General features: G+C 40.0%; 1 pseudogene; it reads right to left on the bottom strand.

Annotated features, from left to right (window-relative positions):
- Positions 1-52,880: 52,880 nt before the first annotated feature.
- LOC146805156 (protein SYS1 homolog pseudogene) lies at positions 52,881-53,567 on the bottom strand (annotated as a pseudogene).
- Between the last annotated feature and the right edge of the window lie 18,522 nt (positions 53,568-72,089).

The following is a 72,089-nucleotide window of genomic DNA, read 5'->3' as shown; positions in this document are numbered from 1 at the left end:
ATGGGTGGGAGCTATGCGCCGTCCCTGGCAAATCTCTAGATGGACAAATTTGAGTGGGACCATTTGTATGATGAAAACAACCCGTACAGAGGCAGCATCGATATGTGGAAAAGATATATCGATGACGTCTTTATGATCTGGACCGGTACAACTACTACTTTGACGTCATTTTTTGAATGGCTAAACGAAAGATCTAATGATATAAAATTCACTATGAGTGAGAACAATGAGGTCATAAGTTTTTTGGACCTTAATGTGAAAACTATGGATGGGGTACTGTATACGGGGCTCTATAGAAAACCCACTGAGAGAAATGCTCTTCTCAGATATAATTCCAATCACCCTCGCAGTCTCCGTGACAATCTGCCCTATGGGCAGTTCCTCAGACTGCGGCGTAATTGCACTCAGAGAATAGACTATTTTGCTGAAGCAACAGTTCTAACACAAAGATTAAGGAGTAGAGGCTATCCCAGTACTCTTCTGAAACGAGCCAAAAAGAGAGCGTGGTATTGTCCACGAGAGATTCTACTAGAGACCAAAACAAGTGAAAAAGTGAATGACAGAATGGTATGTGTTACCACCTTTAACCCAGACAGCCAAGCAATCAAGAAAACAATAGTTAAATATTGGAACTTGGTGGCTACAGAAATTGGGACTGCTGAATTACCACTGTTTGCTTTTAAACGTGGTAAGAGTATTAAGGATGCTGTAGTTAATGCCTACCTTCAGATTCCCTCTGTACCAGACTTACGCTCACAATTATCACTACCACCGATCTTGGGTCATAAAAAATGTGGCAACTGTAAAGCTTGCGTGTCTACGATAGAAGGCCCTGTGTTTGTTTTTGGTACAAAGAGTTATACACGACCTGTATTCACGAACTGCAATAGTAACAATGTAATTTATGCAATATATTGCCCATGCGACAAAATCTATATAGGGCAAACTACACAAAAAATAAAGTGCAGAATTTTACAACACATGAGCAGGATCAAATGTAAAACACAAGGGGCACCTTTGGTGGATCATTTTCTCAGTTCCAACCATTCACCTGATAGTTTGAGATGGACAGTTGTTGAGAAGGTGCGGCTGCATCCGAGAGGTGGCAACATACATTCCATTCTCAACTATAAGGAGTGTAGATGGATCCACTCTTTGGACTCTGTAAAGACAGGGTTAAACGAAAATGAGGAGACCAATAAACAACTAGGCATATTATGCTTTGGGTAAACAGACATACATTGAAATCTCTGCCTGGTTGAGAGAAGTTTGTTCAACTTTTTTGACAATCTCCTATACTTATATATGCCTACTTGCCCTGTTCACTAATAATTGACTATTTAAAAATGATGATCTGTTTGTTCACTGATAACTTTATATGAACTGGCTTTTTGAAAAATATTTGGTATATACACTTTGTGTCCAGTGAAGTCATTTGATGGTATTCACTATGTGCAAGAAATATTAAAAAATTTTCTCCAACAAGAACTGCTCAAAGGATTGACCAAAAACTTCATACGAACTGTTTTATGTAAATTATCTGGGCAATACACTGTGTCTCAAGGGTTATGCATTATTTATTAGAACTGTTAATATCTTCTGAGTTATGACCTTGTCATTGTACTTCTTTCTTTTTATTGTGACCATGTCATTGTACTTCCCTGTTGTTTGTCCAACAAGGCTAAAAAAGTGGTTTAAAATGAGGAAAATGCTTATCAGAGATTAGGAGCTGAACATATAATTTGAAACGATCCATTCCACAAGGTTCGCTAGTTAATTTTAACAACATGCAGCTTCTGTCTAAAACGTTGTATATCCGCATGAATGAAATATTCTGCGTTGAAATGTAGAGCATCTGCACCATGGCACTGTTTTGTTATCTCACACGCACTAAGAATTAGCATGTTCCGTGAGAGCCGCCTCTAGGTCAGCTGACGCTGCCACCAATAGTCCCGTTTCTATGTTTTCTGACAACAGCAATATAGCTGCTGCACGCGCGTCTCCCGGGCTGGCTGCTTCAAGCGAACGGACCCCCTTGAGTGAGAGAAATAATTGAAGAGCATCAGGTATGAGGCGCCCCAACCGTTCGCATTTTACTTATAAGCTTTATGCTTAGTTGGTTTAATATCTTGCGTAGGCCGCGAGCTTAATTGTCGACAAATAGACTGCCAATGGAGTATTTCGTATGCACTAGATAGACATGGGTTGTCCGTGGAATTGTAGTTATACATTGTATATTGTGCGTTATGAATTGGATTGTCGCCACGGGTGCGATTAAATGCATTCAAAACCGGGTTACAGCATTTGGGTAGGATATATTCACCCTGAAAGTGTGTATGATATCGCATACATTGGAACTATTGGATGATTTGGTGCATTGAATAGAATTTACCATGATTTCTTACAAGTTGTGATTATTTAACATCATTTTTATGCAAATCACAATTCGTGGAACCATATATGGTCTGTTAGCTTAGTGAATTGAGCTAAACTTTGTCGTTTGTATTCTATGACCTAGTGCTGAAGTCAGCTAATATCTAACAGATTAGACCTCGGTTGAACATAACAATCCGCGAAACTAAATATGCTTTGCTTATGCATTTTTAGTTGAACTCGTGTCCTGATGGCTGTGTCTACTTTTGCAGTGGTACACGCAAAGTCTCAATCTTGAAGCCAGGTGAGCCACCTCGTGGGTTATTACTAACCTATAATGGTGTTATTTGTCTGTCACATGAATAGTGTTTTGATTATTTCCATTTGGGTTTACATTTGTAGTAATCCAAAACAAGTCCCGCTAATCGAAGCGGAAAAAGACAGAGAAAATAAAGAAGGAACTGATCTGTTAGACTAAGACGAATCTCTTTTTGCAGTCAAGACTCTCTACGATCCTGGTAAAACTCAAAAATAATGTATCTATGGGCTTAATGACTTAAATTATTTTGTGTCTCTGATATATTCTTCTTATTACTTCACATGTATGTTACCAGGCAGTCCCCTTTTGATTTATAACGAGTGGCAACTGCGACATTTGTGTGGACACCTGTCCCATCACCTACAACCTAGGTGAGTGTATGGGGATATTCTCGCTCTCCCTGTTTCAAAGCCTTAAACACAGCATAGAGATTTATTATTTATATACATTTACTTTGTTTAGGCTGTTATACACCTCCTGGGTCCTGAAGAAGACCCGATTTGACTGTTTACAACGACTGGTTGATGTAGGGTCGAAACGTTGACGGTTCCAGAGTCCTTTACCAATTGGAATTCCTTGTTTATAACAAAAAAAGATAGGACATGTGCCTCACAAGGTTTATTATATACCCATAAGGAAGTTGAGGACTTTTCATAACAAAAAGATTTTGTATATTTTGGTTTTATTTAAGAAATACGTGCATATACTGTAAATACCTATACTTTCACTTTTTGCACTGAGTCACTTTATTCACTTTGTCACTGCGTCATTTCTCAAAAATACTGTATATACAGCCTTTTCATTCTTTGTATAGGATTTTTGCTTATATTTGAATGAGTTGATACCTAATTGAAAAGATAAAGAATACATTGTTTTCTCCTAAATTGTAATTCATTGTTTAATATTGATTATTTGATTGATTTACTAATGCTGTGTTTTTTGTGATTTTTTTGTGATTTTTGTTGTTTGATTTATTGCAATTGAAATTAACTGTTTCCCTATGGAACCATTGTTTATATTATGTTGACGAGGCCCAGGTTCCTTGGGTTATAGGGTTACCCCTGTTTGTTTAACTCCTCTTCCCGGGCCGCATAAGCAAACGCGGTGCCGGCGATCCTCTCCTCACAGATCGTGCACAGCAAGCCCCGGCAGCTTCGCTCGCATCCGCCTCCCCGTACGGCCGCGCCTCACCAGGCCACAGCTCCCAGGCAAGGCAGCACGGATCCCACCGCAATCCAATGCCGGGTCCCTCCAGAGGTAAACTGTCAGTGCCACAGTTGTTCCGCCGTCCACCGCAGCCGGGTAACATCCCTCGTTCCATCAGGATATAGAGCAAAGTGTCGGGGCTCGATGCGGAGCTCCGTCAAGCAGCGTCCGCCATGCTCGGCAGTTGGCCACGCCCCCCTTGTTAAATGAGGTCTTTAACGCAATAGCTCATTCTGGTCCCCTGCCCTCCTGGAAACAATCTGTTATCCCAATTTTCAAGAAAGGGGACACTTCTTCCCCTGCCAACTATCGCCCTATCTCATTGCTTGACAGCATGGCCAAGTCAATGGGTAGGCTACTTTTAAATAAATTGGAAGCATGGACGGAGGATAACAATATCCTCGCAGATGTACAGTATGGGTTCAGGAAGGGCAGGGGAACCATTGACCAGTGTCTTAATTTGTCTTTGAGGGTTGGAAAGTACACTCTTTCTAAGGTCTTTTATTGTGTTGAGCATAGCAAACTCTGGCTCATTCTGAAGGAAATGGGAGTAAACGAGGCAATCTTAGAGTTTATTTGGGACCTATATAGGGATGCTACCACCATGGTTCGCTATGGGAGGCATGGCGAATGCACAAATTCCTTCAAAGTTGAAAGGGGCAGGGTGCGTTTGGCACCGTTTTTGTTTGCCCTCTACAGTAATAACTTAAATACTGCCTTGAGTAACACTGCGAAAGATACTCCACAAGTACTGACGACTCCCTTCCCAATTCTGCTTTACGCAGATGATGGTGTGCTGCTGGCAAAGACCCCACTGACTTTGCAAAACTTGATTGTACTATACTCTGCTTTTATGACTAAACTGGTCCTACATGTCAATAAAGCAAAAACATACATTATGGCATCGGGTGGTGCAAATAAGAAGCAGCCAAGTTATCACTTAGCCGGGGACTAAAGAGCGCAAGTTCATTGTTTCAATTTAGGGATTGTTTTTGATTGAAAGCAGAACTGGAAGACGATGTTGCAGACACGAGCTAATATCATGGCCCAAAGTATTGCTGCCATTTTCAGATTTTCAAAAAAACTGGGATGCAAACCATTAATGGAAATGTCCAAAATCTATCTGGCTAAAACTGTATCAATCGCCACATATGGAGCGGCTATATGGGGGATATGGGAGGTGAGGGCTCTTCAAATCATAGAGGATAAATTTGTTAAAAGATTGCTCTCTCTCTCCCTTTAGCAGGCAATTACATTATCGCTCATAAGGAAATAAGCCTACGTTTTATCACTGATGCTATTAAACTGGCCCGAGTAACTCTTTGGCTTTCTGTCTGGAAAAGAAGCTTGTTCGATTTGGATCCGAAGATCCTAATAGATATTATGAACCTAGATCAAGCTCATAAAATCTCCTGGCTATCATATGTTCAACAAACTCTTATCTCATTTGGGCTCGCATATTTATGTGACACTCCTTCCTTATGCCAACAATTCCCTAAAATAATTTTAAAAGTTATTTTTATAAAGAAAGCGGCTACAGAAAGATGGGATAGATATAGAGGCAAACAATCTGTTAATATCTATGATAGCCTACCGTAAGTTCCCCTAGACTCTATCTATTATCTTGTGTTCGTAGAGAGCAGACAGCATTGTCACAGTTTGATCAGATTTCGATTAAATTATATCCCGTTAATGCTGGGCGACCCGAATAATGTTTTTCTATAAACGATTAACCACCTTGACCCTGCAACGATAAGGCAATTCAATCTACTGCGCAGATCCTCATTTTTTGTCCCTTATATAAAACAGAGAGAAATCATTTTATTGTCCCTCTTTTAAATACATTTCTTTCCGTTCTTCTGCACTTGCACCTTCCCTATTTTACCAACTAGAAACTGTGTTTGTGTGTTATGCATTGTCATCCATCTTACTGGCAGCTATAAAATCTCGCGTAGCTCTATATACACCATTTTCAGTATTTCAAAATGATTGTTTGACTAGAAACTTGATGTTTGCTGCCATTTTTAGCTATTTAAATAGGATATTTTTATCCCAATTGCTTACTGGCTGTTATCTACTGTAACTATCTTTTTAACCACGGTTCTCTGTATCATATGTAACGATAGTTTATATGTATTTTTATGCATTCTTTATTGTAATGCGAAATATAGTTATGTGATGATGATGACTTGGGGGCATATGTATCAAACGATTTTTTAATCGCAAACGCTGCGATTCGCAAAATAACAGCGTTTGCGATTAAAAAATCGGTAATCGGGATGTATGAGCCAAATCCCATCGCGAAATTAAGGAATTGCTAATTTAGCGATTTCTTAATTTTGCGTAAGCATTTAAGAAATCGCAAATTGCGATTTCTTAAATGATATGTAAAAAGCACCCAAGTTGTGCGAATTATCCTTAAGAAATCGCAAATTACCACCAACTTCCAGTTGGTGGTAATTTGCGATTTCCTTTCAAAAAGCACTTTTTTGAATTTTAAAAAGTGCCACGTGTCGCTCATACATGCCCTTAGGGCATGTATGTGCGCCATATGCACACACATGCTAATTTCAGGGGTGCATCAGGGTGTCATCATGACACCCTTGCACCTTTGAAATTATTCTCAAATTGCGATTAGCAAATTGCGATTCGCTATTTGAGAATTACTTCCCATTCATTCCTATGGGTCTCCTGGCCCATAAAAAATGAATGGGCAGGTATTCCTTAATTGCGATTTCGCAATTTGCTAATCGCAATTAAGGAATTTTAAGAAATCGCAAAAAGTTTGCAATTTTTTAAATACATCCCGTTTTGCAATTCTCAAATAGCGATTCTTTAAAAATCGCTATTTGAGAATCGCAAATGGTGATGTTGATACATATGCCCCTAGATCCTTACGGGAAAATTTGTTGTTTAATACAACCCCCAGTTTCCGGACTTTGTTAACTGGGTTGGGTAAAGAACCCAGCTCTGTAGGACACCAGCTCTGTAGGCCACCAGCTCTGTAGGCCACCAGTTCTGAGTCCAGAATGAGGAGTTTTCACTAAAGACCATGACTTCAGTTTTACTTGAGTTTAGCTGAAGACAATTATCTGCCATCCACTCACTAACAATAATCTACAATTGGTTCTGTCGAATAAAACAATTTCTTAGCATACCATAATTGATATGTAACCAGAAACACACTGAGAAAATTGTTCTGTAGTTAAAACTGTAGTATATTATTCTTTTTGTGTATGGCTGTCATTGAGTATTTCTTATTTTATTTATTTATTTATTTATTTTGTGTTTTGAATAGCGCAAACATGACCCGTGAGGGTATCAGAGCGCTTTACAGCAGTAGTAAGTAATTACATTTATTACAAGAATTAACAAAAACAAGTTAGATACAAAAACAAGTTAGATACAAAAAGGATCATGCTGACATGAGAGAAGAGTCGACAATCCTATTAGAGTTCAAATACGAGATAATACAAGTCGCTGGGTTGCTGAACCGGCAGAGGCTCTGAGAGAGATTAGGGTAGGAATTTGCCCATTAGGAAGGTCTTCACTTCCTTTTTGAAACTTGATAGGGCAGGTATTCTTCTGATGTAAAGCGGCAGTGAGTTCCAGATTCTGGGGGAGCCCCAGAGAAAGCTCTGTTGTATGTTTTCTTCTTCTGGAAGAGGGGTGGTTTCAACACAAAATATCTGGCACACCGAGAGTGCCTGTTTCCTCCGGAGACCACGATTTTCTGAGCAAGGTACGCAGGAGACTTGGAGTGTACAGCTTTATGAGTGATACAGGCCAATTTGATTTGGATTCTAGCTTCGTACGGTAGCCAGTACAGCGCCTTTAGGTGCAGCGAGATATGATCAAATTTTTTTGAGCCAGTTAAGAGTCTTGCAGCTGCGTTGAGACAGGCTTTTAGGGGAGCTGTAGAGATCTTTGGTAGGCCAGATAAGGTTGAGCATCCGTATTCGATTCTAGAGATAACTAGGGCCTGAACTGCCATTTTTAGGTCCGAAGTGTCTAGGAAAGGTTTGAGATTTCTCAGAGTGTTTATGTGGGCTCGCATGTTCAGGTTTTTGTCCAGTGTGATTCCTAGTGATTTGGCTGAGTCCACTACGGTCAGGGTGCAGTTCAGCGCGGTGATCGAGTTGATCCATTCAAGTATGTCAGGGGAGCTTTTCGGAGGGGAGATTAGCAAGAACTCGGTTTTCTGCGCATTGAGTTTGAACTGGTTGCTGGCAAGCCAGTGAACAGTCTGTTTCAGAGCATCATTTATTATTTGGACCTCCTCTAGAGAAGAGATTTTGATGTAGACCTGGGTGTCGTCAGCATACATGCGGAAAGAGATGTTGGCGTTGCGAAGGATTTCAGCTAATGGTTCGAGATAGAGGTTAAAGAGAGTTGGGGAGAGAGTTGACCCTTGGGGGATGACAATCGTAATCGGGGAAGGGGAGGATAGAATGTGATTAATTAAGAATCTCTGGGAGCGAATCTGTAGGAAGGATTTGAACCACTTGAGAACGGTTCCCCCTAGCCCCATCCTGAGTTCCAGACGTTCTAGAAGCTTTTCATAGTTGACCTTGTAGAACGCTGAGGAAAGATCCAACATGAATTAGGAGACATGTTTTGCCTTGGTCTAGGGCTTGGAGGGCATCCTCTACTATGTGGAGAATAGTAGTTTCAGTGCTGTGGGCTGGTCTGAGACCAGATTGGCACTCATCTAGCAAGTTGAAAGTGGCGCTGTGTAGGCTAAGTTGTTGTTGCACGCATTTCTCAAGTAGTTTCACAAGTAGAGGAATGTTAGATATTGGTCTGAATTTGTCTGGTTCAGTAGGGTTTAGCAAGGGTTTTTTTAGAATAGGGATGACTTGTCCCGTTTTAACGAGTCTGGTATAGACCCTTGCATTAGGGAAGCATTAATTATTGCAGTCCAGATGGGTATGATGAGATGATTGGCTGCAGATAAACAGTTGGATGGAAGCGGGTCAATGAAGCGGTTGTTCGGTTTAATGGATGATAGAATTTTTCTTTGCTATGCTCGTCATAAAGGTTGAAGGGGATCCAGTGTGCCTGGTTTTGGGTAACGTCTGTGGGGAGTGTGTAGTGCCATTCTGAAGAGTCCTCACCGGCTGTGGGAGGACAGTAGCGGCAGAGAACAACTCATTACCCAAGGAGTTGATTTTAGCCGAGAAGAAGGAGGAGAACTCATCAGAGCTTATTAGGGATTTGGTTGTTTCTTCAGAGGTTTTAGGCATTTTATTCGATTGTTGTTTTATCAATTGAAAGAGCTTGCGAGGTCTATTCTTAGCGTTTTCAAGTTCTGATCTGAAGAATTCTTTTTTTGAATTGCGAATGCTCTTATTGTACGCATTTCTGGTCTTTCTAAGAAGTTTTAGTTGGGGGGAGGAAGGGTGTTGTCTCCAATTCCATTCTATTAGCCGAAGATTTCTCCTTTCGGTATTTAGGGCCCATTGAACCAGGAATGGTTTTCTTTGGTCTGAACTCTTTTTAGTTTAAGCTGGGCTAGTGAGTCAATTATATCCGACATTGTTTAGTTGTAGTGGTCAGTAAGTTCAATGACCGTAGATAGATTGGTAGCAGGGGGAAGATCCATCTCGCATCGCGCTACCAGCTTCTCGGAGTCTAGGTTTTTGGTGTCCCGGATCCATACTTTCGGTTTCACTGGTTGCACTGATCGTTTCTTAGGTACGCCCAATATTTGGAAGGAAATAGCATGGTGGTCTGACCAGTCGCAAGGAGCAACTGAAGTTAGCCTGACCTCCGTATCCTTTGAGATGATCCAGTCCAGCGTGGCTCCTTTCGAGTGCGTGGGTAGAGTGTAGGCTTGGGTAAGTGATTGGCCATCCAGGAAGTCTTTAAGGATCTTGACCTGAGCGTCATTGAAGTCATTCCAATGGAGGTTAAAGTCTCCTAGGAATATATCATTGGAGTGTGGGGAGGCATTTGTTACAATGATTTCCATGAGGTGGTCAATGAATGGGTCATTTTTACCTGGGGGCAGGTAGAAGGTGTGCAGTTTGCATAGTTGGTTTAAGTCGTTACCTATGGAGAGTGTGAGGTATTCACAGAAGTCAAGAGGGTCAGAGCGGAACAGCGGAACGGAGAGGTCGGCGCAATGGATGCAAGTGATACCTCCCCCTCTTTTAATTTGTCTGTCAAGTCTTATAATGTTATAGTTTGGAGGTACCAGTAGATCTAAGCAGGGTGAGGAAGCTTCATTGAGCCAAGATTCAGTTAAGATTGCCACATCAATTTCATGACTCAAGATGAGTTTGGTAATGTCGGAGGTATGCTTCACTGTTGATTTGCAGTTAAGAAGGCGAGCAGAGATGCAGAGTTGAGTCAAGGCTAGGGGTGGATAAGGGTATTTGTTTTAGATTACTGCTGATTACTCCTCTGTTACTGGAGCTGGTGGATCTGTTTGTGTTGATTAAGATTGTATCAATCTTGTGCTCGCCTTCTTTAGTAAGAGGATTAAAGGCGGCAGGTGTCTCCGCGTAGGATAGAAGAAGAGCTAGAGTTTTATCTTCTGATAGATAGTTGAGTGTATTGCGAGGGCGGTATTGTCTCTTGGCCAGCGACAGTGGTTGAGAGTAAGGCTTAGTATGCGGGCAGAGTACTGAATTAGGACTATGCTTGATTTTAGCGAGGAAGTGTTCAGTAAAGAGTAGGAGGTTCCTCAATTCAAGAGTCGCGTTGTGTATGCTCCGAGCTAGGCTGGTTGTCCGGAGGTTCAGAGCTTCCAGGTCTGTTAGTGACGGGTGCACTAGTGGCGAAAGGAGAGAGGAGTCAGGACTTGGAGTGACATAGTAGGGGACACCAGTGAGAGAATTGGAGTTAGTCTCCAAGTGGCTGCGTTTCTGTGTGGAGAGGTGAGCCGAGGGCCTATTTTGCTATGCAGGGAGGTTAGGCGGCTTTTGGGTGGGGATGGGGTGTAATTTCTGGATGGTCCGAGCGTTTTCTGCTAGTGATATGGGATGGGGACGAAGAGCGGATGGTTTACTAACAGGCGTTGTCTTTTTGAGGGGACAGGGTGGTGAGGTATGTGGTGCACTAATGAGATTATTGAAAGTTTGAGGTGGTGAGGTAGGTGGTAGACCTTTTGGGGGGGAGCAATTTCTGGGTGATCTGAGTGTTTTCTGCTAGTGATGTGGGATGGGGACGAATAGCGGATGGTGTACTAATAAGCGTTGAGGTGGTGAGGTAGGTGGTAGACTAATGGTTTTAGGGGAGGCGCTGCTATGAGTCCCGTGCTGAAGGGATGACACAGTGGGGAGATTTGTGTCGACCCATTCTTTGGTAGAGGGAGACAAGGAGCTGAGAGGGCGAGAAGGGGTAGCTTGTGCTTTGGTAGACGTGAGAAGGAGGCCCCTACCCTCCGAAGCTAACTTTGGACTGTACTGACCATTGCTCCAATGTGCTTTAGGATGAGATACAGGGCGCGTTAAAGGATGGGAGGTAAGCATCAACAAGTAAACAAACAAGTAGGTGACTTTTCGTGAGTAAGTGAAAAAAGTGACAAGGTGATGTTGTGCGCGAAACATAAGCAGCAAGGGAAGATTACAACAATGCCAATATGAAAATCCATGAGCATCCGTCCTTTCACAATTTTGTGTTTCATGTATTCGCAAACGCCCTAATACAATTCCTATTTCAACTTTGGGGTGAGGAAACTGTAGGACATGAATTTGATGTAGAGCGTCGACGTTTCAACCCAGGGGTGTGTTACATATTAATTATCTTATGCTAAGAAATTGCTTTATCTGACAGAACCATATGTAGATTATTGTATCAATACCCAGGTTCTGAGGGACAAAGAGTCACCCTATTACTATCAATGGTTATCCAGTCACTGACAGCCTTCATGCATCTAGAGAAACCAGCACCTAAATCAGGCCCTTCCTTCCCAATGGAAACAACAATTTGTGTGTCGTCCACATAGGAAGTAATGGCGAAGCCATGAGATTTTACTAACTGAGCCAGAAGGGTGACATAAATCTCAAACAATGATGGACTAAGTGCCGAGCATTGTGGAAAACCACATGGGAAAGAGAAGGATGGAGAACCATAATTGTCCATATGGACTGATTGCTCTCTTGATGATAAAAATGATCTGAGTAGGTCCCACGCAGATCCCGTTATGCCAATTTCTCTCAACCGAGAAAGTAATTTATTGTGATGGACAGTTTCGAAAGCGGCCGACAGATCTAATATGATCTGAGCTGATTTGCCTCCAGCATCTCCCACCATTCTGATGTATTCAGTGGCTTTGATCAGGGCAGATTAAGTACTATGATGTGGACGAAAGCCGAATTGGGTATCATCCAAAAGATTGTGGGTTAAAATAAAGTCTGAAAGCTGGGCATTCATTCATTTTTCGGTAATCTTGGCCAGCAAAGGAAGACAGGATATTGGTCAATAGTTAACCGGATAGGCCGATCCAAAGAAGATTTTTTTAAGAGCGGGCAGACTGCGGCCTTCTTCCGTTCAATTGGAAATGATCCAGACCTAAATATGAGCTGAAAATGTTGGGTAGGACTGGAGCTAAAGTATCTGCTATCAGGGCAGCAATCTTAAGGGATCATCGGAGGAGCCGGGCCTAGCAGCTTTGAGCATCCTCAGTACTATGTCTGTAGATGGAGAGGTGAAAGTCGTGAAATTGGGGGCAGGTACTGCAGGCTCGAAAGAAATCTGATCCTTCAGTACTGTGGTCTGCTGATTAACAAAATTGTTAAATATTTTATCAACTTTGTCACAGAGAAATTTGGGAACGTCATTACAGGAGTGGCTGGAGTTACTGGATTTAGTATCCGGTTTAGTTGTTTGTATGGTGATTGTTAGAAAGAGTTATTTTGATGATTTCTTAGCATATTCCATTCTCGTAGTAAGATAATTCGTTTCAGCTATAAAGATCTTTTTTTTTATATGTGGCCAGCAAGTTTTGTATGTGACCTTTTCGTTTTCATTAGACTTCTGGCGCCATTTCTTTTCCTGCCTTCTACAGTTCTGCTTCTCCGACCTCAGATCATCAGTAAACCATGGGGCTGATTCGCTATTTCTTTTTGACTTAACTGTCTTTCGAGTGGCCAGTGAATTAGAGGCTGACTCTAACCATTTAAAGGATTGGGTGACACCAATGTCAGAGTTATTGGAAAGACTAGAAAGAGGGTCTCTCAGGTTGCCTGCTTCAGCTTTATGCCACGGCCGGATAACAGTTGTGTTCATGATATCTGAAGGAATGTGGGAGGGCAGAGAGCTGGGGATGTAAAAAATAATAGCACTGTGATCCGAACAAACTATTGGAAGGACATGTACGAACAGGATGGAAGAATTATTTGTAAATATCCCGCCCCATGTATGCCCTGTGGCAAGCTGTGTGAGGCCAAGGGCTGACATTTTCTGGAGAAAGACCATGGTATCCCGGTCGTCTGGTGTATCAAAGGTGAAAATTAAAATCACCCAATAATGCATAGTTATTGCAGAGAATGATGGTCTCAAAATGGTTGTTAATATTATTTTAAAATTTGGTGCGAGGGCCAGGCGATCGATAGATCCAGCATGCCTTTGAAGGAGTGTGAGTTAGAGACCGAGATATTAAAATGATGGGCCTCGCAATGGGAAGTTGAAATGGGGTCCCACCTTAGTGTTAGATTTGATTTGTAAATTGTTGCTAGGCCGCCCCCTCTTTCGAGCGGTCTGTCTGACCTAATTATCCCAAAGACTGTAGGGATGGCTATGGGAATTTCTGAGGCAGATGATCGATCTGCCCAGGTTTCAGTAATAAAGGCTATAGAAATGTTGTGAGTTTCCATAAACAGATGGAATTCTGTGCTATGTTTAATCAAAGATCTAGTGTTTAGGAGTAAGGAGATCAACTTAGCGCTGTCAGACGGTGGGGCGTATGCACGATATTGCTATCCTCAGGAGAAACCCTATTTGTATGTCTTGGAAGCATTAGGCTATAACCATAACCTGAGCATCTTTCTTTAGGATTTAAAGGGGGCCTATTCATATCTAATAGGGTAGGAGTTAAGCACGTACCCATGAAGTCCAACAAAATAAGCTAGTTTTTGGAGTAACTGATCTGTGGTGCTGTATCTGGAACTAAAAGACTAGGGGTCCTGGCCCTGGGCCCGGTCCGGGTGTAGACGGGCGCAGGCGGGCTTGCCTTTGGTGCACCAGCTGCGTGGCCGCTGCACGGACGCACTAATGGTGCGATTAAATGGCCTGTCATGGGCAAGGGTGTGTCCGTGGGTGTGGCTAGGGCACCGTGCAGTGCGAATGCTGAAAATAGAGGGGAGAAATATAAACCGAACTGGGGTCTAGCAACCCTTAGGACTTGCCTGCAGGCTCCCCTGCAAGGCGATCCCTTATAGTAAAGTAAACCAAACTAAAAGAAAAGTGACAACAGAGAAACACATAAAATCAATCAAAAGTGGTTTAAAAAAGCAAATGAAGGGACACCATTATCCTATTAGGTATTTATTACCCTGTTCTATTCTGTGCCTTGACACCTGATGAAAACAAGGAAAACACAGCAGTGGACTTGTGCTATTTGAATGTTCTTATGGCTAACCCCATTCATGGGATTCTTCAGATTAGTACACGGCATGCCAACAGACCCTCCTAAGCGTGCAGGTAATCTATACATGAGACCTGCTTTTCTGTGATGACATTCACAATTTTACAACCCAAGATATGCTTTTTTGACTTTACTTACCTAATTTGAAAGAAGTATGGACTGGGTATTAACAAGAGGTTGGGTTCTTTCCTTAAATTTGGGCCTGAAAGGTTTGACTACTGACCCAACAAGAATGCGATATTCACAGTGACCTTTTCTTGCGTTCACACCTTACATTGCGCTTTATTAGGTCTCCATTTCTTTTAAAATGTTCACAGTTGACATTTTCCAACTAAGGGTCTGATTTATATCTTGGTGGATGCTTGCAGACTGTTGAATATCATCTGACCTGTACTCCTGCCTGAATTATATGTTGGTGGTTATAGTTACCTGAACTAATTATAACGTATGCCCCAGCAATGCACTGCTTATCACTCGTGACATGGTCAGTAACATCACTGATGACATCTCAAATGACATTACTGAGGACATCATCCACAGACCCACTCACACACCCCATACAACCTCTCATACACCCACTCACACACCCACTCACATACCCATTCACAGAACCATACAACTACTGACACACACACTCAAACAACCACTCACTCACTCATATAGCCACTCACATAGCCACCCAGAGACCCATACAGCTACTCACACTCCCATAAACCACTCCCAGACCCATACAGGGACACATACACTCACTCACATACCCATACAACCACTCACATTCCCATTCACACACCCACACAGTCACTCACACAACCACTCATTCACCCATACAGCCACCCACACAGCTAACAGAGCTACTCGCTCACCCATACAGCCACTTACATATCCATTTACTAATCCACATAACAACTTACATACCCCTTCATAGGTCACTACAATCACTCATGCACTCACTCACTCCTCTATACAGTCACTCACACAAATACTTACTGTTCAAAACAGCCACTCACACAATCAAGTCACTTACCCATACACCCAAACCGCCACTCACTTTTATAATCATGCATTCTTATATTGACATAATTAAAATCTAGAAATAACAGTTATCAGTTACATAAACTACCACTCACTTACCCATAACTACACTTACACACACACTCACCCACCCTTACAGCCACTCACACAGCAACTCACCCATACAGCTACTCACACCTACGTATTCACCCATACAGCCACTGACACACCCACTGCCACACTGATACAGAGATTCACAGTGCCACTCAGATTACATATATTAGAAACAGTATCTCTCATTAGTAGAACAAAAATAACAGTAATCTAACATATGCAATAGCTTAGTATAAATCTTTGACTTTAAGTGGGGACCGAGAAAAAGGGGGGGGGGGGGCAAAAAAAGTGTGTTTCCAATGTTAATTCCCAAAGGGATTTTGAATACAACAACAGCCCGAACCGCTCAGCAGTTTTTGAGATATTAAAAGAAAAACAAATTTGTATGTCTAGGGACGTGACTCCTCAGCGAATCCTCCTGATTTCATGCAGAGATCTGATTGGCTGCCAACACTTCAATCAGGAAGTGGTGGCAGCCATCTTGGGACTCGGAGCCAGACGAGTCCCAAAGAAAAAGCTTAAACAGAAAGAGAAGGGGTTACGATAGGAATACGCTGACCCCTTAGGCCTGGTGCTAGGGCAACCCAGGTACCCAGTCAGGGACTAAAATCGCGAAGGATTCTTGAATTTGCTGCACAATTTAAATAGTAAAAGCAAGCACAGTCTCCCATGCTTATTTACAGAATAGCCCCCAGGTGGGCCAGGTCTCGTGACATGTGGGAATAAAAGGAGGGGGTGCATGAGCCCTCCCCCCCCCACCAAAGGCACTTTTGAGCCCCGGGGACCACCACCTCCCCAGGGCTAGAAATCTAATATGGAGGGGGGCCGTGCCGACCCCCCCGATATTGCCCTTAACCACCACCTCATTGGGGACAGAAATACAATTTGCTAATGTGGACATGATGGGCTACTTTTGCGGAAGAAAATGTATTAATTGAAGAGTATCTTTCCCGTACAGGCTTGTGCACTGAAATCAGTGGCCAAAGAAGGCCTTGTGTAGTGGAGACAAAGGCTGACTCCACGGCATGTTTGAGATGTGTGGCAAACCTGAGATTGTGTGTTTACAACACCCTGGCACCCCCATACAGCCACCTAGACACCAACTGACAGCCTGTACAAGCAATCACACAACCAGTCACCCACCCATACATTCAATGAGACAACTAATCACTCACAGGAACAGGTGTGGCACAGCGGCCAGGGCAACTGATGCCGGAACCCGGGGGCTCACAATTCGATCCCCGGTGCCGGTGGCAGATCGGCCCAGCACCATGTGACTCTGGGCAATAGCTCGTTTAATCTACCTGAGGGCCCCCAGCGCCTTGACACCTTTGGGTAATTGTTCCCGCTTTACAAATACTGGACATTTACTTATACAGTCAGGCATGCGCCCACTGAATCCTCCATACAGGCACTCATACACCCACTGATTCACCAATACACCTTAGTTTATATATTTAACACTCATAAACTTTTTTAAAACACTCACAGTCACTCGATCATGTCATCAGTGATGCCATTTGAGATGTCATCAGTGATGTCACTGACCATGTCATGAGTAATGTGTGGGGTCATAAGGAGTGCATTGCGGGGCGATGGTTACAGTTAGCTCAGCTAACTATAACTGCTAAATTTCACTGGTTTTGTACAAGGGGAATTTGAGCCTAACTATAATGTCCCTGTAACCTTTGTTTTTTCCAGTAGATTTCCAAGGTTTTTTAAATTCTATTTCCTAACTACACCGTATACCTTTATGTTTTTCAGTGAATTTCAATTTTTTTTTAATCGTGAAGTAAGATGCCCATCGACAGTGGGGGTATAGTTGAAAGCAGGGGCTGGCCTGGCATTGTGCTGACCCCACCCAGGTTTGCTGCTCCTGCCCCCTCCTCCTTGTCATCCATTGCCCATGACCCAGCTCCCTCATTACAGATGTGTGTGTCTGTTGTTCTGCCACTGCCCTTCCTGCCCTAAACAGTTAGCTTGCTGTCTCATCCACCTCCACCCTACCCTCTGTTGTCTGAGTCCATGCACCAGCCCCTCCCTCCTGCCCTGCATGGTCCGATGTGCTGCCAATGCCTTCCATTTAGCTCGATGTCCCCGCCCACTTCTAATGTGACATGTGTCACATTAGTTCTTCTGTGTAAGAAGAACTAATGAGGTAGAGGCGATAGAGGAACTTATCTCGGGTCAGACATTGAACATAAAGACGAAAAAAGACAAGATTCAAGGCAGGAACGGGCAAGAGCCAAGCACGGAGGGAGTAGGTCTGGCGGAGCTGATAGCGACACTTACATCTGAGATTAGAAGCAGGTTAGAGGTATCTGAAGGGAATCAAAAATAGATTAAAACAGTGTTGGAAGAGACAGTAGAGGAGTTCAAGGGAAAGATACAGATAAATGAGGAAGAAATAAAAGGCTTGAGATTGAGAGAACATGGGTGCCAGGAGTGGGAGGAAAGGATGGAGAACAATCAAAGGAGAAACAACTTGCGAGTCCTAAATGTTCCAGAGGGCACAGAAGGAGATGACTTGAAGGCCTGGATAATCAAGTTGCTGAAAATAGGGCTTCACGTAGAAGAGACGGAACAAGAGTTGGGGAGGGACATACAGAGAATACACAGGGATCCTTTTAGGCTCAATCCAAATAGAAGTAAGCCCAGAAAAGATTTTGTAAATTTTCTTACTTACTCCCTGAAAGAAAAGGCCGAGCTCTGAAAATGAAAACAGTAAAGGTAGATGGAATATCCTGCGAAATTAGGTCAGACATTTCTTATATCACTTCCAACAGACAGTGGGAGTTGGAAAAGAGAATGGACCAGTTGAAGGAGCTAGTGTGCAGATGAAATTCCCGGCTGTATTAAAAGTTATGTTGAATAATAAAATGCATAATTTCAGAGTGGTGAGCGAAGTACATGACTTTATAAAGTCTTGTAAATAGTTTGTAAATAAAATCTCAACAGATATAAGTCTAGCAAATAGTTTAGAATAAATTCTCAACAGATGTTTTAAGGTAGTGAGGTAGGAATAGTAACGAATAGTGGTTGAAATGTGAAATTAGATGTTAGAGGTAAGATAAAGAGTGAAACTCACCTGGGGCAAAACCCATAGGCTTAGGCTTAGGTTTTAAGTTTAGGTCATAAAAAAGGGGGGAAGGTTCTTCATGGGGGGGGGGGAGATAGAGGTCACGGAGTGGGGAGCATTAGGAAAAAAAGAAAAAAACCCTCTGAAGCGTCAGGTTGGCTAGTTAAGTTGCTTTTTAGAACACGAATATGGGAGAGGGCCAAGGATGGAGTTTGAAAAGCTTATCGTGGAACGTTAATGGGTTAAGGGTGAGGCCAAGAAGAGAGCGTATCCTCCAGTATTTAAAAGACTGTAATGGTCAAATTTGTGTGCTTCAAGAGATGCACTTGTCAGAGAAAGAGTGTAAGGAAGTATTTAAGTCCCAAAAATGGGTGCAGCAAATGGTGTGTACCAAGCAAACTATAGTAACCAAAGGAGTGGTGATATTAGTAAAACATGACCCCAACATTTCTATTATGCAAAGCAATTCAGACACATGTGGTCAATGGGTAGTAGTTGAACTGAAAGTGAGGGGACAAAGTCTCATGCTAGCAGGATATTACGGGCCAAATGTGGATGACATAGCACCATTGCAAGAGTTATTAGCGGAGCTATCTTGCCTCTCAGACCCAATTATTTGGGCAGGGGATTTCAATGTGTAATTGGATAGTACTCTAGGTAGATCAGCAGGTAGTAGAGCAGCTGCAAACCGGAAAATGAGAGGGCAGATAAAATCTATGGTGAAGCAATTGAGATTATATGATTGTTGGAGATGGAGGATGGGAGATAAAAGAGAATATACGTATGCAAATAAGAAATATCATCACCAGTCAAGGACAGACTATATCCTGCTAGATTGAGGTTTGCGGGAACAAGTCAGGAGTATTGCACATATCGGGATGCATTTGTCGGATCATTCGGCAATTCTTTTGGAGATCTGCCTCAAGGAAGAAAAGACCCCCCAGATGGACATTAGACCGCACCCTGCTGTTAGATAAATAAATTGTGAGGAGATTAAAGGAAGATAAAGTAGAATTTTTTGATTTTAATTGGGGCTCAGAATCGGCAGGGGTGGTATAGGATTCTTATAAAGCGTACTTGAGAGGGAAGTTAATAAACTATGCGGTTGGGAAGAGGAGATGTCTTCGGGAAGAGATAGGAGAAGTGGAGAAAAGGATAAGAGTACTAGAAGGAGAGTTGGTTAATAATAGTCAGAGGGAGGCCAGACAGATTGAATTAACAGACTTGAAAATTAAACTTGCCGGTATCTTGGACAAGAGGGTGAGGGAAAGGTGGGAGACAAGCAAGCTAATACAATTTAAATATGGGGAAGATTGTTAGCTTGGCAGACAAGAAAAGATCAGGTGAGAAATGTAATACAAGAAATTAAATGTCCGAATACGGGCAAGGTGTTAACCAATAGAAAAGAGATTGAAGAGGCTTTTTATATTTATTTTGGTACTCTGTATGAAGAAGGATTGGTGTCATCTAAAGAGGAGAGAAATAGGTGGCTTAGAGAGGGAGTGGTTGTGACATTGGAGGATGAAAATACCGCTTTACTGAACACTCAAATACAGGAGGGGGAGGTAGAACAGGCACTGAAGAAGGGCAAGCGGGAGAAGGCATCTGGCGTGGATAGTCTGCCCTTGGAAGTTTACATTACACTAAAGGAGGTGTTGACCCCAATCTTGACAAGATTATTTAATGATCTATTCATGCAAGAGAAATCTCAACCAGAATCCTGGTCAGAGGCTCCAATCTCACTAATTTTAAAACCAGGCAAGAGTAAAAATAGTTGTGAATCTTATATGCCGGTATCGCTTTTAAATAGCGACTACAAGATCTTTTCCAAAATCCTGGCAGATAGATTTAAAGGCCTAATAGGAGATTTGATACACACAGATCAAAAAGGCTTTATGCAAGGAAGGTCGCTACATGAGTTGACCTACTCCCTTATAGGGGCAATAGATCTGGCGGAAACAAATAATGTACGTCTAGCGGTCATTGCCTTGGATGCCACCAAGGCGTTCGATCGTGCAAATTGGGCTTTCTTGGCATCTGTTATGGAAACTGCTAAACTGAAGGATAGCTTCTGTAGAACAATTGCTGGGTTCTATAAGTCACCAAAGGCAACAGTTTTAGTAAATGGAGCATTAACATCAGTTTTTAATATAAAGAGAGGGACAAGACAAGGATGTCCGCTGTCTCCATTATTGTTTAATCTATACATGGAACCATTAATAAAAAAATTGATGGCAGAGCCACAGATAATTCCTTTTCAATGCAATGATTGGGTTAAGAAATTGGCATTATATGCTGATGACCTGCTGATATATACGGCAGATCTGGAGAACACAATGAAGCATGTAGTAAAAATTGCAGAAGATTTTGGGAAAGTATCAGGGTACAAAATAAATAGAGATAAATCAGAGATTATGGTATGGAACCTAGAAGAAGGGGTAGAAAAAATTACAACTGAAATGAGATATTTGGGAGTGAGAGTAACTCAAGATATCAAAAAGCTAGCAGAAACTAATTTTAACAGGGTGAAAAAAGAAATCGGTGATTTAATGTCAAGTTGGATGCATTTACCCCTGACTATCTTTGGTAGAGTGAATTTAGTAAAAATGATTTTATTACCAAAGTTGACCTTCCTTTTTAATGCCATACCTTTGCCATTTAAAGAAGCAGGGCTTATAAAGTTGCAGAATAAGATTGGGTCTTTCATCTGGGCAGCAAAAGGTCCCTGAATATCGTGGAAAAAGCTGCGGAGGAGGAAAGAGAAAGGAGGCCTGACTATGCCAGATTTGCAATTATACGCATGGGGGTTCCAATTTAAGAATAATAGGATGCTCCTGGAAAGGGCATCAGATTCAGAAATTGGCAAGCTGTTCAAGGGACTGCTAAAAGAGGTAGTAGGAGGGGCCGCGGGATTTATGATGAAATATGAAGATCCAAGATACTTAAAAAAAGTTAGGCTGACGATTCTCAGAGGAGTGGCAGAAACTTGGCACATGATTAGAAAGAGATTGAAGTGGATGTATTATAGTAACATGGCTCCTATTTGGGATTCGCCCGGATCACCGGAATGGACAAAGGACAATCTTGCCGGGGCTTTAAGGAGAGCTGTAGTGGAAAGATGGGAGGATCTATTGGAAGGAAAAAGGATGATTTCATGGGAGAGTTTTCAAAGCAAAACATGCCATAGTGTTTCAAGATTTAAATATCTTCAAATCCAAAGTTGGGTCCAAGCATTAGAAAATAAGATAGGAGGAGCCAATGAACTTGAGGAAATGCTGATTCTGGACGACCCCAGGAGGAAGGAAACTTAACATTGGTACTGGCAAATGAAGGAAGAGATGGAGGGGGAGTTCACCCAACCACAAAAGCTATGGGAGAGGGACTTGCCAGGAGCAACGCTGGAGAAATTATGGTAAGCATCCTTTACTACACTTTACAAAATGATCAAACCAGCCTATTTAAAGAGAAACCACATTTTTTCTATCTATAGAGTATGTATCTTTAAAAAGAATACATATGTTTTACTAAGAGAGTGGGAACTGGGCCAAATAAGCAGCAATCTATGTGCCAAGAAAAATGTATTGGAAACTGAAAGGCCAGAGAAAGAAAATACAGAAATAATAACCCAAGAAGATAGATACATGTCGAATTAGGGTTATAGATGTCTTTCCTCAAATGAAAAAGGGTGGCACAGACATGCAGACATCCAGAGGACAAGAAGTCCACAGATGTAACAACCATAGTCATGCAATTTCTGTGTTGGGAGAAGATATGAGTCTCAAACCGTATATATGTATAAATAGACGAATAAAGCAGAAAATGAAACCTTAGCTCCTGACTTCATGTGAACCAGAGATTTCAAAAGAAGGCTCTGTTGGATAACTTCTTGTGGCTAGTTATCCATACTTACCTGTTAGCAATGGGTCCCTACATATATTTCTGCCAGAGGAGTTGGCAATAAGTACAGATTAGTAGCCTTTCGCAAAACCGGGGCGCTGAAAATGAATGCTAAAAAAAGGCAGAAATAGCAAACGAGGGATAGATGTACATGTCCCTAATGCACTACTTGAGAGACAGACCCACATAGGCAAAACAAAAAAATGTTTTAACAATGGAAACTTTGGTCCTATCTATAACTAGCTACTGGCAATTGTTAGTATGCATTATGCATTATTCCTTAATGTCGCTCCATGCAGCACTTGAAAGTATTATACATCACAAAGAAAACATTCCAAAATAGAATAACCATCACACATAAGAAATCCAAGCAGTGAGTATTCTGCCTCTTTTAATTGCTGTTCCTCACAGATAAGTAACCTCCATTTGTTATTGATCTGTTTACTGTTTCTTCATAAATAATGTTTTTTGTTTAGAGCTTAAGAATTTAGACCAGTATGGCTTAAGTATTTGGACTAATATGGCTTACTACTAGAAGCGCAGTGGAGACTTTTTAATGTCCTTTGTCATAACTGTTTCCAATTTATGGAAACACCTAGTTTTTGTTTCTTTCTGCATCTTAGTGGTGTTTGTAATGATAGTATTAGCCAAGCGCGCTTCGTGTATCAATGAGAACAATAAGGCAAGCCCACTTCATTGTCTGAAGCGCAGCCAACCTGCTCTCACTGCAGTGCGATTCCCTCGATCTTCAAACCAAACCCACATGGTCCAGCTGCCTCACTCCCACTCCGGGGATTATAGTTACAAGCCACAGGGACTGTCCCATCGGCATCCGTCTTGTTGGGCTTTCAGATACGGCAGGATGCTATCTACGGTAGGCCACATTGACATAACAACATTTGAGGAATGAGCACAGCAATGATCTTGGCACATTGCGCTGCACTATTTTGAGTTGCAACTCGAGCGGTATGCTTGCAAGATGCCTATGTTGCCGGTAGGGGTCACTGTAACGCGTCATGCTGATAAACAGTTGACGGTTACAGTTCCCCCTCTATAGCATTCAGCTGACAGTTGATCGGTTCGCTGTGTACTACGAGAGAGCTTTTTATCTGCTTTCAATTCAGTGGCAATTTATCCATATCATTTTTTAATCTGCCCTCTCCCCATCATTCGATAAAATATATATATCAATTACAATCTGCATCATAAAATTACACAGACTGCCCCTGGGAGTGTTTTTTTAGCTATCTGGGTTAGTCCTATATCTGTATAAACCCCATCATGTCTGATCAGAGAGAGACCTTTGAGACCCACCAGGGGAATTTTAAAAAAGTAATGATTAAAGGGGTAATTCAGCACAAAATGCGCTCATGCTTGAGAGAGTCCCTTGATCAGGTCATGGCCTTAAAAGGTAATCAGAGTGATGAGGAAAGAGAGACATTTTCAGGTTAGCAAAAGAGGTATGAGGAAAAGAAAGACAAAACATATAAGGGGCAACGCCTTCTAAAAAAATAGGAGGTCTAATCACCTCACAGAGTTTGGGAAGCCTAAGCACCCCACAGAGATCAGGAGGTCTCAGCACCTCAATCTGGGTGTCTTACATGACACAAAAATGAAGAGTGCCTGATGCAGCAAAGGGGATTCAGATGCCACAGACAGAATTCACATTTCTGAGCTTGAGGATGAAGAGCCCCTTAACGAGAGCATGTTCTGGATTTAGATTAGGAAGATCTTGATGAAGATGACCTCTTTAGGGAGTCGGACTCCCCCTCTACTTCCAAAGCTACTCATTAAGGACCCATTAGGAGGGGAAATGTTCTCCCTGGATAACATCAGGCTCCCCGCCGCAGTGCTGAATGGTGACTGCAAGACCATGTAGCTAAATTTATAAAACGATGGATACAGAAGCCACTTGATAAAGGGGCACAAAATGTTTTGAGGGCTGAATGTTCAAGGCCAGTAATTCAGGACAAGGTTTGTCTTACCCCTAACCTTGATCCAGAGTTAATAACTTTTTGTTTAAACTGGGTTGAGAACCTAGAAAGGGTCGGGAGAGGTTCCTGAAGTCATGCCAGGACTGCCTGCACAATGTGGTCGGGCCACTGGCAAGAATTATGAATATGGTGGAGAAGACTCACACCAATGATGTCCCCCTTGACATTGACCACCTCTGGGGGTGGAGTCAAAGAGCCATGGTATTCTTAGGGAACACTAACTCAGCACTAAATACAGAAAGGCGCACGGTCGGTGTGATGAAAATAAGCCCTAAGCTTGGTGACCTGGTGGAAAAGGAACCATCCAAGAACTCAAAAGGCCTTCTATTTGGGGAAGAACTAATCAAAACAATAAGCAAATATGTGGCTACATTTACAGCTCTTGATAAGTAGCAGAGTAATATGCGCAGAGTGTTGAATCTAAGTGTTTTTGGACAGGCTGGTAGAAGGGGACTTTCTGCCAGCCATGACCCTGAGAGGTCCCACTTTGACTTTAGACAACCAAGAGGTTTTGAAAGAGGTTACCAAGTGAGAAGCTTTCAGACCAGATCCTTTTACCCTCAGAGGTGTTGCATCCATCGGGGGAGAGGAAATAGGTCAGGGCTGGTCTGGATGCCACAGTGAGTACTGGAATTTTACCTTCTTTCGCAGGAAAGGTGGGGGTCACTTCAGACTTTATTCCCACATCTGGGAGACTATAACACAGGATCCTTGGGTCTTGGAAACTGTCCATGGGTTCAAGATAGATTTCTGCAAAGACCCGTTACCACAAAAAAGTTAACCTTACCTGCTGCACAACAGCGGGTTGTTGAAAAGGAGATGAAAACATTGTTGCAGAAGGGAGCGATCCTTCAGGTACCCTTGGAGAGCAAGGTTTTCGTGAGTTCCTTGTTCTAGTGGAAAAGAAGGACAAAAGGTGGAGACCAGTAATAAATCTGAGAGACCTAAACAGGTTCCTAATGTACAGACATTTTAAGATGGAAGATATTAATCTTCTGAGGGATATGCTGTTGAGCAACGATTGGTTAGTGAAATTAGACTTGAAAGTCCCTATTTCACAATTCCAATGACCAGAGAATCCCAAGCTTACCTTCAGTTCACCTGGCAGAGTCGTCTCTATTAGTTCCACACACTATCCTTTGACCTCTCCTCTGCACTGTGGTGTTTTACCAGGGTAATGAGAGCTGTAGCCTCCTACCTCCCTCAGGAAGAGAGAAGCTCTGATGATTGTTATCTGGACGATATACTCATTAAATCTCAATGCCAGAATCTTGGAAAGCTTCCATCTTGCACCCCATCTACAAAAAGGGGGATGCATCACAACCAGAGAACTACAGACTGATCGCCTTGTTGGATATTGACAAGAAGGTGTTCGCAAAAGTGCTCTTGAAAGAACTAGAGGCCTGGATAAACAAAAATCATATTATACCCCCAATACCAGACAGGATTTCGGTCCAACTCATCCATGCTGGACAACGGCATTGCACTGTTTTATCTGGCAACACGAGCCACAGAGGTCGCCTCCCCACCACTCTACGCCTGCTTTGTCGATTATGGTTCAGCCTTTGATGGCATTGATTGCATCATACTTTGGGCCAAGCTCGCAAAGTGGGGCATCCTGAGGAAGCTTTTGGTGGCCATCATGATGCTCCACACGGGCACATGAGTTCGCACCAAGCTCTCGCAGACTCATGTGACGGCAAAGATCTACACCAACAAAGGGCTAAAACAGAGTTGTGTGATTGCTTCAACCTTGTTCAACTTATACACCGCAGATTTGGGCGAGGCGCTATTAAAAGTTAACATCTTTCCACCCAAATTAAACCATCTTAGACTCCCCATCATGCAATACTCGGACGACCTGGTACTATTGGATCACACCAGAATTAGCATGAAAAGGGCACTGGAGGCATTACATCTGTACAATATGGATAATAAACTCTTCACCAATGCCACAAAAACGTAGGTCCTGGTATTCGGTCACAAACTCAAACAGTACCTGTTAGAATGGTACCTTGGACCGCTAAAGATCTCCACTACCAACAAGTACAATTACTTGAGAATACAGTTCGTAGACAATGGGAGACCGAACTCGCAGGCCAAGGCCCTCGAAGCAAAGGTGGCCAAGGTTACATACAGGTATGTAAATTAAATCATAAGCTCCAAAGTCACTCTGCAGAGAGTGTCTGACGGGTCATGCAAGCCAAACTGATTCCCACGCTGCGCTATGGCCACCTCGTCTTCCCGACAACACACAATGGCCTACCGAAAGGTATTCAACCTTCCCTATTCAACTAGGTGCACACTGATTCGGTTGGAGTTTAACATTTCAATGATGGACATTGAATGCAAAAAAGATATCATTAAACTGCACTACAGGGTGACTGAGGTGGGTCGTGATAAAATCAGGGAAGCATTAAAAGTAGTTTTCCAGGACAACAGCCTCTGGGCTAGGTACCTCTCAAAAGCTAATGAGACACTGGGCTGGCCCCCAGAGACCATAATTGATACACCTCCCACAATGGCCAGCCTGAAAAACCTGCCAAAGAAACAGGGCAAATGCATCTCAAGGATACAGGACCTCGAACGAATCAGTCACATCCCAGGCGCTGAGGGCCTTGTCTACTCACATGAAACTACAGTAAGTCAACCATATCTGAAAGCAGGGCTGAGGAGGACAGCCCTACAAAATGTACTGAGAACTAGGCTCCTCACACTGCCAATTCGGGACTATAGGACCCACTGGAAACACAGAGTGCCTGGAAACAAGGGATGTCGTCTGTGTCAATATCACACAGAAACTGCCGAGCACATCATTTGCTGCTGCCCAGTTTTGCTGGGTCAAAGGCGACTATATTTAAGAATTCTGCTCTTGCAAAATGGTGTGCGAACATGCAAAGAGGCCCTAACACTTATTTTCACCAGCACGGAACCGATGGCCCTCGCGCGAATCGGCAAATTCTACGCAGAAGCAGAAAAGATCTTAAGAACAACCCAAGTAACGGAGAAAAAAGCCCGCAACCTACAAGCTGCTGTTCATCAAGAGTCCCAGTAATACCGATTGGAGGAGCTTCCCATACGGACTGGCCATAACGATCTCATTCATGCACTGATTTTTATGGCACACACAGCATGCAAGAAGGACGTACCACTCTAGGGGCCCGCATACGGTTCTGACTTTCCATCTAGCACCCCACATAATCTCTTGGCAATGCCCCCTGCACTTTCATGTGCCAAATAGACCAACACTTCACAGAGCATGCAATTGGCGATTCTAACATCAGATCTTTATTGAGCCGGGCAGAGTATCGCTTTTTATCTGTCACACTAACTTTGACACTCGCCCTGCATAACTTAACCCTATGCATGCTTGCATGCCACAATATTGAACACCCGCAAATTCCATAGCTTTGGCCCTGTGAAGTGTTGTCTCACCCTGTACTCACTATATAAATCACTTTTGACCCCACATCTCAGGTGGCTGTCAAACTCGCTGGCGACAAATGCTACGATACCTCAAATTTTTATATAGCATCATTTTATGGCACAATTTATATTGTCTTTTATATTTTTATATTCCATGTCTTTTTTATGCTATCGCTTGTGTAAAAGATGTTAAGTAATCATCATACAATAATGATTCATTTCAATTCAAAATTCAATTAATTAATTCTCAATGCCGAGTGCAGATATTACAGGACTTGTCCTTGGTCATGTCACTCTTGGAAGATTTGGGATTCGTTATCAACATAGAGAAATATGTCTAAATTCCTTCCAGGTCCCTAGAATTCTTGGATTTCACAATAGATAATGTGAAAGTAATGCTCATTTTACCTCTAAAGAAGATTGTCAAGATCAAGAAAGAGATAAGGTTTGTCCTCAAACAGGAGTATTTAACATGGCAGGAATTGGCCAGACTACTAGGTCTTCTTTCATCATCTATCCAGGCAATTTTCCCGTGCCTTGAAGAGGATAAAAGCCAAGGCCCTTCGGGAATGCCTATGATATGGAGACAAAGTATGCCTGGAAGAGGAAGCCAGATCAGAATAGTCTTGTTGGTTGGAGAATCTGGACGCCAGGAATGGCAGGGTGATATTTGAATGTTCCCCAGACTTTATCCTCAAGTCAGATGCCAGCTTGACAGGCTGGTGTGCACGCTTTGGTGTTCAAGATACTCGTGGCTTGTGGTCACACCTGGAGAGAGAGCATCACATACATTATCTAGAGTTGACAGAAGGTCTTTATGCCCTAAAGAGTTTCAGGCATTGTTTGCAAGGCAGAGCAGTGTTTTTAAAGATGATCAATGTTTCTACAGTAGAGTATATAAATCATTTAGGTGGTATGAGATTCACAGACCTATCAGACTTAGCAAAGAAGCTTTAGCTTTCTTGCTTAGAACACAAGATCAACCTCAAAGCTGAATATTTACCTGGGAAGGTGAATATTTCTGCAGAATGGAATTCAAGATTCTTACGGGATTTTAGCGACTGGAAACTGAACAGTTATTGTTTCAGCAGACTAACTTAGTTTTGGGGACCCCTAGAGTTGGATCTTTTTGCGAGCAAGTTGATGTTTCAGCTAGAAGATTATTACAACTAGATGCCAGACCCCGGTCCTCTAGCGGTGAATGCTTTCCTTCAAACTTGGAAGGGAACAAATGCATATGCATTTCCTCCCTTCGCAGTGATTCTGAGAGTTCTCCAGAAAGTAAGGCAGGAGAGGTGCTTAATTGTCGTGATAACTCTATTTTGGTTCTCTCAAGCATGGTTCCCAAAGACCTTAGAGCTTGGTTGCAACATTCCCTTTTTCCTTACGGCTCTACCTAGGTCTTCTGCAAAACGCAGATGGGGGTGAACATCCTTTGGTGATGACAGGGTCTTTAAACCGTCTTGTCTGGAAAGTATCAGGAGATCCAGAGAAATGTCAGGCCTTTCGACAAAGCTGATGAGCTGTTACAGGAGTCCTGTGCACCCAGGGTACCCCCAGTAGATACAGTGGAATTTGTAAGTCATGGGTTCGTTGGTGCTTGCAAAGGGATTTGGATCCTGTGGAGGCTCCTATACTTCAGGTGGTCAATGTCCTTGTGGAACAGTTTGATAGAGGACTTAGCTATAGAATAATAAACTGTTATAAGTCGACAATCTCTGCAGGACACTGTTTAGTTAATGGCAGGTCTGTAGGAAAGAATGTTTTGATCTGTAGAGTGCTTAAAAGCATCAGATTGAGGAGACCTCCAAAAGCTAGTTATGATATTGTTTGGGACGTTAAGTTAGTCCTTTCACTGTTTTTATCTTGACCTGCTAATAAATATTTAGGTATAAAAAGACTTTTGTTGAAGTTAGCCTCCTTACTTTGCCTTATATCTTTCTGAATAGTGTTGGATGTTAGGACCTTGGAGGCAAGTAACAGGGTTTATGTTGCCTTTGGTGTTACTTTTGAGATACCCAGTAGAAAGAAGACTATGTCCGATTCCATATATTATCTATCCTGCCTTTGATTTCTTGCAAAACATCTCTGTGTTGTGAAATGCATAAAGAAGTATGACTCCAGAATTTGTGAATTCAGAACGGATGTGTCTGATCAGCTTCTGCTTTTTTTTGTTAAACCTTTCAAAGTGCTTACCACAGCTACAATTGCAAAGTAGGTAAAATACATTAAGCAACAGGCTGGTGTAGATTTACAGAAATTTCAAGCTCATTCTATGATGGGAGTAATGGCTAGCCAGTGTGTTTTTAGGGGTGGAAAACTGGAGGATATTATGAAGGCGGCTGATTGTTCCAATTCCTTCACCTTTGCACTGCATTATTGTAAGCCAGCTGAACATATGTCTGAGGTTATGTTGAGGGGCTAGCAACATGCATAATGGTAGCCTCCAGTCTTGTAATGAAATAGTGATTCTCCAAATTGAATGAAAAGAGAATCAGAATTTCATTAAAGACAGTGAGATAACATTATCCCTCCCTCCCTGCTCTGTTTACAGGTTTCCAAAAATAATATATTTATATATTTGGTGAAAATATAGCAAAGGAATTTGTAGTTCTGGAAATTGGTCGGGAGGACAGCACCGCCACGAGAATGAAGTGGGCTGCTGGTTTTGATACACAGAAACCGCGATGGCAGGATGAAAGGTAACATGCATATGAGCAGGTGACTGGTTTGGGGACACTATTCAAGTGTTTTTGCAAGATACACCGTGAAGCAGAATCCACCATGGATATTATTTTAACACACAGGACTACAAGTCCCAAGCAGCCTTTCAATTTTCATAGCCCAGCCAGCAGAGGGCGATATAATCAGGGTTTGCGGGACTCTTCCTGTTTGTATCTGCTCACAGCACGCCAGCCCGTGATCAAGGTGCAGGAGCACCGAAACGCGTAGGGCAAGGCTGTGTTATTTCCAGCGATGTTACCTGCTCTGTTTGAATAAAGGATGTTGATGCTGATCCGGCCTCTCATTGTGTGCGTCCTCAACGTTGTGGCAAACCTTTGGATGATATATATATATATATATATATATTCACTGAAAAAAACATAGGTTTTAGGGGAAGTTATAGTTAGTTGGATATTTCACTCATACAAAACCATAGAAATTCCCCCGTTATAGTTAGTTCAGCTAACTATAACTCGTGCCCCCGCAATGCACTGCTGATGACGTCACATATTACATCACTCATGACATGGTCAGTGACATCACTGATGACATCATCCAGTGACTGTGTGTTTCTGTAAAGTTTAAATATGTTTAATACATATAGGGAAAGGCGTATTGAAGAATGAGTGCGTGTATAAGTGTCTGAATGGATGATTTAGTAGGTGTGTGACTGACTCTATAAGTGAGTGAATTAACTTATCTTACTGAATGCATGGGTTAGTGAGTAAACTGTGTGAATGTCTGTATCTGTCTGTCTGTTGGTGTGTAAGCGGCTGCATGGGTTTGCGAATAGCTACATGAGTATCTATATGGGTTATTGATTGGTTGTCTGAGTATCTGTATGGGTGCCCGAGTGTTTGTGTGGGTGGGGTATGTGTGACTCTGTACATAGATGTGTGAGTGGGTGATTCACTGGGTGCATGGTTTCAAGAGTGCATCTTTGATGGACTGTATGGGTGGGTGAGTGTGTCTATAGGTGTGTTAGTGAGTGAATGTATATCTCAGTTGTATATGTGTTAGTAACTACATATGTGAAAGGCAGTATATATGTTTGTTGGAGTATAGAAATGGCTATAAGTGAGAGTGTGTGATTGTGAGAGTGGCTGTATTGATGAGTCTGTGCTTGTATCAGTGATTGTATAAGAGCGTAAGTATGTGCTAGTATTTGTATGAGTAACTGAGCTGGTGTGTGTATAACTGTATAGGTGAGTAAATGGACCTGTGATTAATTATTTGCATGACTCACTAGGTGTGTGAGTACCTCTATGGATGAGTGGCGGTGTGTGAGTTTCTATATAGGTGTATGAGTGCCTATGATAGTCCTGTACTGAGTGACCATAAGTATGAGTGACTGTACGGGTGAGTGAGTGGATGTGTGTGTGTAAACCTAAGAATAAGTGAGTGGGTATGTAGTTAATGGTGTCTATGGTTTTGAGAGTGGGTGTATCAAAGGTTATATTAGGGTGTGAGAAGATGCATCAATTTATCACATGAATGATGTCATCAGTGATGTCATCAGTGATGTCATTTGAGATGTCATCAGTGATGTCACTGACCATGTCATGAGTGATGTAATATGTGACGTCATCAGCAGTGAATTACGGGGGCGCGAGTTATAGTTAGCTGAACTAACTATAACGGGGGAATTTCTATGGTTTTGTATGAGTGAAATGTCCAACTAAGTATAACTTTCCCTAAAACCTATGTTTTTTTCAGTAAATTTCGACGGTTTTTTAATTGCAAATTTCTAACTATAACGTGCCTGAAACCTATGGTTTTTTCAGTGAATTTCAAAGGTTTTTTAAATGCTAATTCTTAAGTATAACATGTCTGAAACGTATGGTTTTTTCAGTGAATTTCAAAGGTTTTTAAATTATATTTTTAAAATGTATTTCTTGTTCTAATTTTTTTATATTATTTAACTACATTTTTTTAATCTACTTATTTTTATTTTTATATTGTTTACATTACACTACACATTTAAAAAAAATTTTTTTTTAAATAAATATATATTTTATTATTATTTTATATTCTTTTAAATATACTTATATTATTTTTTGTATTGGTTTTTTTCTTTTTTTTTTAAGTCGCGAACCCAAAGCGCACCCTTCCCGTTCACAGCGCGGAACGTGAACGTGTCCGCCGTTTTAGGATTGATGTGTAGGATCCACGTACGGTGTGCGACGAGTACGACTTTCCCAACGCGGACGCTTTGCGACTGGTACGCGACTTGTAGCACATACGCGACTTGTACGTATTACGTGACAGTTGCGCGGTTGCGCGTGATATTATAAGCATATCAGACGCGGTGGGTGCGCGACTTCCGTGAAATTTTTTAATGTTCAAAAACTTACATATGTATATATATTTAATATAAATATTAAGACAAGACATTATTTAAGCTAATCTTAAAAATAATATTCTTTAACTTTAAATAAAGTTACATTTCTTTGAAATGCAATTTCGCGAAGTCGCGCTGGGTGCGAGTTGGGTACGAGCTGCGTGTGTGCACCCTACGTGGACCCCATGTGACCACAAAAAAAGAGATTTGATTGGGTCATTACACTTCCTATTGCAAGTATTGAAGGACCCCACCCATTTCAATCATTCTTGTTAGACCTCCCTTAGGAGAAGACATCTGCTAGCAAGAACTGCTCTTTTTGCTTATTGCACACCTGTTTGTCCTCAAATTTGGAGAAATGGCAGCTAATCCACCATCATCTGATTCAGAAGATTCTGAGAGAGAAGAATTTGTGCCTGAACCTCCCCTCCAGAAAAGTACACTTCAATTGTGTGGAAGTTTTTTACTTTTCCACCAGGGCTGAAAAAGGTTAATGCAACCAAAGTTACTTGCAAAATATGCAAGGCGGTCCTCTCCAGGGTAGACCCTACAAAGAAATACTCTTGTGGAACGGCGAGTATGCGGAAACATCTTCAGACACGACATCCGGTCAACTTTGCAAGGGAAGAGATGAGAAGACTGAGGGAAAAAGCTCCTGCACCACCAGGTGTTGCAAGTACATCTGGGGCAACACCATCAACTTCAACATCTCCTCCTGATATTCGTCCCCAATTTGAGAAAGTCAGGATGCATTGTGTTAAATGCAACCACCTAATTGCATATGGAGAGAACTCAGTGGACCTTGTTTGTCGTGCCATCGACAACCACCGTTGCTAGTTTCCTTTTTTTCCCTCCTCCTAGTTTTTAGTTCTGTTTGTCCTGTTGACATTTTTCCCTCTTTTAAAAAACCCACAAAATTGTTCAAAAAATCCCAAAAAATATATAAAACAACAAAAAAAAAGTTATTTTCAGAACTAACTACTCTGGTTAAAAAAAAGAGCTAAACTTGTATGCTAGTGTGTGAAAGTTTACATGAATGTATGTGTAGTAGATAATTGACTGAAAGAAAGCATTTGTGGTGTATGGTGAATGGATAAGTGCAGAACTATAAGGAAGCGCTGCAGCATGACACTGTAAAGTGTTTAGCTACAGCGTGCTGTGGTATTTCCGAAGCACAGGGATGTAACATATGCACATAAATATGTTGCAAGACTGTGCTTCCCTCTGCACAGCTGCTTAAACTGCAGCCATGTGGTGACACAGGCACCCTTCCACCATGGTGCAAGGATGTCTGTGTCATGTGGAGATTGTTTTTGTGCAGGAAGGTGTCCCTTTCAGCACAAAAACAATTGGTGAAGGCATTTTTTCCTTCAATATATGCTGTGCATTGTAGCATATATTGAAAGCGAAAAAATTAGGAGAAGTGAAAACAATTATCCTTGTTGTGCCTTGCTACACCAATTGGAGGATGGTGCAGCATTCACATACATGTCCAGATTTATGATTTTTTTTTAAACTGGAGATGTGTCTTGTTCTATTAATCTTCTGAGCAAACACGCACAGCAACACCTATAGAACGTGTTTTCAACGCAAAGTGGTGTGTATGATGAGATTGTATTTACATGGAAAACAAAATGTATACAGAGTACCTTTTCCTCTCCTTGTAAATATGAAACAGAGTTAATAGTAGGCCAATTCTGATTATATGAGTACATTTCTGTACTGCTAACAGAGAACAAGATACATTTATAAGTACTTACGTTTTAGGAAACTTATAGGACATGTTTATATATTACTGAAGGGAAGGGATGGGGCCTAATGTGACATGTGCAAAAATACTGAGTTGTGTACTTTAAGTTAAAGAGATTTATTTCTTTTAATTCTAAAATTACCAGGTCCTACAAGACCACCATATCATTCTATTGTATACTATACCATGTGTCTTGCAGACAGGTGCTCTGAAGTAGTGTCCTATTTGATACCTGTCTGCAATGGAATTCTATGGCACAAATCTACTCCATCCATCTTCACTTTTTTTAACTGTGTTGAAACACACGCCATTGTGCAATTTAAAACTTACTTAAACTTACCTCAGCAGTAATACATTTAAAAAACGCTACACATTTTATTCAGTTGTTTTTTATAATGTAAATTGTGTTAAATTGCTTATTTTAGAATTAGGATCTGTGAAAGAAAAGACAAAATAGTGATAACATGTAATAATACATTTTTAACAACACAGCATAATTTAAACATTTTACAAAGTAATTTCTTTGCCTTTTTTTGCTGTTGTCAGAATATATTGAATTTCACTAGAAACAGTGATTTCATTCGTACTCATCACACAACAGCGTGCAAAAAAACCCAATCAAAAAGATTGTTTAAAAAAAACAACAATCTATCCTCAGTAAAATACCAGATAATACAAATCACACATATATAAAATGCTTACTGCTAAGAAAATGTTATAACTTAAATTTATAAACACTGTAAATGTTTTTGCTTAAAAATATATACCGAGACAATGTGTAAGAAAAAGTCCATAATTCAAACATATACCTTTCCATCAGGCCAAATGCTATTTTTGCACTACTTTTTATGTAAATTGTCCAATGGTAATCCTATTAAATTATAATAATAAATTCCTCAGAGGTTGAATTATCTTCCTAAAACTTTGGCTTTAAAAATTTTAGGTAGGAATTTGGTAATTCGCTAGGCAAACGTTATTTGAAAACCAACTGAGCATCATTACAAAGTGTCCAGCCTTTGTCACATTTTAGATAGGCAGTGTAATGTCCAGATGTTGTGGAAGGACCATCATGGAAAATTATTGCTACTGCTACAAAAGTCCTTCCTGATATTGATAGTTGAGTTGCTACAAAATGTTTTATTAAAGTGTCCAATTTTCTTCCATCAGTTGTACAACTTTGCATCATTAAAATTATATATTGTCCCTATCTTTGTAAAAATAATGTTGATAAAATTTCTGATTTTCATTGGCTACACTCCATGTTTTGATTTGCAGCTTTAACTAATTTATTGTAAGACACTGATTTACAGTCCGGTAATGTTAAATATAGAAATCTTTCAGTGTCTACATTAGTGCTACATGTATACATACAATTTTCACAATGATGTTTCCATTGATAACAAAGGCCAAAAATATTTTCTATTTCTACACCTTCATTTTCCAATACGGTAAGCATATACATTAGAAATTCCTGAGCATCTTGTTGGATATTTCGCGTAAATTGTGTAGAACCAGAACATACATCCAAAAGATTACGAACATCAGAAACGGTTTGTATTTACTTGTATCAGTTCTCAATTTTTCATAAACAGAATGCAACAAGGAACAACATCTTTTTTTCCGATTCTCCATAATTTGCTGTTGCAAACCTTGAAGAAAAAAAAACAACATTGACCACTACATTAGCATAGCAGTTGACACCTGAACTATTTTCAAACTGATAACCAACAATCTCTTCAACAGTGTCCTTTTTCTTTTTGCTTGCAATGACAACATTATCTTGTTTTTTTCCCTTCTTTACACCTTCAGTACAGATATTCTCATACCTTCTTTTTCGACCAACCACACGCTTTTCAAATACAGGATATTGACCTAAATTGGGAGCATATGTTCTTCTTAACCTATTATACTCTTTTACACAGTTTGCATCTGCAGTAACCTTTGTATCATCAAAATCAATCAAAAACAAACCAGATAATGTTCTGACTCGCGACAAAGCAATATATGCCATACCCTCTTTAAACACGGTAGATCCAATGTTCACCAAAGCACTGTCTACACTTAATCCTTGAGATTTATGAATGGTCACTGCGTATGCCAGAGAAAATGGAAATTGTTTCCTACGGACATATAAATCTTTAACAAGCAAAAAACGAACTGAACAACGACCAATTTCTTTAACTACTTCAATCTGATCAAATTTAATTTTTAAGAATTCTTTTCCATCTTTTTTCTGATAATTAACAAAATCCACAACTTTACCCATTGCTCCATTAACTAAACCTTTTTCTACAGCCAAATTACGCCTTAAAATTACCCGACAGTTTATACATGCATATAGATTCTTTTCTAAACCAGCCGCTATAGATATCTTTTTTCTAAAGAATCCAATTTTGTTTTCAATTTTCCCGTCAAAATAATAGTGATTCCGTCATGCTCTATTTTATCGATGGCTTCCATTTTTATAATTTCTTCATTTTCCAGTTTCAAAAGTTGTTAGTTGAATATAGAACACTCGCGCAGTGTTGGCATTAAGCAGATTACTGATTTATTTTCTGCAATTTTCATGTATATTTTCTCAGGAACTACATTTTCATTTGGAAACAAATTGGTAAGTAATCAACTCTGCAAAGCGTGTTTGCCATGTTCTGTCAGTAGTCCAATTCTAATATCTTGAAGAATACTTCCATATTCGGCATCATTTGCCTGTCGCATATTTTTCGTGAGTTCTTTGTATTCAAAATATGACCAAATGTTCATGTTTCCAACATTACCCAGAGACTTTCTGGTGTCTTCATGCGCAAGTGTTTTAAATACTGGTTGTCCTTTTACAGGAGTCAGTTGCAGTAGATCTCCAAAAACGATGACGTATTTTCCTCCAAATAACACGTCATACTCTGTTTTAAGAATCTGCTGCATTCTTAAATGCACAAAGGCAAGCATTAAGTTTGAGACCATGCTTACCTCATCAATAATGAGAAGTTTCATTTTCTTCAGGACTCTTGAAACTTCACAACAAGCTTCTCCAGATAGCTTGTGGTATTCCAATTTGTTCTCATGCTCTACTGGTAGCATTAGTAAACGATGTAAAGTAATTCCTTTAATGTCATGTGCTGCCAACCCAGTTGGAGCAGTGACAACACAAGACAAATGCGAATCAGTTGTTTGCTGTAGATAACTTGTAATTACTTTAATTAAGAAACTTTTTCCTGTTCCAGCTTGTCCACTCACATACATTCGGATAGGTTGAAATGATGTGCATGAGCACTCTTTCTTTTCATGAAGTAATCCATGGTCAATCTGTTGTCTCACTTGCTGATATAATTGTTTCTGTTCAACATTTAGTTGTTCTTCCAATTTTGCTAAGTCCATTACATCTTCTTGAGCTTGATGCATTGCTGTTTCCACCTCATTCATGGCAATTGCTGCTTCATTTTCAACAATTGGTTGTCCTAGTGGATCTTGACTCAGCGCAGCAGAACTTTGACTGTCTTGAGAACTGTCTCTAGCAATCTCAGCTGTAATTGTAGCTTCTTGATCAATTTCATCATTCAACATTTTCACATAATTTGCAAAAGCACTGCATTGTATGCTATCTTTACAAGCATTAAAGGAATATTCATAGCTCTGAAAATCTCCATGTAATTCCAGTTCTGAACGCCACGGTTTGAACAGTTGCAAAAGGGCTAAATAGTAAAATTCCCTTTTATCAGCAGTGTCGCAACTCAGCTTCCTGTGATTAATCAAATTTCCTTTTGTTTGTTTCACCAAACATCCTTCGGAACCAATAACTGCATATTTTCCATCATTGATATTCTCTGTAGTATTCCGTTTAAAAGTGTAGTTTTGCAGCACTTCATAGAGACACATGTTCTCAAGATGATGACTTCTGTTTGGGTAATATGTGTCCAACATTTTCGTTTTCAAAATATCTGTACTTTCTGGTTCTTTTTCTGCTAAATATTCAATTTCTTGAACAGATTTCAGTACCCGATTTCGCATTGCTGCAAGACCTAGATTCACCCAAATGATTCTTCTAGATTTGGAGTATAGACTTGCAGATGATAACCGATCTGAGCATTCATATGCTCCAATTTCTCGATGCGATAACATCTTCAAACTGAAACTGTATAATTTCTTACTTAGAGTCTTCTCGTGAGAAATCTCTTCTCACATTTCTTTCAATTCCATCTTTTCTGATTTAGTAATGTAGGACGTTACATATCGAGCAACAGCAATGGAATTGTCCGCAACGTACTGAATATCCATGTTAGCATTCCACATGGATAAAATAACTGGATTTTTCGGAGACTTTCTTGTGATGGTATGTCGCATAGCTGACATAAAACTGTTCACTCTTCCTTTGGATAATACAGGACGTGGAAATGCAAAACAACATCTGGTATAGAACTTATCCTTAGACTTGTACTTTCGTCGACAGTATTTTCCACATCAATGGCTTTGGAATCGTAAGACATGTTGTTTTAAGTTTTTATCTTCTGTGCTTTTGGGTACAGCACATGTGGCATATTCTTCAATGAAAGACAAAACAGTATCATCTGAATCTGCTCCAAATTTGGGGGCGTCCTTGATCCATAACAGCATATGTATATGAGGAGCACCTCTTGCTTGATACTCCTTTCTCCAAAAGAAATCCACAACTTCTCCAAGAGGAGGATTTTTTTTATTGCAGAGAAAATACATCATAGCTTCAAATCTATGATTGAAATATCTGCATACATTAACAGGATCCAAAGAGCACAATTCTCCAGGGGTCTTGTATTCAATATTTTTTTTATTGGAATTTGCCTCTCGAAGAAATTCAAGTAATTCATCCCAAGCGTACTCAGCACAGCTTAGGGTAAGGAACCATGTAGGAGTTCCTAAGTTCTGTAGCATACATTTCAGTTCTCCATGACGACGGTACCAATAGTCATTAGTCCCATGCTGACATGCCATCAGATTAATCAACTGAGATTCTAAATGATCATCTCTCTGATGCACTTTAGCCATAAAATCCTTTGCAGATACATTTTGCAGATGTACTCCAGTTTTTAAAATGTAATTTACTGCTTTTGAAAGTCCAGAAAAGTCACTTTCAAACAAAAGATGAAACATATAAGGGATACATAGTCGAAATCTTGGATCTTCTTCATATAATCTTGTTGTCTGATATTCAGATGCAGGAATCTGCACAGAACGTTCATCATATCGTCCACCTTTTCCTGTTGGAAACAACTGTGGGAAACTACGAGCTTCTAAGCTCTCTTCCCATACACTCATGGGACTTCCTTTTGCTTTTTTCATTTGGAATAACTCAATAGTATTCCCAATCACTTCTCTGGAATTAAGTGGATGTACACTGTAATGTTCATAGATTTCTTCACATCTGGACATGTCCACTATTTCAATTTGTCCACTTGATGTTTCAGTATCTTCTGCTAAATGTATTTCTTCTTCTCCTACATACACATTTCTATAGTACTCATTATTTTTTATCAGATACAATGTTGCCTTTTGCACTTTTCTAACATCCACTAACTCTTGCCAGATTTTCTTATTCTTAGTAGGAACACCATTAACTAGAATAACTAGTGGTTCATTTTCTACACGGTCTACACCAATAGTTTCAATGTTTTTCTTTAAATCTAACGGTAAATACACAACTCTTCCTTTTAATCCTCTTTGTAAATCTGATGGAGGCAATTTACCTGTGTGACGCTCCATACGAACATTAGCCTGAAACGGGTGCACACATTGAATGAGAATAGACTCCTAAGTATTTAAATCTATCAGCTCTGGAGGAATAGCAACCAACTCTAGATTATTATAAACAGCTCTAACGGGGATTTTATTCTCATCTAATTTGTTATAACAATATTTGCAAATACACTGGTCAGAATCCAAATCAAAACAATTTTCTACCAACAAATACGTTGCAAATTCCTTCCACTTATCATTATTTTCTCTTTCACTTTTTAAATACAGATTGACACTCCTAGTCTGATTTTTATAGTGAGTTCGCCGACAACAAATACAAGAAAAATGTGGCCTTTCACCTGAAATCACCTTAAACTTTGTAATTTGATCTTCAACATTTTTTGTAATAGTGGGTTTTACATTGTCTTCAACATTTTGTTCTGTTAATGTGTCAGTTTCTGCACTCTCTTGTTGAGGACCAAAGTAACAAAACTCAATTTCATCACAAACCTTCTTCACATCTGATACTGACCCACGCAAAAGAGCACTGTTCAACTCATTTAACTTTAGTGCTGGACTTTTTGCATAATACAATCTTCTCACTAACTTCCGCATTTGAGTATGATGTACTGCCAACATCCTGAAATGGTGAAAAACACTTTGACAAACTTTCCTAGAAAGACAAGCCAGAGAATGACCTTGCAAACCAGTATTTTTTCTCACTCTGCAAGGGTCTAGTCCTTGCAACACCTTAATCTTTTGTTTAACACTTTTTTTACTATATGCTCGTAGGAAATCGCATAATTTATCAATAGATTCTTGTCGTACACTACAAATACTACTGCAATCCCAAGTGTACCCTGGGGCTTTAGGACGTCTCCCTAGAACTTCATCAGCTATCACTTCTTCTGCATTTCTGGGAATCATTTTCTCTTTCTCAAATGGACAACCATTTCTAACCTCATAAGCTCGACCACTGGTATCAACTGCATGCAACAAATCATTGGTCTGTAAATAACTCTCCTCATTAAAGAAAGGCTCAGAACTTGAACTGTGTTTCCATTCACCCAAAAATTAGTTCTGTTAATTACTCTTTTCCTTTTCCTTTTGGCCATTATTAAATGGATTGGTTTATCTAGTGATCGAATTCTATTTAATACTAAAATGAATAGTTTCCTTTTTACTTCAAAAGCCTTTTCAACAATGGTTTCAATATGCTTCTTTTTATAAAAGATTGCTCTCTTTTTATATTTCTTCGTATCTTTCAGCAAATTATGTACTACTCTGTTGTAAAATAATTTTTTGTGTATTTCTTTATACTGATTTTGTCTTCTTTTACCATACTTCGTGTCCTTTGAGTGTCCATTTGCTTTTTTTCCTTTCCTATTATTTTGAGTATTTTTTCTAGTTGTAGCATTCTCAGTGGTTTCAGCATTCTGTACATTCTGTCTGGCCCTACAAACATTTTTAATAAATTGCTTTGTGATTTTACCAGAAGATTTTTTCTTTTTAGCCACATTATGTCGTTTATCCAATACTTGTGGTTGATTTTTCTTCAAGTAACTGTCCTTTTTCTATTCTTTTCTTTTTCTTACTTTGTCCGGCATGATAACTTTATTTTAATGTTGATAAACAGTATCTGTAAAAAAGAATCATAAATAAATGTATTTTAATAACTTTATAAATTATACTTTTCTATTACTATACTGACTAAGAAATTATAGGCCTGAAGCACAAGTGTGAAGGTGGTTAGACCACTACATGCATAGTGCATAGCTGTTTGAAGTACTCCATGCCCTAAAGCCTGGCTCACTGCATAAGTACATGCTTACTGACTGAATGATTACACTACTATAAGGAGAGACACTGGGTGAATTCATAATTGGTTGAGTTTTACCCTAGTGAATGTATTACTACATGGTACAGAAAGAATCACTATGGGTTTGCAACAGCAGTCACAGTGTGGTTGCTGGAGTGTATGCATAGTGACTGGGGAATTGTAGGCCTGAAGCACAAGTGTGAAAGTGGTTAGACCACTACATGCATAGTGCATAGCCGTTTGAAACACTTCATGCCCTAATGCCTGATTACAGTACTATAAGGAGAGATACTGGCTGAATTCATAATTGGTTAAGTTTTACTTTAGTGAATGCATTACTACATGATACTGAAAGAGTCACTATGGGATTGCAACAGCAGTCAAATACCAAAATGCTTCTCTCAGAATCATTCCTAATTACACTCAGACTCACAGTGTGATTCTAGACAACAAACACTGTACCTTGGATAATACCAAAACACATTTAGTATACAGGAAGGGATAGTCCATATTATTATAGGAGCCTGACTCATTTTGCAAATATATAAACAATGACTGGTTTCTAATCCAACCAAAATGTGAAAACAGAATAGGATTTTAATCAGTTATATGTCTGCAAACACATGAAATACCAAAATGCTTCTCTCCAAATGATTCCTAAAGGCACAGAGACTCACCGTGTGATTCTAGACAACCAACACTATCCCTTACATTTTACCAAAACACATTTAGTACTCTACAAGACGTAAGGTGACTACACACATTCCTCAAAATTTTCTACTACACATTTGTATAGAGTGCTTCTGTCAGAATGATTCCTAAATGCACACAGACTCACTGTGTGATTCTAGACAAACAACACTATCCCTTGCATTTTATAAAAATACATTTACTAGTCTACAAGATGTAAGGTGACTGCACACATTGCACAACATATTCTACTACACATTAGTACCAAAATGTTTCTTTCAAAATGATTCCTAAATGCACACAGACTCACTGTGTTCTTCTAGACAAGCAAGACTATCCCTTACATTTTACCAAAACACATTTAGTAGTCTACAAGACGTAAGATGACTGCACACATTCCACAACATTTTCTACTACACATTAGTATAGAGTGCTTCTCTCAGAATGATTCCTAAATGCACACAGACTCACTGTGTGATTCTAGACAAACAACACTATCCCTTGCATTTTACCAAAACACATTTCATAGTCTACAAGGAGTACTGCATTTTAGTGTAGAAACTGGACTCATTTTGCAAATACATAAACAATGACTGGTTTCTAATTCTACCAAAACATGAAAACAGCACAGTTATCTGTCTGCAAACACATGAAAAACACAAATGCTTATCTCAGAATGGTTTCTAAACGCACACAAACTCACAATAAGATTCTAGACAAAAAAAAGTACTCCCTGCACTTTAGCAGGAGAAACACATTAGTCTGATTAAAATCAAAATGGACCACAATCATCCCCTCACAATTAAATAACTCACCTTTCAAATTGTTTTGTAGATTAAGAAGTATGTCAGTCACACAGCAGATTTTCTTATACAGAATCTCTGCACTGTGCACCTGTCAGCAAAACCAAAGAATGGCAAAGTTTCCCTCTCATTTTGCACACATATACATGTAAACATCAAATCACATTGCTTCCCACATTAATTCAAAAGCAAACACACATTTCTATTGGTTACACATCTCAACCCTTTCCAAATGACATAAATTTGAACCCTACCCCCAATCTGCCTTCTGTCTGTTACCATAGAAACAGTTCATGGAACACTTAACTGAGCACACAGGTCACAAGTTCAGCACACAATGTTGCTAATCAAAACAGCAAGTGTGCTTGACTTTTCAACATATCAGCTTATCCTATGAAATGTTCCTTTCAATCAGTTTTTGTTAACCAATAAGAATCATGGTTTTAAAAAACAGAAACATGCACCCTAGTTTTCAGTGTAGAATGTTGTCAAACAACCAATCATTTGTTTTCTTTTTTCAAAAATGCATCTTATCCACCATTTTAGAAAAATCTTACTTTTCAAACTGCCATTTCATTTACAGAGACCATCTGAGTGCATCCAGACCTCCCTTCGAGATGCTTAGAGTGTGGATTGTGGTACACAGATATATTTTCTGGAGCTAAAGGTATGCAGAAAACAAAGGCATTCACAAAGACCTAGGTTTGCCAAATGTAGACATTAAATGGATTGGACAGAGAGGGTTAAAGTGGCACCAATTGATGGCATTTGTTAAAATCCTTTTTGCATCTCCAACACCCTGACCTCATAATTGTGCACTGTGGTGGCAATGACCTAGGCACTTTGACTGGGGTAGGTCTGGAAATGCTTATGAAGGACACCTTTGAAGAATTGATGTCACTTTTCCCCCAAACTGCCTTTGTCTATTCTAACATATGCCAAAGGCAGAAATGGAACTGGTCCAATCAATTTTGTCCACAGATTGAGAAAGCTAGGAAACATGTGAATAAATCTGTTTCTGCTTTTCTTCGAGACTATGGAATGGGGTCCATTTACCACAACAATCTGCGTTTCAATATGGATGGCATCTATAGGAGAGATGGTGTACATTTTACAGATGAGGGAAATAGAGTCTTCGTCATAAACTTTAGACTCTGCATCAGTACTTACTTGTAGGTACCAAAACTCTGTCAATAAACACAACGGCTCTTTTTAGAGCCACCCAAGATCTAAAGACATAAGCTTGATGTATATCTCGAAAATGTTTTTTTTTTGTTGCTTGGAGTCATGCACCCTACAGGTTAGTAGTCGTGCATCCAACGTGTGCACACCAGGGGGCCGCGCTGAGAGCCGCGCTGGATGCGCGACTCCTAATTTTACAGTAAAAAAAAAAAATTGCCCATCACTAATATTTATTATCCCCGGGGACCCCATCCCCCGGGGCTTAAAAAAAACGTTGGGGACCGTGGGGGGAGCCCCAAAGCCCCTACGGTCCCCGCATCCTTCGGGAGCCTGCATTGCTTTTCCACATGGGAAGCTGCTGACATGCAGCTCCCTGTGTGGAAAAGCAATATGATTTGGATTTTGAAAAGAGAGAGCAGGTTTCCCTGCTCTCGCTTTCAAAATCCAAACGCAGTTTGCTATGGGACGGCGGGAGACTCCCACCCTCTCATAGCAAACAACAGTGTCCTGGGGGTGGGCACCCCAGGACACTGCAGGAGCCGGCCCTGGGGGGTGGCGGTCCCCAGGGCACTCGAGGGCTCCAGGAGGGGGGCCACGCAGCCCCCCTCCCCCAATACATAAAGCCCCGGGGGTAGTGGTCCCCAGGGCTTGGGGGGGCCGTTGAGCCCCCCCACAAATTATACTGAGAGGGGCTTTCGAGCCCCTCCCAATTTATTTTGTAGCCCGGGGTGGTGGCGGTCCCTGGGGCCCCTCTGGGACCCCTTTAAATTTAATAATGTGGCCCCCGGGGCTAATTATAAAAAAAAGCTCTGGTTTTTTTTTAACGGCAGGATCCGCGAACCCTGCACGCACTTTAAGGTTTAACAAAATAAATAAAAATTGGGGGCCCTGGTAGTCCTTCTGGGACCCCCTAAGCAGGTCTAGAGGGTCAGGGTATTTCTACCCTGCCCCCTTTATACGTTTTGCTCACTTATTCCACAGACTTCTTCAGCCTCACTTCTACCGAGGCACAAAATGGCTGCCAACAGTTCCTGGTTTTGAATGTTGACAACGACTTGACAGCCAATTAGCATTCAGCGCATGATGGGGATGCTGCGCTCAGGGTGTGCAGAGCCAGTGCGGCCATAGATATATGTACTTTTAACTGTAATTTTCTCAGGAACTACTGAACAGATTGACACCATTTAAGCAAAAGGCATGAGTCTGAACTGAGGACTACCTCTTTGCCAAATGTGGTGTAATTCCGTTCAGCAGTTGGGGCTGTAGCTGCGGCTAAAGGTTCTATGGGAAATTGCATGGGGAAAACACGTTTTGGGACCCCCCTTTTTTTTAAAATCGCGGTCCGCGCATCCCGCTAAGGAAAAAAAAACGAAGCGCGGCCTCCCGCTGCCGGCTCCCTCAGGAAGCGGGGAGACGGCTGGGACCGTGGGGGGATTGGGACCCCCCCACGGTCCCCAACGAGATGGCGAGGCCCCGGGGGATGGGGTCCCCGGGGCCAGTAGTGGCCTGGGAGGGGGGCCACGCAGCCCCCCTCCCCAAAATAAAAATAAAAAAAATTTAAAAACGGCCCGGGGGATGGGGTCCTCGGGGCCAAAAGAGGCCACAGGAGGGGGGCAAGACAGCCCCCGCCAAAAAAAAAAGCAAAACAAAAAAGGGCCACGCCCCGGGGGATGGGGTCCCCGGGTCAAATTAAGGCCTCGGGAGGGGGGCCACGCGGCCCCCCTCCACAGTTTAAAAAAAAAAAGAAATAGGGGCAGGCCTTGGGGGATGGGGTCCCCAGGGCCAAAAAATAAGAAAAAGAAGGGGAGGTACACAGCCCCCCTTCTTAAAAAGAAAAAAAAAACGGGATCGGGAGGAGGCCACGTCCCCTCCTTTCATCACTCTGCAAACGTGCCCCCTGGCGTGTTTGCAGAGGGGGAACGAATTCCCCTTCAATACTGGGGGTCCCTGGGGGCCAACTAGCCCACCAGGAACCTCCAGTATGCGCCAGGGGGCTGCATTGCAGAGAGGTGTAATGAGGCCATGCCCCTTTTTACACCTCTCTGCAACGCAGCTCCGTGGCACTTACTGGAGGTACCTGGTGGACTAGTTGGCCGCCAGGGGACCTCAGGATTCAAGGGGACTTAATCTCCCAACTTAAAATGCGCGACGGGGCGCGTTTGCACAGTGGTGAAGGTAGGGGGCGGGGCCTGAGGTGATACTGTGCAAACACGCCCTGTGGCGCATTTTAAGTTGGGGAATTCATTCCTCTTCAATCCAGAGGTCCCCTAGGGGACAACTAGCCCACCAGGTACTTCCACTAAGCGCCACGGAGCTGCGTTGCAGAGTGTTGTAAAAAGGGGTGTGGTCTCTGAACACCTCTCTGCAACGCAGCCCCCTGGCGCATACTGGAGGTACCTGGTGGGCTAGTTGGCCCCCAGGGGACCTCAGGATTGAAGAGGAATTAATTCCCCAACTTAAAATGCGCCACGGGGCGCGTTTGCACAGTGGTGAAGGTAGGGGGCGGGGCCTGAGGTGATACTGTGCAAACACGCCCTGTGGCGCGTTTTAAGTTGGGGAATTAATTCCTCTTCAATCCTGAGGGTCCCTGGGGACCAACTAGCCCACCAGATACCTCCAGTAAGCGCCACGGAGCTGCGTTGCAGAGTGTTGTAAAAAGGGGCGTGGCCTCAACATCTCTCTGCAATGCAGCTCCCAGCGTACTTACCAGTAACTTGTATTTCCTTCCATAGGAATCCATTGTGTGGTTTTCACCAGAAAATGTTCTAAGTGTCCATTTTTGAAACGTACAAATATTCCTCTAAAATCAGCCGAAGTACGAATTCCGATTTACTCACCTGTTATCAGGAGAGAACCCAGTGCTGCATCTTTTAGCCCAGCACTGACCCTGAAAAGTAAATCTAAGCGTATTTACCAGTAACTTGTATTTCCGTCCATAGGAATCCATTGTGTGGTTTTCAGCAGAAAAGTTTCTAAGTGTCTATTTTCACAAACTAAAAATATTCCTCTAAAATCAGCCGAACTACGAATTCCGATTTACTCACCTGTTATCAGGAGAGAACCCAGTGCTGCATCTTTTAGCCCAGCACTGACTCTGAAAAGTAATTCTAAGCGTACTTACCAGTAACTTGTATTTCCTTCCATAGGAATCCATTGTGTGGTTTTCAGCAGAAAATGTTCTGTGTCCATTTATGAAACGTACAAATATTCGTCGAAAATCAGCCGAACTACGAATTCCGATTTACTCACCTGTAATCAGGAGAGAACCCAGTGCTGCATCTTTTAGCCCAGCACTGACCCTGAAAAGTAATTTTAAGCGTACTTACCAGTAACTTGTATTTCCTTCCATAGGAATCCATTGTGTGTTTTTCAGCAGAAAAGTTTCTAAGTGTCTATTTTTTAAATGTAAAAATATTCCTCTAAAATCAGCCGAACTACAAATTCCGATTTACTCATCTGTAATCAGGAGAGAACCCTGGGCTGCATCTTTTAGCCCAGCACTGACTCTGAAAAGTAATTCTAAGCGTACTTACCAGTATTTTGTATTTCCTTCCATAGGAATCCATTGTGTGGTTTTCAGCAGAAAATGTTCTGTGTCCATTTATGAAATGTACAAATATTCGTCTAAAATCAGCCGAACTACGAATTCCGATTTACTCACCTGTAATCAGGAGAGAACCCAGTGCTGCATCTTTTATCCCAGCACTGACCCTGAAAAGTAATTTTAAGCGTACTTACCAGTAAATTGTATTTCCTTCCATAGGAATCCATTGTCTGTTTTTCAGCAGAAAAGTTTCTAAGTGTCTATTTTCACAAACTAAAAATATTCCTAAAAAATCGTCTGTATGACCTAAACACATTCTTTCAACTGTTTACAGGAGGTTGGCCAGTGCTGGATCCAGGATCCACCACTGAGTAAGAAAAAGTAACAATAACACTACTTACCTGCTAAGTGAATTTTCTGCCATAGGATAACATTGGTGATTCTATGTGAAAAAATTTCTAAGTGTCAACTTTCAAAATACAATAATATTCCTTCAAAATAACTACTGTAACCAAAACGCTTTTACTCAACTGTTTACAGGAGATGTCCAAGGTCTGAATCTAGGATCCAGTCCTGTGGTTAGAAAAGTAATCCATAAAGTAACTAATTGCATTTAACTAGAAATTCACATTGAGCTCAATGTTGCTTTGTGTTTGAAATTGTGTTGGCCATTGCAACAACTGTAACTACTGTACTTAAAAGTCTTTTTGCTATTTGCCAAGTATTTAAACTAAAGTAATTCATTCAGAGAAAGTATATTTTGTATTGTAATGTATAATGTAATTAAAAAAAAATATCTAAAAATAAATAGTTTAAAAAATGTAGTAAATCAGTTTAAAAAAAAATCAGTATAACAATTAATACATTAAAAATTGTCATTAACAAAACCTTTGAAATTCACTGAAAAAACATAGGTTTCAGGCCTGATATAGTTAGGAATTAGCATTTAAAAAACCTTTGAAATTCACTGAAAAAACCATAGGTTTCAGGCCTGATATAGTTAGGAATTAGCATTTAAAAAACCTTTGAAATTCACTGAAAAACCCAAAGGTTTCAGGGACGTTATAGTTAGGAATTGGCATTTAAAAAACCTTAGAAATTCACTGAAAAAACCATAGGTTTCAGGGGCGTTATAGTTAGCTGGACATTTCCCTCATACAAAACCCTAGAAATTCCCCCGTTATAGTTAGTTCAGCTAACTATAACTTGCGCCCCCGCAATGCACTGCTGATGACGTCACATATTACATCACTCATGACATGGTCAGTGACATCACTGATGACATCTCAAATGACATCACTGATGACATCATCCATGTGACACTCTGATACACCTCATCACACACTAGTATAACCTTTCATCACTCACTGTAAAATACAGAGTTCCATATTTGAAACCATTGACACACCAATAACAGTTACTACATACCCATTCACTGATTCCTAAGTCTACACACACAACTACCCATTCACCCACAGAATCACTTATACATGCAGTCACTGATCAATATATCTCTGCACAGTGCATAAAAGTAACATCCTCAATAACATAGCATATAATACAAATCACACATATATAAAATGCTTTTTTCTAAGAGAATTTTGTTACTACAATATGAAAGAACCAAAACAATAATTCAATCAACAATTCTTTATAATTTCCATATACTTTAAATGATGTTCTTTAAAATATATGCTGTCAGAATATCCCAGAAAAAGTGCTTAATTCACATTCATATCTTTCCTCTAGGCCAAATGATATTCCTGAAATCCTTTATACTGAAATTGTCCAAAGCAATCATATTAATACATTTTAACATATTCCCAATAGGCCGAATTATTAGGTATGAATTTGGTAATTCGTTAGGCAAAAGATATCTAATAACCAAATGAGTATCATTCCAATATTTCCATCCTTTATTACATTTTAAATAGACAGTGTAATGTCCAGATGTTGTAGAAGGACCATTGTGGAAAATAATTGCTACTGCTACAAAAGTTCTTCCTGATATTGATAGTTGACTTGCTACAAACATTTTAATTAAAGTTTCCAATTTTCTTCCATCAGCTGTACAATGTTGTATCATTAAAATTATATATTGTCCAAATCTATGTATACATAGTGTTGATAACATTTTTGATTTGCATTGGCTACACTCCATGTTTTGATTTGATGCTTTAACTAATTTGTTGAAAGACACTGTTTTACAGTCTGGTATTGTTAAATATATTAATCTTTCAGTATCTATGTTAGTGATAGAAGTAAACCTACAATTTTTACATTCATGTTCCCATTTATAACGAAGTCCAAATAGATTTTCAATTTGTATTCCTTCATCTTCTAATACTGCAAGCATATACATTAGAAATTCCTGAGCATCTTATTGCACATTCTGTGTAAATTGCTTAGAACCAGAGTTTAGTTTTATCAGTTCTCAATTTTTCAAAAATAGATTGCAACAAGGGACAAAACTTTTTTCTCGATTCTCCATAATTAGCTGTTGCAGATTTTCTAGAAAAAATACATTTACCATTACATTAGCATATCAGTTGATACCTGAACTATTTTCTAACTGATATCCGACAATCTCTTCAATAGTGTCCTTTTTCTTTTTGCTTGGAATCTCAACATTATCTTGATTTTTTTTCTTCTCTTTAACTTCACTACAGATATTCTCATACCTTCTTTTTCGACCTACTACACGCTTTTCATATACAGGATATTCACCTAAATTGGGAGCATGCAGTCTCCTTAACCGATTATACTCTCTTACACAATTTGTATCTGCACTAATCTTTCTCTCATCAAAATCAATCAAATACAATCTAGATAAAGTTCTGACTCGGGACAAAGCAACATATGCCATTCCCTCTTTAAATACGGTACTTCCAATGTTTACCAAAGCACTGTCTACACTTAAACCTTGAGATTTATGAATAGTCACTGCATAAAGAAAGAGGAAACTGTTTTCTACGAACATATAAATCTTTAACAACCAAAAAACGAGCAGAACAATGAACAATTTGTTTTACTTCTTCAATCTGATCAAATTTGATTTTCAAACATTCAAAATATGACCAAATGTTAACGTTTCCAACACTTCCCAAAGACTTTCTGGTGTCTTCATGCACAAGCGTTTTAAATACTGGTTGCCCTTTTACAGGAGTAAGTTGCAGTAGATCACCAAAAACTATCACATGTTTTCCGCCAAATAAGACATTGTATTCTGTTTTTAAAATTTGCTGCATTCTTAAATGCACAAAGGCAAGCATTAAGTTTGAGACCATGCTCACCTCATCAATAATCAGAAGTTTCATTTTCTTCAGGACTCTTGAAACTTCACAACAAGCTTCTCCAGATAGCTTGTGATATTCCAATTTATTTTCATGTTCTACAGGTAGCATTAGTAAACGATATAATGTAATTCCTTTAATGTTGTGTGCTGCCAACCCAGTTGGAGCAGTTACAACACAAGACAAATGTGAGTCAGTTGTTTTCCGTAGATAAGTGGTCAAAACTTTAATCAAGAAACTTTTTCCTGTACCAGCTCTACCACTGAGTTACATTCGGATAGGTTGAAATGATGTGCATGTGCATTCATTCTTCTTATAATAAAGAAAACCATGGTCGATCTGTTGTCTAACTTGCTGATATATTTCTTTCTGTTCAATATTTAGTTGTTCTTCCAAGTTTTCTAAGTCCATAATATCTTCTTCTTTTTTTTTTTTATTACAAACAGAAAAATGCATCATTTATTGTTGCTTTACAAAGAAATCACAGATTATTGCACTTGGGCATAAAGTGTCCATATCATGAACGTTTGTAGGCAGATTAATAGCTGGTTTCCAACGGTCAATTGCCTTCAATGTTCAGCATAACCAAAAACTGAGAAAACGCGACTGGAATAGAAATAAACTCTGTCTCTAGTTGGATTACTTTGGTGTGATCCAATACTAAGCCTATTCTTCATTCTTGGTGAAGTCAAAGGATCAGCCAAAAATACACCATCTTCCACATCCACACGACTTCAAGATTCTCTACGCAGTCATACATATCAACGGTTAACCTACATATGACAGGATACCACTTTTGTATTCCAAGGGGTAATACATACGGAACAATGAAAATTGTGCTAATTTCTCAGAGTGGCCTGTTTAGCTGAGATAGGGACTCCTTTGTTGCACATGGTTAGAAAGCAAATCGCAGGTGGATCCTTTGCTCAGTATAAAAATTATCTTCATTCGGTAAGAGTTATTTTTTAAAATAACGCAGAAAAGACTCCAGATCGAACACAAGGTATGAGGCATTGAAAAGGAGACTGCTGGTAGCGTGTTCAGTCAAGTCTACACATTTGATTTGGGTGCCGAACTTAAAGGGATCTCATTCATTTCTGTCCGCATACAGAGATATTCCCCAATCACTGCCATAAGAGCAACACAGACGGTATTGACGAGCCACCAAGTTAACGTAGCAGGAAAGTGAGAGTTGTAAATGCAGCATCCAAACAGGTGAAAAATGTGCATGGTTACTGTAAAGTCTAAACACTGCTTTCCCCGCCGTATAAAGTACAATAGGCCAATGGCACAAGTTAATGCATTGAGGATAAAAGCCATGATAGACAGCCTCCCAGACAGTGAAGAGAAGCCCAAAATGTCATAGCTGAACATCTGGTCCAAGGATGGGTTATTCTGTACGAGACTGTCCACCAATGCAATCCAGAGTCCAAGAGAGCTGTAGTAAATCGCCTGCATGAGGATGATCTGGGATGTGATGAGGACAAGATCCCAAATATAACTCCCGAACTGTCCCACCATTGTCACTGCAGTTCCGAAGAGACACTGGACTCGGAATGGGTTGTCCGCCTATCCTTGCGAGTTTAGGCCTGGGTCCTCGAAGTCTGCAGGGTCCACGGAACTCACGCCAAGCCCCACATTTTGTACAGGGAAAGCTCCTCTTCGTACCGGTGCATTCAGTCCAGTGAGAATGACTCCAGTGCAGACAACGTCCACCTGCCGCAGGATATGACGTACATGACATAACAACACACACGTACACTAGACTATGCTAGCCTTCTTGCGCTTGATGCATTGCTGTTTACACTTCACTCATAGCGATTGATGCTTCGTTTTCAAGAATTGGTTGTCCTAGTGGATCTTGACTCAGTGGAGCAGAACTTTGACTGTCTTGAGAACTGTCTCTAGCAATCTCAGCTGCAATAGTAGCTTCTTGATCAATTTCTTCATTCAACATTTTAAGATAATTTGCAAAAACTGTGCATTCAATGCTATCTTTACATGCATTGAAAGAATATTCATAGCACTGAAAATCTCCAAGTAATTCCAATTCTGTACGCCAAGGCTTGAAGAGTTGCAAAAGTGCTAAATAATAAAATTCTCTTCTATCAGGAGTATCACAACTCAGTTTTCTATGATTAATCAGATTTCCTTTACTTTGTTTCACCAAACATCCTTCTGAACCAATCACTGCATATTTTCCTTCATTTATGTTTTCTGTAGTATTTCTCTTAAAACTATAATATTGCAGCACTTCATAGAGACATATGTTTTCAAGATGATGACTTCTATTTGGATAGTATGTATCCAACATGTTTGTTTTGACAATATCTGTGCTTTCTGGTTCATTTACTACTAAATATTCAATTTCTTGTATAGATTTAAGTACTCGATTTCACGTTGCAGCACGACCTAGACTCACCCAAATGATCCCTCTTGACTTTGAATATAAACTTGCAGACGACAACCGATCCGAGCATTCGTACGCTCCAATCTCTCGATGGGATAACATCTTCAAACTAAAACTGTACAATTTCTTACTAAGACTCTTCTCGTGGGAAATTTCTTCCCACATTTCTTTCAACTCCATCTTTTCTGATTTTGTTATGTATGATGTTGCATACCGAGCAACAGCAATGGAATTGTCCGCAACATACTGGGTATCCATATTAGCATTCCACATTGAGAGAATAACTGGATTATAATCATTCATATAATTTGATTCTTCACTTCTTCTCAAATTGTACTTATTTTTGGGAGATTTGCTAGTGATGGTATGTCTCACTACAGACATGAAGCTGTTTACTCTTCCTTTGGATATTACTGGATGTGGAAAGCCAAAACGACATTTGGTATAAAACTTTTCCTTCGACTTGTATTTTTGTCGACAATATTTGCCACATCGATGACTTTGGAATCATAACACGTGTTGCCTTAAGGTGTTTTCTTCTGTTCTTTTTGGTATAACACATGTAACATAATCTTCAATAAAAGATAAAACAGTGTCATCTGAATCAGTTCCAAATTTGGGTGCATCCTTGATCCATAACAGCATATGTATATGAGGAGCACCTCTAGCTTGATACTCCTTTCTCCAAAAGAAATCAATAACTTCTCCAAGAGGAGGATTCTTTTTATTGCAGATACAAGACATCATAGCTTCAAACCTATGATTGAAATATCTGCATACATTTACAGGATCCAAAGAGCACAATTCTCTAGGTGTCTTGTATTGAATATTTTTAATATTTGAATTTGCTTCTCGAAGAAATTCAAGTAAATCATCCCAAGCGTATTCAGCACAGCTTAGGGTAACAAACCACATAGGAGTTCCTAAGTTCCTTAGCATGCATTTAAGTTCTCCATGACGACGATACCAATACTCATTAGTACCACGCTGATATGCCATCAAATGAATCAGTTGAGATTCTAAATTATCGTCTCTCTGATGTACTTTATCCATAAATTCCTTTGCAAAAACATTTTGAAGATGTACTCCTGTTTTTAATATGTGGTTGACTGCATATGAAAGTCCAGACAAGTCACTCTCAAACAAAAGATGAAATATATATGGGATACATTGTCGAAATCTTGGTTCTTCTGCATACAATCTTGTTGTCTGATATTCTGATGCAGGAATCTGCACTGATTGTTCGTCATATCGACCACCTTTTTCAGTTGGGAACAGCTACGGAAAACAACGAGCTTCCAAACTTTTTTCCCATACACTCATGGGAGTCCCCTTCGCTTTCTTCATTTGGAATAATTCGATAGTATTCCCTATCACTTCTTTTGAATGAAGTGGATGTACACTATAATGTTCATAAATTTCTTCACTTTTGGACACGTCAACATTTTCAATTTGACCACTTGACGTTTCACTATCATCTCCTAAAAGTATTTCTTCTTCTTCTACATACACATTTTTGTGGTAATCATTGTTTTTTATAAGATATAATGTTGCCTTTTGCACTTTCCCAACATCTACCAATTCCTGCCAGATCTTCTTACTCTTAGTAGGAACACCATTAACTAGAACAACTAGTGGTTCACTTTCTACATTCTCTACACCAATAGTTTCAAAATTTTTCTTTAAATCTAGAGGTAAATATACAACTCTTCCTTTTAATCCTCGCTGTAAATCTGTAGGCGGCAATTTACCTGTTTTAGGCTCCATGCGAACAATAGCCTGAAATGGGTGCACACATTGAATCAGAATAGACTCATACGTGTTTAAATCTATTAGTTCTGGAGGAATAGCTACCAACTCTAGATTATTATGGACAGCTCTAGCAGGCATTTTATTATCGTCTAATTTGACATAAAAATATTTACAAATACGCTGATCAGTACCCAAATCAAAGCAATCCTCTACCAACAAATAAGTTGCAAATTCCTTCCATTTATCATCATTTTCTCTTTCACTTTTTAAATACAGATCAACAGTCCTAGTCTGATTTCTATAGTGAGTTCGTCAGCAACAAATACAAGTGTAATTTGGCCTTTCACACGAAACTACCTTAAACTTTGTAATTTGTTCTTCAAACTTCTCTGTACTACTATTTTCCACATTTTCTTCAACACCTACTTCTATCAATGACTCACTTTGTCAACTCTCTTCTTCAGGACCAAAGTAATGAAACTCTATTTCATCACAATTTTTTTAACTTCTGATACTGTTCCATGCAAAAGAGCACTGTTTAAGTCATTTAAAATTATTGCTGGACTTTTTGCGTAATACAATCTTCTCACTAACTTCCGCATTTGAGAATGATGTACTGCAAACATTCTAAAATGATGAAAAACACTTTGACATACTTTTCTTGAAAGACAAGCCAGTGAATAATCTTTTGTTTAACACTTTTTTTACTATAAGAAATTGCGAAAAATATCAATAGATTCCTGTCATAAACTACAAATACTACTACAATCCCAAGTATACACTGGAGCTTTAGGACGTCTCTCTAGAACTTCATCAGCTATTACTTCTTCTACATTTGTGGGAACCATCTTCTCTTTCTCAATTGGACAACCATTTCTAACTGTGTTTCCATTCACCCACAAAAATATCACAAAAGTTACTTCTGTTAATTAGTCTCTTCTTCATACCTTTGACTGTTTAAAACTAAAATGAATAATTTCCTTTTTAATTGAAAAGCCTTCTCAACAATAGTTTCAATCTGTTTCTTCTTTTTATAAAATGCTGATCTTCTGTTATATTTCTTCACATCTTTCAACAATTTAGAGACAACTCTATTGTAAAACATTCTCTTTCTAATTTCTTCATACTGACTCTTCCTCCTTTTACCATACATTATTTCTTTAGAATGTGATTTCCCATTATTTTCGCTTTTGTTTCTTCTTATTCTTTTTTGTTGTTGAGGCATTCTTTGTACTTTCCACAATGTGCACACTGTTTCTAAGCTTTAAAAGTTTTTTAATAAATTCTTTTGTTCTCTTACCGCAAGACTTTTTATTTTTTCTCACATGTTGTAGTTCATCTAATTCTTGCTGTTGTGCTTTCTTTAAATACTACTCCTTTTTTTGTTGTTTCCTCTTTTGTGTTATTCTAGTCATGATAAGTTTTTTTTAACGATGATGAGCTTTACCTGTTAAATAAAAAATATGACATTATTAAAATAAATGTATAAAATATACTATTGTATTACTTAACAAACGTGTTGTACATACCAATCATTTAAACACTTTCTTTTAAAATCACAATTCATTTACTTGAAGACACAGATACTAGCTGGATAATTGTAGAACTGAATAAGTAGTATTTATGTGTTTAGAGGACTGCATCAATAGTGGATAGATGATTGTAATACTGGATGTATTGGTTTCTGGGTCATTACATAAGTACATGGATATTGACAGGACCATTAGAGTACTGCAATGAAAGACAATGGTTAATTTATAAAGGCCTGCGTTTTCGTGCAGTGATTAGATAAGGACATGGTTCTGTCAGGATGATTGCAGGAGTGCACAGAGAGTGACAGTGTGATTGCTGAACTGCATGGGTAAAACCCGGATTTTTGCACGAATAAATCACTACTCTGCAGGGGGTTAGGGGATGCGTAGATTGTGAACATGTGACTGTAGCACTGTATGTCTTAATGCCTGAGTCATTGTACAAGTGCATGGACAGTGACTGGATAGTTAGAGGGCTGGTAGTTGACAGCAGAATTAGTTTAAAAGTGCTTGTGTTTCAGCACAGTGATTAGATAAAGACATGGTTCTGTCAGGATGATTGCAGGAGTGGACAGAGAGTGACAGTGTGATTGCTGACTTGCAAAGCTACTACGTGCATGTTTGCAGGAGTGAATCAGTAGTCTACAGGGGGTTAGGAGACCACATAGGTTGTGCACATTTGACTGTACCACTGCATCTATTAAGGCCTGAATCATTGTACAAGTGCATGGACAGTGACTGGATAGTTAGACTGCTGGTGCTTGACAGCAGAGTGAGTTTATAAGTGCCTGTGTTTCAGCACAGTTATTAGATGAAGACATGAATCTGTCAGGATGATTGCAAGACTGCACACAGAGTGACAGTGTGATTGGGGCACAGCAATAGTACTACCTAAGTTATTGCAGGAGTGAATCAGTAGTCTGCAGGGGGTTAGGGGACCGCATAGGTTGTGCACATTTGACTGCAGCACTGCATATCTTAATCCCTGAGTCATTGTAGAAGTGCATAGACAGTGACTGGATAGTTAGAGTGCTGGTAGTTGATAGCAGAATGAGTTTATAAGTGCTTGTGTTTCGGCACAGAGATTAGATAAGGACATGCTTCTGTCAGGATGATTGAAGGAGTGGACAGAGACTGACAGTGTGATTGCTGAACTGCATGGGTAATATCTGGATTTTTGCAGGAGAGAATCAGTAGGCTGCAGGGGGTTAGGGGACCGCAGAGGTTGTGCAGATGTGACTGTAGCACCCTGTGTATTAATGCCTGAGTCATTGTACAATTGCATGGACAGTGACTGGATAGTTAGAGTACTGGTAGTTGACAGCAGAGTCAGTTTAAAAGTGCTTGTGTTTCAGCACATTGATTAGGTAAAGACATAGTTATTGTCAGGATGATTGCAAGACTAAACAGAGAGTGACAGTGTGATTACTGACTTTCATAGCTACTACTTACATTTTAGCAAGAGTAAATCAGTAGTCTGCAGGGGGTTAGGGGACCGCATAGGTTATGCACATTTGACTGTAGCAGTGCATATCTTAATCTCTGAGTCATTGTACAAGTGCATAGAAAGTGACTAGCACCCTTATGCATCAAGCCAAAATCCAGTCGGTAAAATACCGATTCCTTATTAGCTCCCGGTATTAAGTAAAAAATACCCAATCCCAATGCATCAACCCAAAAGCAGAAATCGGTATTTAAGGAATCCTTAAATAGCGATTCTTTAAATAGGGATTCCTTAAATACCGATTCCTTAAATAGCGATTGCATTTAAGGAATCCCAAAGTGAGATTCCTTAAATGCAATGCATCAAAGTTAAAAAATTAGCGATTTCGCTAATAAGGGGAGCAAATTACCATGAAGATGAACTGCATGGTAATTTGCAAAAACTTTGAAAAATGCACTTTTGTGCATTTTTCAAAGTTTCATGTTGCGCACACACATGCCCTTAGAGCATGTGTGTGTGCAACATATGTGCACATATCATTTTCAGGGGTGCAACAGGGTGTCCTTTTGACACCCTGGCACCCTTGAAAGTGCTCCCGCTATTAGCGATTCGGTAATACCGAATCGCTAATACAGAATGGCTTTACATTCATTCCTATGGGCCTCCAAGCCCATAGGAATGAATGGGTAGGTATTCCTTATTACCGATTCGGTATTACCGATTCGGTAATAAGGAATGTTAAGGAATCGCTATTTGAATAGCGATTCCTACATGCATAGCCTTTTGCTATTCCTTATTAGCGATTCCTTATTTTTCGCTAATAAGGAATCGCAAATGCTAATGTTGATGCATATGCCCCTAGATAGTTAAAGTGCTGGTAGTTGATAGCAGAATGAGTTTATAAGGGCTTGTGTTTCAGCACAGGTTTTAGATATGGACATGCTTCTATCCGGATGATTGCAGGAGTGCACAGAGACTGACAGTGTGATTGCTGAACTGCATTGGTGATACCTGGATTTTTGCAGGAGTGAATCAGTACTCTGGTGATTGTGTTATATTAAACTTTAAAACCCCGCGATTAATTGATGAGATCCTAAACAGGGCTGGAAGCAGTTTGATCTCTGCACAACATATTAATATTGTTCCGTTAGGATTTTTCTATAAACCCAGCTACTATGGATATAACAGTCAAAGCAGAGAAGTCCCACTGGTAACACAGAATTTAAGGTTTGGCGTATCTACATATAATCGCTTTAATCTATTAGCAAATTTGGAAGAAGTGGACTGACTGAAGGGACCTGGTATTAGTATAGATAGACTTAATCATAGGAACAGCGAGTATGAAAAAAGCATAGGTATAGTAGCCCCTGATATATGCAGTAGGAATAATAAATTTAGGATCCTTATGGATGAGATTATTGGGGGAAGGGATATATTTGGCTTACATGATTACGTGGGGCAATGTGACATACCGAATTCAATCCCGGTGCATACTTCTGATGAAATGATCTCCTCAGCTGCCTATGTTAAAATATCCATTCCCTCTCTACCTATAAGTGAGGCTGCCCCAATACTATGTACTACGCAGGAGGATAGTTATTTGATATCTAATAGTGGGGATAGCTTAGATATCTATGAAAATTATATTGGCACTGGTAACTGTAACTTTATGTTCTGGAATGTAGCCGGTTTGAAATCAAAGGCGAGGAATATGGTATGGAATAATTTTGTGCAGAAGTTTCAACTCATCAGTTTACAGGAAACATGGGCAGTGGAGCCTATACATATAAATGGCTACAAAACCTTACATACGCCAGCAATACCTTCATCGTACGGAAGAGCTAAAGGGGGTTTATGTACCTATGTTTCGAATCTGATACATTTTGGTAATATTGATATGGTAGTGGAGGATTCTTTCTATCACATCATTAGTTTACCTGTGGATAAAACCTGCACAGTAATATTAGTGAACTACTATAATAACGCTCCTCATGATCAAATAGAGAGGATTATTAAAGCCATATATTGTCATCTCCAGAAGCTACAGGAATCTGTAAGTAGGGATCTATTGGTAGTCTGGGGAGGGGATTTTAATTCTGGGTTATGTCACCATTCAGAAACCGGGAACTGTGGTATAGCATATGATATGGAAACGACCCTCCCCCACTCAAGGTATGGCGAAAGCTTAAATGATATAGTGTTCCAACTTGATTTAGGTTTTGCTAATATTCTATGTTCCCCTCCTGTTATTTTTGGTCCTACTTTTAATGGCTGTGGAATTTTTTCCACAATAGATTTTATTATGGTCTCTAACAGGCACTGCTCAAGAATTACTAGTTTCCGTACCCATAAGATCGCTATAAGTGATCATTTTCCTCAGAGTCTGGGTATTCTATTATTTAGAAAAGAGGAAATGAGAGCTAAAAGCCCTAATTCCATACTGGGAGATATCTTTCTTTCCAGACAAAATGGATATGTTTTAAGATGGGATAAAGATAGATCCAAATGAAGTAATGAATAGGGTCATAACGAAATGTAATGACAAGATTATGGTCTGTCTGGATGAGAATTCCACAAGCAAGGAAATCATTAACGGTTTTATTGCTATTACAGACCATATTAAGGAGGCCCTTACTAGTAAAATCAATAATAGGAATGGAAACCAGAAAAAAGAAGGGTGGTTTGATTCTAATTGTACAAGGGCCTATAGGAATCTTAAAAAGGCCCTGCATATGGAAGATAAAAATAAGGATAGGATCAGAGAAGCCCGCAAAGAGTATAATTGTGCCTTAAAAGAGAGAAGAAATGTATTAAAAACCGAGGCATGGTTAGCTCTACGCCAAGCCTCTGTCAGCAGAGACTCTAGCGCCTTTTGGAAGGCCGTTAATGCCCCTTTCTTGATAGTAAGAGATATAGCCACTATAGAGGTGGCAATAACGGAGCAGGCATGGATAGAGCACTTCTCTGCTTTGTATAATGATCCACACTTAGGACCGAAAATTATTATCGAAAATGAGGTTGGGCAAGTAAAACCTCCAGAGGTCCATGGGGCACAACTGCATTTTGACCTCAGCGAGGTAAATCTGGCTATTGCTCAAAGCCTGGGGGGAAAGGCCGCTGGCCCTGATGGTGTCCCTGTTGATATCTTCAAAGCTAATATGGAACTATGGGCCCCATTGCTGACACAAGTTTTTAATGCCTGTGGCTCCGCTGGTTTTCTATCTACATGGTATGAATCCATTTTGGTACCTATTTTTAAAAAAGGTGACAGGGCTGACCCGGTTTGTTACAGGCCACTATCCCTGCTGGATTCTACCGTGAAAATTGTGGGCCGAGCAATACTGAATAGATTACAAGACTGGGCGGAGGAACAGGCAGTGATAAGTGACCTGCAATATGGTTTTCGCAAGAAGCTAGGCACAATTGAGCAGGGCCTTAATCTTAATATTTTAATGAATAAGTACATTAAAGCTAAAAAAGGACCACTATACATGGCATTCGTCGATTTATCATCGGCGTTTGACTGTGTAATCCATAACAAATTATGGTTCATTTTAGAGGAGATGGGTGTGGAAGTAGTTTTGATTTCTTATTTAAGGCAGCTATATCAAGGGGCAAAGGCGCGGGTTCGTTTTGGGGCAGGGGAGAATGCACTAGACACTTTAAAGTGAGGCGTGGTGTGAGACAGGGTTGTGTCATTGCACCATTTCTTTTTACATTGTACATAAATAGTTTAGATAGGGTTTTAGTACAGGAATGCAGGGATTTACCAGAAGCTGATAAACGACCTATCCCTGCATTATTATATGCAGATGATGCGGTTCTTATGGCTCGTACATCACAGGGACTTCAAAGGGTTGTGAATAGCTTTGCAAATTTTATGGCGGAGAGGGGCTTCACTATTAATTCATCTAAAACATTTATAATGAATTGCGGGCCAGGGTGTATAAAGCCTAGGACAATTTTTATTGATAAAAAGCGGATTGAAAGCACCAAGACTCTTTCCTACCTTGGAATATTATTTGAACGCACGGGATCATGGGTGGAGGCAGTTAAAATAAGAAGATTATTGTTTATAAGGACTTTGACTGCCCTATCTAATTTTTGTAGGAAATTGGGCAGATGCCCGACGGTGGAATTACTAAACATATATAAAGCGAAATGTGTCACTGTAGCTTCGTATGGAGCCGGTATATGGGGCATGTGGATGTTAACTCCATCCAGGTAGCTGAAAATATTTTTCTGAGGTTTTTACTAATGGTCCCAAACAGTACCTCCTCTTTCATGTGCCACGCAGAACTAGGGTTGCTATATCTGGAAGATATTATAAAGATCCAACCGGTCCTGTTGTGGCATAGGGTATGGACAATAGAGGAAATGAAGTTTAATCGTCTGATTCTTACAGATTGTATGGGTCTGGATGGGGTGAAACAAGTCAGATGGTTGCTATATGTCAAATCGTTTTTACATAATCTGGGCCACCAAGATTTTTATGATGAACCCCTTTCCATGCACAGGATAACAAGGAAAGATCTAAAAAAAGAATGTTTAAGTTTTTTGAGTGAACAGAGGTTATGTGTGGAAATTAATAAAACAACGGTGCAGGCACATAACCTCATATTAACAACTTTTACATTGCAACCGTACCTAGACCTGATAACACATGATTATGATAAATTTTTATTGATGCGATTTTGTCTGGGTATTTTGCAGAGATCAATAAGTTTCCCTGATGTAAATGACTGGTCGAAAGAACTGTGTAATTGCCCATGCGATGATACCTCTGGCCAATCAGCTTTACATATGGTATTCTTTTGTAAATTTTATTCAGTACAGAGGAAACTATGGATTACCCCTGTTATAAAAACATTTGGTGTGAGGCAATGCCGCCCAGCATTCATGGCTCTACAACAGCTAGAGACAGAATTTGTGATAGCTTCTGTAACAACTTTTCTAAAAAATATTTTTAAGTGTAGGAAATCATGATGTAATGAGAAATGAAATAGTGTTTTTTGAATTCGGCCCATTATTCTATTGATAATTTAACTATATGTTTTTAACAATTTTAATATGTTTTTATGTACTTTTTTGGTTTTTCTGTAACCGAATCAAGTGTCATTGAATTGAATTGACTGTAGCAGTGCATATCTTAATCTCTGAGTCATTGTACAAGTGCATAGAAAGTGACTAGATAGTTAAAGTGCTGGTAGTTGATAGCAGAATGAGTTTATAAGTGCTTGTGTTTCAGCACAAGGTTTAGATATGGACATGCTTCTATCAGGATGATTGCAGGAGTGCACAGAGACTGACAGTGTGATTGCTGAACTGCATGGGTGACACCTGGATTTTTGCAGGAGTGAATCAGTACTCTGCAGGGGGTTAGGGGGGCGTATACATTGTGCAGATGTGACTGTAGCACTGCATGTCTTAATACCTGAGTCATTGTACAAGTGCATGGCCAGTGACTGGTAGTTGACAGCAGAATGAGTTTAAAAGTGCTTGTGTTTCAGCACAGTGATTAGATTAAGACATAGTTATTGCCAGGATGATTGCAAGACTACACAGAGAGTGACAGTGTGATTGCTGACTTTCATAGCTACTACTTACATTTTAGCAAGAGTGTATCAGTAGTCTGCAGGGGGTTAGGGGACCGCATAGGTTATGCACATTTGACTGTAGCAGTGCATATCTTAATCTCTGAGTCATTGTACAAGTGCATAGAAAGTGACTAGATAGTTAAAGTGCTGGTAGTTGATAGCAGAATGAGTTTATAAGTGCTTGTGTTTCAACACAAGGTTTAGATATGGACATGCTTCTATCAGGATGATTGCAGGAGTGCACAGAGACTGACAGTGTGATTGCTGAACTGCATGGGTGACACCTGGATTTTTGCAGGAGTGAATCAGTACTCTGCAGGGGGTTAGGGGGGCGTATACATTGTGCAGATGTGACTGTAGCACTGCATGTCTTAATACCTGAGTCATTGTACAAGTGCATGGCCAGTGACTGGTAGTTGACAGCAGAATGAGTTTAAAAGTGCTTGTGTTTCAGCACAGTGATTAGATTAAGACATAGTTATTGCCAGGATGATTGCAAGACTACACAGAGAGTGACAGTGTGATTGCTGACTTTCATAGCTACTACTTACATTTTAGCAAGAGTGTATCAGTAGTCTGCAGGGGGTTAGGGGACCCCATAGGTTATGCACTTTTGACTGTACCACTGCATCTATTAAGGCCTAAGTCATTGTACCAGTGCATGGACAGTGACTGGATAGTTAGAGTGCTTGTAGTTGACAGCAGGGCGAGTTTATAATTGCTAGTGTTTCAGCACAGTGACTAGAAAAGGTCATGGTTCTGTCCGAATGATTGCAGGAGTGGACAAAGAGTGATAGTGTGATTACTGACTTGCATAGCTACTACTTGCATTTTTGCAGGAGTAAATCAGTAGTCTGCAGGGGTTAGGGGACCACATAGGTTGTGCACATTTGACTGTACCGCTGCATCTATTAAGGCCTGAGTCATTGTACAAGTGCATGGACAGTGTCTGGATAGTTAGAGTGCTGGTAGTTGACAGCAGAGTCAGTTTAAAAGTGCTTGTGTTTCAGCACAGTGATTAGATAAAGACATAGTTCTGTCAGGATAATTGCAAGACTACACAGAGAGTGACAGTGTGATTGCTGACTTTCCTAGCTACTACTTACATTTTAGCAAGAGTGAATCAGTAGTCTGCAGAAGGTTAGGGGACCACATAGGTTGTGCACATTTGACTGTAGCACTGCATATCTTAATCTCTGAGTCATTGTACAAGTGCATAGACAGTGACTGGGTACCTATAGTGCTAGTAGTTGACAGCAGGGTGAGTTTATAAGTGCTTGTGTTTCAGCACAGGGATTTGATAAGGGCATGCTTCTATCAGGATGATTGCAGGGTTGCACAGAGACTGACAGTGTGATTGCTGAACTGCGTGGGTAATACCTGGATTTTTGCAGGTGTGAATCAGTAGTCTGCAGGGGGTTAGGGGACCACATGGATTAGGCACATTGGACTGTACCCTACGTGTCTTAATGTCTGAGCCATTGCACAAGTGCATGGACAGTGACTAGGTACCTAGAGTGCTAGTAGTTCACAGCAGGGTGAGTTTATAACTGCTTATGTTTCACCACAGGGATTAAATAAGGGCATTTTTCTGCAGGATGATTGCAGGAGTGGACAGAGAATGACAGTGTGATTGCTGACTTGCATGGCTACTATCTGTATTTTTGCACGACTGAATCACTAGTCTACAGAGGGTTAGGGGACGGCATACATTGTGCACATTTGACTGTAGCACGGCTTGTCTTAATGCCTGAGTCATTGTACAAGTGCATGGACAGTGACTGAATACTAACTGGGTATTTACAAGAGTGTATCAATAGTATGTAGCTGGTTAGAGGTCTGCATGCATAGTGCACAGAATATCTCAGCTGTACTAGTGTTACTGTCTACACCATTCTATAAGTACATGACTAGTAACTAGAATAATTACAGTGCTGCAAACAGAGTGCATGGTGAATTTATACGTGCGTAGGTATTGCTGCAGTGATAGGATGAGTAGATAGGACTGAATGGGTAATTGGAGAATTGCATGGGACAGACAGGAAGATTCCTAGTTTGCATGAGTACTAACTGGGTATTTACAAGAGTGTATCAATAGTATGTAGCTGGTTAGATATCTGCATGCATAGTGCACAGAATAACATACCTGTAGTAGTGTTACTGGCTAGGGCATTCTATAAGTATACAACTAGTAACTGGAATAATTACAGTGCAGCAAACACAGTGCATAGTCATCTAGAAGCCTTTAGGATCCTGAAAAGTGATACATCACAAAAAACAGTATTTGCTGTAAGTACATTTTTAGAAGCAATGTGGTATAGGAGAGCAAAAATCCTAAAGGGTCTGGAATAACGATTTTCGTTGGTTGATTTTTCCATTATGTATTGCAGTTAATTACATGCACTTTACGCACTATGCACGGTCACTTTTTCTTATATTTGCACAGCCCTTATATGATATGTGAAGATAGATTTGCTTATGCACAGGAGGGAAATTGTTGCTGGTTCAAACAAATGACTGTAAAGTGAACCTGATGGTCAGAGTAGTCAATACTTGAAGTAATATATATATTTTAGTTTGTTGTACTTTTTATGGGATGGTTTATTGTGTTTTTATAATGTATTTAAACTGCCTGGAGGGAAATGTTGAAATGTTAAAATTATGTACATTATTGCTATTATGAATATTTTAATGAACTGATTGAAATGTTTTTTTGTAGTGAGGCTGTATTGGTGTATACAGGACCCAGTATTTTTTTTCCTGTGAATTGATTGTCTGTTTGAGTTTGTTTTTATTTGTTGTGTGTACTTTGATGGTTATTTAACCGAAAAAAGTTATTCACTCACTCACAGTGCATAGAGAATTTATAGGTACTTAGGTATTAGTGCACTGAATGAAAGTGTATGGTGCTCGATGGGTGATTGCAGGAGTGTCTCAGTACTAACAGAACAATACCTGCTCTGCAAGCAAACTCTTTATAGGATTAAAGTACTGCATAAATCTATACTGTAAGTAAGTAATACTTTTATTGTTTGGAGAATTAAAACCTTAACAATATGAAAGACATTTAAAAAGACAATTAAAAAGATTCACTTTACATCAATAAGAAGCTCATAAAATATCATACATGGTTAAAAATTATTAGTGGAATTATTGTCTATTTGCACTGCCAGCATTCCAACCCTGTTAACAAACTTGAATTTTTTTTTCCATTTTTTTTTTTCAAACGTTGCCACCTTCGATGTCGCTTATTTTAAAATCAGTTTTAATGGCCTGGTCAAAGACTTTAAGGAATTTAATCAATTTACAGTTCAGTTGTGGGTCCGATGGATTTAGGCACGCGATTATTGCAGCTCTACAGGACCTGATGCCTCTAGCGTTAAAAATGTGTCTGAGTAAGGTGGTTCGTGCATTGTAGAGTTTGTTGCATGTACAGACTATATGGATAAAGTCCTCTTTGTGGTAACCACAGAGTTGACATGCTTTTGGCCCTGTGTGCACCCAGGTAGGCTGATCCGCTGTTGACAGTAACTTTCCGAAACGTATTGCCATTAATTGTTTTTTCAGATAAATTGAGAATGTCATATTCAAGTAAGGGGCTGGTGCAAGTAACTTATAATTATTAATCACCATCCCAGCGTGCGACCTTAACCTGAAGATATTTTTATCAAACTGTAATGAATGAATTTTTGCTGCTTTATTTATTGCTTGTTTGAAGGACTGGTATGGCAGGTTGTTGTTCCATAGGTCGGTTGTACAGGTTATTGACAAGGATTTATAAAGATATTGATTATAAGGTGATTTTATGTCCTCGTCTACTTGGGTCCAAAGAGCTTTGTTAATTGGTGAGGTGGCCGCGTTCAGTTTCAGCCGATACCAAAGCTTTACTGTGGTGTACATTCTCCCTATAGTTTTGTTTGTGAGACCGAATTCAAGACGAACCTGTGCCGGAGAAGCTGACCGTTGTAACTGAAAAACTTTTTTATAAGTAGAGACTATTAGTTGGTTTAAAAGCTCTGAGTCTGTGCCATGAAAAGTGGTGCTGGTGTATGTTATCGTTGGAAGGATTTTCGCAGCCATCACCGCTAGCAGTGGTTTATATGACGGACCATTCAGCTTTTTTGCCAGTTGACTGAATGCAAATGTGAGAGCACTGGTTCTCTGTGTCATGTACATTTTTTGCTCTAAATGATTTTGGTAAATTGTCTATATAAAATCCCAAGTATTTATAGGTTTTTACTTCCTCTAAGTGGTTGCCATTGAGCCAGATGTTCAGCTTGCTTCTCTGGTGATTACCGGTCAACATTGTTTTGGTTTTCGATATGTTTATTTCTAATTTGTAAGATGAGATATAGTCTGACATTTAATTGAAAACTTTTTGAAGACCAATCCTAGTTAGACTCATTGACACCACATCATCGGCGTACGAGAGATGTGTGAGTACTAGCTCACCAATTTTCAGTGGGTGGGAATTAATGCAATCTAGCCTCTGTGCAAGATCGGACATGAACAAATTGAAAAGGTGTGGGGCCAATACGCATCCTTGTTTGATGCCTTTAGTCGTAATCAGCTTTCTTGATAGTCTGGTGCCATCTCCTATCTTGATTCTAATCCATGTATTAGAGTAGAATTGTAGTAACCTTTCGGGGATGTTCCAGGCTCGCAGTTTTTTCCAAAGGAGGTGACGGTCTACACTATCGAATGCTGCCTTTAGGTCTATAAATTAGAGGTGAAGTTGTTGTTTCCTCCGCTTGCATTTGTTTGCTATTAGTGATAGCGCTAAGATGTTCGATATCGTCCCTATACCTTCCCTGAAGCCTGTTTGATTAACTGGAATAAGATTGAGATTGTCTGACCATTCCTTCAGGTCTTCCAAAATAAGTGAGGCATGACATTTGGCTTCGACATCCAAAAGGGCGATTAGCCTGTAGTTTCGATGGATTTGTTCTATTTCCTCCTTTAAAAATAGTGTCAGTATCGAGCCTTGCCAATTAGGTGGGATACAGTTTAGGAGCTCTATTTCTTTAAATAGCTTGAATAAATTCTTGCTCCAAAAGGATGGGTCATTCTTAAAAATGGCTTGTGGGATGCCATTAGGTCCTGGAGCACCGTCTCCTCCACCTTTCTTAATTATGCATATTACTCCATCAGCTGACATGGAGGAGTGGTTTGTCTTTGCATTTGGGGAACTGGTGCCATTTTTACCATGCGATTTGATTTTTACCTCCATTGGCTTCGCGCCGGAGACCATTTTTACTATTATATGACACATACTGACCTCTCCTGAGTTGCTTGTGTCACTGACCCCTTGTGTGATGCTTTCCGATATGTTTTTTTCCTCAGCTAGTTCCTGGATGTTCAATACTGGCATGTCAGGAATTACGATTTCTGTGAACTTTGTAGTTAGAAATTTAGCCCACTCGTGTTCTTGTATGTTTGATGATAGCATGTTTAGCGGCCTGTGCAGTTTATTTACTTTTTCCCAAAATGTGTTCGAATTGGTTTTCTTAGCACTACAAAGTAATTCAGCCCAAAATTTGTCATTGATGGTTCTCTTTTCTTCCCATAACTTTTTTTCATAGGTTTTCCTCAGCTGACGTGCATTGTCCCAGGCTACTTGGTCGATGTTGTTTTTAGCCTCCTAATAGCTTTTGAGTTCGCATTTCAAGGCTCTTAGCCCAGCCGTTGATTTTTGTTTAATTTCATTTTTGATTTTTTGATTTTGAATCTAATGTTGTTTACTCGGCATTAATGTTGTAAGATCCGAAGTGAATTTTACCCATGCTTGGATTTTGTTTGGGGCCTCAAATTCGCTAACCGTTATCATCCTCTTTAATTTAGTCTGGATTGTTTCTATCATTTTATTTGAACATTTTAGGCGTTTTAGGTCAATTGTGTGGATGCTTCCTTCTATTGTCAGGTTTGCTTGATGTTTGGCTATTTTTAGGCTGAAATGTATATGCTGGTAGGAATGGTCACTCCTGTTTGTGTACTCTATGGAAAAATGAGACAGATATGGCATCAGTGCTACTGGGATAGCTGTATAATCCAGTCTTGATCATGTCTTTCCTTCGTAAAATGTATTTTTTGGTGGGAAATCGTCCGTTGTTCTGCCGTTTATTACTCTCATTCCAAGAAACTCCAGAGCATTTACTAGACGTTGACCTACGGGGTCCGGAGACGATCTCTTTCCTGGTATTGTTGTGGAACATTCCAATGTATATTGTCAGCTACTATCTTCTCATCTTCGTCCGGGGTGTGTATTAAGTTAGAGTTAAAGTCCCCTGTCAGTATCCTGTCCCATGTGGGGTATGTACTCCTTATATCTGTAATTGTGGCGATTAACTGGGCGTTATGGGCTGTTTTTTTCCTTACTAACGGATGTGCATATGTATTGATTAACAGGACAGTTTTTGTTCTGCCGACGATCCCAGAGGTGAGTTTTATTAATTGTATATTTGGTCCTAGGAGACAATCTGTTCCATTTCGATGTTTAATGCAGTGGATATATAGACTGCCAGTCCCCCTTTGGGCCGTCCATAATTTTTGGTTTTTGATGCAGGTACTGTGTAGTGTATGTAACCTGCCAGGGGTAAATCACCCAATACCCATGTCTCCTGAAGCGCTATTATATCGCATGTTTCCCAGTTATTAGGGTGACAGACGTTTTCTAGCCATTTTTTTGCCCCAGCAATGTTCCATGAGAGCAGATGTATGTTTCCTAATCTTGCTTAACAGTTATCTTTTCTGATGGTCAGTTGCCCTTGTCTGAACTTAAAGCTCCTGGCAGCCAGCTCCATCTATCCTGGTCTGGGTCATTTACTACTGTCTGATCATTATGCAATTCTCTCCTCAGCGAGGTTGTTAGGCTGCTGCCTTTTGCTCCTTTTAGAACTGTATATATGTGCTGGTTGTTTTCACTTTGACTTGGTCCGTGATTCTTGTTGTAGTTAGAGTTTACAGTCAAAGTGCCAGGATAGCGTGGTATTGTTGGTCTTGACAGTTTAATTCCCCAAGCTTCGAATTGCAGATTAGAGTTCATGATGAGCTGGGCATCATCTTCTGACTGCCATGTAGTCAGCATTTGTTCGATATTTTTATGATTTTATTTTGGTATAAATTCTACTGCCAATAAGTTAGTTGAGTTCCAAATATTTTAAGGCTGGGATATTTGCTGTTAATTTCAGTATATTCCCTCTGTTCAGAGTATCTTGTGGCCCTTTTGATTCGTATTCTGGTGTTAACAGTATTTGCTGTTTCGGAAGTTGATGCCCTTGCTCTATCTGTAACATTGGGTCCTCATTCTTGCTGTCAGCTGTTATTTGCTTCTTTTCATATTTTATTTGGGCTCTTAGGTTTACGTATTGGGTTGTGCTTCCCTTTCTGGTGTTTTGAGCTGGGATTTCTAGCAATGCCATGTTCTCCTGATTGGTCTCTTTTTTGTTGTTAATTGCTGTTTCCCGCCCTGAGTTTCCTTGATTGCTCCCACGTCTAT

This window comes from Triturus cristatus, chromosome 8 (genome assembly GCF_964204655.1).
Source record: "Triturus cristatus chromosome 8, aTriCri1.1, whole genome shotgun sequence".
NCBI classification, from domain to species: Eukaryota; Metazoa; Chordata; class Amphibia; order Caudata; family Salamandridae; genus Triturus; species Triturus cristatus.
The sequence above is the reverse complement of the archived record's forward strand: the minus strand, read 5'-3'. Positions and strand labels throughout refer to the sequence as shown.